This window comes from Lagopus leucura, unplaced genomic scaffold, assembly GCF_019238085.1.
Source record: "Lagopus leucura isolate 7727_CA_CO unplaced genomic scaffold, USGS_WTPT01 Super-Scaffold_73, whole genome shotgun sequence".
NCBI classification, from domain to species: domain Eukaryota; kingdom Metazoa; phylum Chordata; class Aves; order Galliformes; family Phasianidae; genus Lagopus; species Lagopus leucura.
The window spans coordinates 63750287-63811885 of NW_024962252.1; the positions used below are offsets into that span (position 1 = coordinate 63750287).

At 42.9% G+C, this 61599-nt stretch overlaps 2 protein-coding genes and 1 long non-coding RNA gene across 3 annotated transcripts; all 3 read left to right on the plus strand.

Annotated features, from left to right (window-relative positions):
• Positions 1 to 5789: 5789 nt before the first annotated feature.
• LOC122192190 lies at positions 5790 to 7073 on the plus strand. The gene is made up of 2 exons (XR_006182563.1): positions 5790 to 5895; positions 5994 to 7073. It is a non-coding gene; the product is annotated as an uncharacterized LOC122192190 (long non-coding RNA).
• Positions 7074 to 11550: 4477 nt separating this feature from the next.
• On the plus strand, positions 11551 to 42072 carry NUP133 (nucleoporin 133). Its single transcript, XM_042887957.1, has 26 exons — positions 11551 to 11735; positions 12761 to 12879; positions 13683 to 13786; positions 14912 to 15019; positions 15958 to 16089; positions 17201 to 17371; positions 17756 to 17911; positions 18024 to 18094; positions 18675 to 18822; positions 19979 to 20126; positions 21000 to 21157; positions 22129 to 22220; positions 24475 to 24638; positions 26113 to 26207; positions 26318 to 26542; positions 27749 to 27871; positions 28301 to 28400; positions 29336 to 29578; positions 30562 to 30695; positions 31748 to 31906; positions 33255 to 33390; positions 34706 to 34824; positions 36300 to 36380; positions 38685 to 38749; positions 40705 to 40793; positions 41838 to 42072. The coding sequence occupies exons 1-26, from the start codon at positions 11551 to 11553 to the stop codon at positions 41975 to 41977; spliced, it is 3465 nt and encodes a 1154-aa protein (XP_042743891.1). The 3' UTR covers positions 41978 to 42072.
• Positions 42073 to 48544: 6472 nt separating this feature from the next.
• ACTA1 (actin alpha 1, skeletal muscle) lies at positions 48545 to 50913 on the plus strand. The gene is made up of 7 exons (XM_042888323.1): positions 48545 to 48651; positions 48765 to 48905; positions 49021 to 49345; positions 49481 to 49642; positions 49867 to 50058; positions 50166 to 50347; positions 50496 to 50913. Exons 2-7 carry the CDS (start codon positions 48777 to 48779, stop codon positions 50637 to 50639), a joined length of 1134 nt encoding a protein of 377 aa, XP_042744257.1. The 5' UTR covers positions 48545 to 48651; positions 48765 to 48776; the 3' UTR covers positions 50640 to 50913.
• The last annotated feature ends 10686 nt before the right edge of the window (positions 50914 to 61599 follow it).

Sequence of the window (61599 nt, forward strand, 5' to 3'; positions counted from 1 at the left end):
TATTAGGAAGAAGTTTTTCACCCAGAGGGTGGTGACACATTGGAACAGGTTGCCCAAGGAGACTGCAGATGCCCCATCCCTGGAAGTATTCAAAGCCAGGCTGGATGTAGCTTTAGCTGTTTTCTTCCAAGCTAAAGTCTCCACTCTGCTGTTGTCTATTAGGATGCCTTTCTCTTTAATGAGAATTGCCCTTTGTATTTTTCTGCAGGGACATTTCCCTACCCTGTTCCTAGCAGGTCACCAATGTGTCCTGGGAAGTGGAAAGCACATGAGCATGCTGGAAGGGAGCAGAGTCTATGGAGTGAAAAGGATGTAAGCATGCCTGGAAGAAAAGAAGGGATTCCAATCATCCCAAAAAGGGAAAGGGAGGAAACTGGAATGCTGTGGAAAGGACTGAAGGAGATGCGTGTGTGAAGCAAGGGGACCAGGGCAACTCAGTGCTTGCAGTGACCGTAACAAAGAAGATATGAAGATACAACCAGAGGGAATGGAGAAGCTCTGAGTGAAAGCTACACAGGAGATATGGAGCAGCAAACTTGGGCATCCTGTACTCCTGCAGGTGTGCAAAGGGTTGCTTCCTTTGCCCATGTTGCCCTGGTAAATGCATATAATTTTTGGTACACATGAGACCCTCCCTCTGCCCCAAGGGCCTTACAAAGGGAACACTGGTACTGGTAGCCCTGGCAACTGACACCACGTGTCACCAAACCCTTTGTGATGTCACAAAGCCTTAGCAGAACTGGGGCCCCACAAGCACAGCCCCCACAAGCACAGTGTCTGCAGGTGCAGGTGCAGGTGCTAGAGCTGGTGCTGGTGCTGGTATTGGTACTGGCAGTGTTAGCACTGGTGGCGGTGGTGCTGGTGGTGCTGGTGGTAGTGCCCAGTCGCAACGGATCATGGAGAAGATCCAGAAGTTTTTCTGGAGACTGAGAATGACACGGAGAAGGTCTGTGCCTCTTAGTTTCTGTTCTCGAGGGCATATAGGGTGCTTAAAAGCCTGGCAAAATCAGCACATTTCCTGATGACGGCAGCTCAACCCACAGGCAGATTTGGCCTCCCTGCACATAGCCCATCCTGTGCATATATACCTTCCAGAATAATGGGACACCCATTCTAGACATTTCTTCCCCTCCGGTCACCCCCTCCATCTCCTGCCTCCATTGGCCAGTATCAACTGGAAGCAGGAAGAAAGGCTGCCTGGGGCTACTGTGGGCTGTCAGCACCCCTGGGAGTAAAGCGCGCTGTGTCTTTCACAGCAGTCTTGCTTTGAGGAAGACCTTGTCGATATACCATAGCATACAGGAAAACAACATTTAAGTATGTACTAGCAAGTGTGTGCTACTCTCTCCCAGTTTGCTGTCAGTCTGGAACGGGTGGCCAAGAAAGGGCCGTGAGGAGTGCGACAGGCAGTGTGCGCAACTGAACGTGCCTTCTGTCTTTTCTAGGCGCAGTGCTCACGTGCACCCCAGGGACTGCACAGAGCAGGAAAGCCAGGGAGAAGGCCCTTTGGAATATGAAGTCGAGCAGGTGACAGTCTTCTTCTGGTTTTATAAAATGCTTGCCATGGCATCCTCTTTTGAGCCGATTTCCTTAAACGTTGACAATTTGTATTCTTTAACTTTGAACAGGCAGAGGGCAGCACAGATAGAGTTGCAGCGGCAAAATCTGCCCCACTCAATCCCTCCAACATAGATGGAGTGGCAGCAGCAACTTCTGCCCCATTCATTCTCTCCAACAAAGATGGAGTAGAAGTGGAAATTTCTGCCCTGCTCAGTCTCACTGAGACTTCTGAAAGTCACTCAAGCTCAGCAGATGATAAAAAGCAGCGATTTAAGACACAACTTGAGCCCTCCTGCATGGAAAACATCTCTGGGAACATCCCTGAGTTGCAAAAAAGCAACAAGACCTTAAGTCAGCAGCAGAAGAAATCCAATAGGAGAGCTCACAGGCAAAAGAGATCACTGGAGCAATGGGAAGAAATGCTCAAGAAAGAGGCATTGCTTTTAGAAGCAACAGAAAGAGCGCTTTTCCAGGCCCAGAGGCAGGCAAAGGAATGTTGTGCTTCATGCCTTGCAAAAGGTGAACCAAGAAAAGAAACTGTAGAGTGGGAAGTTCTGCAGGAACAAGTGGCCCGGCTCCAGCATGAAAACCTTTCACTGCATCAGCAGCTGGAAGATGTGCGGAACACCAACCAGGTAAGAGCAGTGTGATGTCTGTAAACATGAAACAAAGTACAAGAAAAAGGTCAGGTGGACACTGAAGTAGAGCAGCTCCCAAAGGCATCTGGCGCTTCTAGAATTTACCAGCTATGAGCTACCTGCCTGGAAGGCCATTCCTCGAGTTGCCTCTGTTTTGTTCCCTTTCTGCTGCCATTTGCAAGTGGCAAATCCCAGCTCTGCACCCCAGTGAGTGTTGGGCAATTCTCCTCTACCACTTTTCTTCCCTTTGTGGTTCACTCAAGGATAGGATCTAAGTATAGGAACTGGTAAGCAGAAGTAAAAATGCAGGCTTTAGTTTTTTACCTTTTGTTTCACACATTTCTCTAGAGAATAGTTGGACGGCTGCAACAAGAGCTTGCTGAGGCTGTTGGAAAGCAGCAGATTGCAGAAGCATTCCTGAAAACTTCTGCGGACTTAAGTGACTCACTGAAGAAAGAAAACTTGAAATTGCAAGAGGATCTGGATGAGGCTAATGCCAAGGTATGCAACATCTGTGAACACGCCTTGATAGGGGCGAAGCTGTTCATTTCCTCCAACAAGTGAAAGAGAAGAAATAAGATGAGAACAAACGTAAGACACTGTTGTTTTTCCACTGCGTACAGGTGCGTGACCTTTATGCACAGCTGGAGTTGGAGCACTCAAAGTTGCTGCTGCAAAAAAGGGCACATGAGGAGCTGCGAGTAAAGGAGGCTGTTCTCCAGCAGCGCCTGGAGGCTGCGGAAGCAGATTATAAAATATCAGCACAGTTTGAAAAGAGGCGAGAAGAAAAAATGCGGAAGAAACTTGCCAACAGTTTCAGAAAGCAGTCGGCTTCAGAAACATCTCTGAAGCATTCTGAAGATTACTGCCGTTACCTGGAGAACGACATCTTGATGCTGAACGAAGGCTTGGACAAGGCTAATGTCAGGGTATGCAATGCCTGTGAGCACAGGTTAAGCTGTTCTTTTCTCCTAAATAGTGCAAGGGAAGAAATAATCTGAAAACAAGTGCAGGACGTGTTTATCTGACAGCAGTAAAAGACACATCATTGTTAGCAATGGTTTTCCTGATCAGAGCATGATCTGATCTGAAACATCAACAAAGCCACCTGCTTTCAGCCACAAGTAAGAGGCAATCCCTTGCTGCAAAGGGGCAGTGGAAGCTCTTACTCGGTCCTCAGAGTACATTACTCTCCTTGCCTCCTCCCCTGTCACTTCACAGAACACAAGCAGCTTCTCGGGGAGCTCATTTTCAGGCTGAGGGGCAAAGCAGTGGCTTGGGAGCAGCATCCAGGGAAGGAAGAGTGCAGCAGCTTGTCCTCCTTTGAGACTCGCTGCTGTTCTGATGCCTTTCCTGTTGTAGTGGCAGTACTGTGACACCACAAGGCATGCCCTCACAAAGCGTCTCTGAGTTCAGCAGCTCTGTTTGCAAGTTCTCAACAGCAAAATGAGATCTTTGTTCCCTGTTAGTAGCGTTGGTGACAAACAAAAGTACTCTCTCGCATTTTCCCTCCACGCTGAGAGGACATTAGCAGAGGTGAGTGCAAATGAAAAGGAAAGGAGCCAGCCTGGTTTGCGGTGAAAGCACCGGCAGAGAACAGGACCGCTCTTCTTGTCCACTTCCCACTGGTGCTGCCGTAATTCAGGATGAAAATGTCAGCACCTGCTGCTTTCCTCCCCTATAAACAATTTCAGCTCAGGAGATGGGTGTTGTGCAAACCACTTGCACTGACTGCTGCTGGGACGCATCCCGTTCTCTACCTCTCCAACTAGCTGTCTCCAGGGAGGTCTGTGGCGGGAGCATTACTTCACAGGCATGGGAGTTGCATAATTCCGTTGGAGTCAAGTGCCTTTCCTTTGGAGCCGTTCTGGAAAGAAGGGTCAAGACTGCATCAGTCTTCTCAGCAAAGATTAGAAAGTCGTGCTTGCTTTAGAAAAAACGCACCTCTTTTCCTTGGCAAAAGTTACAGCCTTAGTGCATTACACTAGGGGCTCCATCAACACACACATGTGAATGAGTTCCCCAGGATGTGGGGATTTTAGAGCACTCTGATTAAGGGAGATTGTTTTTTTCCACTGCATGCAGGTGTTCGAACTTTCCGTACAGCTGGAGATGGAACGGCAGAACTCGCTGCAGCTAGAAATGACAAATCGGGCGCTGCAGGACCTGGTTCACCAATATCGCCCACAGGCCACTGCAGCGGGCTGTAGCCCATTCTCACAGGGTGGAAGGTGGCACAAAGAAAGTGCTCCTAAAGAAATGGGGCCGAAGCAAGAGCCCAGCCTCTTTTCTCCGGTAAACTGATGTGCCATTCCTATCTGTATCCACACTGCGTTGAGTTGTCGCTGCGCTCATTGCTTTTGGGAGTTTTCTGTTACACGTTTAGTTCTTACACTTAGTTCTGTTAGTGCAGAGCCTCTGGCTTCCTTGTAAGGAAGCTGGAGAGCTGAAGAGAGATGCGTGAAAGTGTCTCTGTGTGTGTCGTGTGATCTTGGTGCATAAGAAATAGGCAGCCTTTTCCTCATCCCCTTCCTTATAGAGTTGGAGGTGGCTCAATATCAGCTTTCATGTAAAAACAGCAGAAGAGCAGGTATGTTTCTTTCTGAGGTAAAAATAACGGAAAGACATTTAGTCAGTTCTGACTTCTTCCCTGAGTGTTGATGGTAGGGATGAAGCACAGCTCCTTCACTGAGCAGGGCTATCTTGTTTCCATTGGGTATGGGAACTGGCTGCAAGGACACATGGATGTGGCACTGTCTGCCTCTTCCTGTTCCTTCAAGTTGCACTGTCTTCTTCCGATGCAGGCAGCTTCTCAAAGCAAGCTAGAGGAGATCAATGCCAAAGAAGCAATGTTTAGAAAGGAACAGAGGCAGAGAATTGCAGCTCTAACATCAGAAATGGAGAGAGCCCAAAGCATGCATCAGGAGAGCTTGCGGCAAATAGCACACTGGCAAGCAGAGCTAGACTTGTCAGAAAAACTGTTCCGGGTGGGTGAGGACATTAGAAGAAGCCTTGCAAATAAATAAGACAAGTAAGTGAAAACATTTTCTTCCTTTTCTTGGTGGTGGTGGTTGTTGTCAGTTGTTTGGTTGGTTAATTTTCCAATAATACATTATTATTTGCAATAACACGTTATTCCTCCTCTTGTCATGGCTGTTCTACCCAACATCCGTGGCAAAATCAGCACATGTCCTGATGATGGAAGCCCACAGGTGAATTTGGCCTCCCTGCACATAGCCCATCCTGCCCATATATACCTCCCAGAATAACTGGACACCTGTTCTAGATGTCATTTCTTCCCCTCTGGTCATCCCCATTATCCCCTGCCTCCATTGGCCAGTAGTAGCTGGAAGCAGGAAGAAAGGCTGCCTGGAGCTACTGTGGGCTGTCAGCATCTCTGGGAATAAAGTTCGCTATGTCTTTCATAGCAGCCTTAATTCAGGGAAGAACTTGGTAGTAAACCAAGCATGCCGGAAAACAACGTTTAAGTACCTATTAGCAAGTCTGTGCTGCTCTCTCCCAGTTTGCTATCAGTCTGGAACACGTGGCTAAGAAAGGGCCTATAGGAGTGCAACAGGAAGTGCACGCAACTGAATGTGCCTTCTGTCCCTCTAGCTGCAGTGCTCGCGTGTACTGCGTGGATTGCACAGATCAGGAAAATCAAGGACAAGTCCCTTTGGAATCTAAAGTCATGCAGGTGATGGTCCTCTGGATTGACAAAATGTTTGCCATTACACCCTCTTCTGAGATGATTTGCTGAAGTGTTGACAATTTGTATTTATTTATTTTGAACAGGCAGAGGACAGCACAGACGAAGTATCAGCAGCAACATCTGCCTCTTTCAGTCTCCCCAACACAGATGAAGTAGCAGGGGCAACTCTGCTATACTCGGTCTCTCCAAAAGCTGATGGAGCAGCAGTGGCAACTTCAGCCCTGATCAATCACTTCAACATGGGTGGAGTAGCAGGGGCAACTTCTGCCCTGCTTGATCTCTCTCCACAGATGAACTAGAAGTGGAAGTTTATGCCTCATTCAATGACACCTACATGGATGGAGCAGCAGCGGCATCTTCTGCACAAACCAATCTCTCCAATAGAGATGGAGGAGTAGCAGCAACTTCTGCCCTGCTTGATCTCTCTCACACAGATGAACTAGAAGTGGAAGTTTATGCCTCATTCGATGACACCTACATGGATGGAGCAGCAGCGGCATCTTCTGCACAAACCAATCTCTCCAACACAGATGGAGGAGTAGCAGCAACTTCTGCCCTGCTTGATCTCTCCAACACAGATGGAACAGCAACAACAATTACTGTCCTACTCCATCTTTCCAACACGGAGTAATAGGGGCAACTTTTGCCACACGCGATCTCTCCAACACAGATGGAGTAGCAAGGACAACTTCTGCCCTGCTCAGTCACTCCAACACAGATGGAGTAGCAGCAGCAGCAACTTCTACCCTGCTCAATCTCTCCAACACGGATGGAGAAGCAGTGGCAACTTCTGCACCGATCAACCTCTCAAACAGAGATGGAGTAGCAGGAGCAAATCCTGCCCTGCTCAATCTCTCCTACGCACATGGACTAGAAGCAGTACTGTGTGCCCCATTCAATGACTCTTACATAGGTGGAGTAGCAGCAGCAGTTTCTGCCCTGTTTCAGTCTCTGCAACACAGATGGAGAAGCAGTGGCAATTTCTGCCCCATTGGTCTGACCAAAACCTTTGAAAGTCACTCAAGCTCAGCAAATGATGCGCAGGGATTTGAGACAACTTGAGCAACGGTCTTCCTGGGTAGAAAACCCCTTCTGTGCCACACTTCTCTTTGTAGAACTGCGTAATCTTTGCTTCTCAATAAAGTTCCTCCATCTCACCACAACTGCTGTTGTGAATGTTTTCTTCTAAGGCTAAGCACTCTGAGCTAGTCCCATTATTCTGTAGTCTGTTTTTACAGAATTACAGTGATACAGAGTATTTGCTTAAAAGAAAAATGTGCATATGGAGCTTGGGAAGCACTGTTGCACATTATATAGATACCAATACCTTGATGTTTACTGTGATTTGTTGAAGAAAGTAACACAAAAACGATGTTATGTACTAATGGCAGTTGCACAATCACATTTTATACAACCACAAGCAAAAACTCTCTCACTCTCTCTCTCTGTTTTGCAGCAGAGAAGCACATGGTTCCCTCTGCAGCCTACAGCATAAGGCCTCAGCTTTGGACACACTCTCTCATTTTGATTTTGTTGGATTTAGTAAATTAACATTCCTCTTCAGATCATTGCCATTGCTCTGGGTTTTTTTTTAGACCCATCCACTAACTCCCTACCCTTCCCAACCTCCCCCACTGCTTTCCTTTCTCTCTCAAGGTGCCAGCCTGGGAGTGCCCTGCCTCATTAGTCAGGAGGCTGAGCTGGATTGGCCAAAGTGGTTAACACTTTTTTTTTTTTTCCTCCTTTGTCTGCTGGAGACGAGCTCTGCAGAGAAGGACCTGGGGATCCTGGTGGACAACACATTGGCCGTGAGCCAGCAGGGTGCCCTGGTAGCCAAGAAGGCCTGTAACCTCATTACTGCTGGCCTGAACTATTAATAAAGGGTAGTAATAAGAGGGGCAGATCAGACCTGGGAGTCTTCTAGAACTATCCCTAACCTGGGCCCCATGGAGGCATCACACTTCCCTGTGGGTAGGGTCAGGCTGACATATAGAGCCCTCCATTCCTCTCAGAAGAGAGTTGCCTATGCCAGCCACCCTTTTGTCTTTCCTGAGAATGGCCCTTTGTATTTTTCTGCAGGGACATTTCCCTTCCCTGGTGTAAATGTATGCATTTATTCTGTCAGCAGCTGGAAGATGCGCAGAAGACCAACCAGGTAAGAGCAGTCTTTAAACGCAAAACAGAAGAAGCAGAAGAAAAGGTCAGGTGGACACTGAAGTAGAGCAGCTCCCAAAGGCATCTGGCGCTTCTAGAATTTACCAGCTATGAGCTACCTGCCTGGAAGGCCATCCCTCGAGTTGCCTCTGTTTTCTTCCCTTTCTGCTGCCATTTGGCAAGTGGCAAATCCCAGCTCTGCACCCCAGTGAGCGTTGGGCAATTCTCCTCTACCACTTTTCTTCCCTTTGTGGTTCACTCAGAAACATGATTTAAGTATAGGAACTGATAAGCAAAAATAAAAATGCAGGCTTTAGTTTTTTACCTTTTGCTTCACACTCCTGCACCATTGTTTCTCTAGAGAACACTCAGACAGCTGCAACAACAGCTTGCTGAGGCTGTTGGAAAGCAGCACGTCACAGAAGCATCTCAGAAAATTTCTGCTGACTTAAGTGACTCACTGAAAAAAAAAAAAAATACATGCAAGAGGATTTGGACAAGGCTAATTCCAAGGCATGCAAATCTGTGAACACATCAATATGTTCATTTCCTCGAACTAGTGCAAGAGAATAAATAAGCTGAAAACAAATACAGGACAGCATTGTTTTTCCACTGCATACAGTGTGTGACCTTTCTGCACAGCTGGAGGTGGAACACCCAAAGTCACTGCTGCAAAAAAGGGCAAATGAGGAGCTGGGAGTGAAGGAGGGTGCTCTCAAGCAGTGCTTAGAGGCTGTGGTGGATTATAAAATATTAGCACAGAATCAAAAGGAGTGTGAAGAAAAAACGCAAGAGAAACTTGCCAATAGTTTCAGAAAGCAGTTGATTTCAGAAACATCTTTGAAGCTTTCTGAAGATTACTGCCATTACCTGGAGAACGACATCTTGATACTGAAAGAAGGTATACTGAAAACAAACTTAATGCCAAGGTATGCAATGCCTGTGAGCATGTTGGCATAGGTTAAGCTGTTCTTTTCCCCTAAATAGTGCAAGAGAATAAATAATCTGTAAACAAGTGCAGGACAGATTTTCCTGAAGATATGAAAAGTTACATCATCATTAATCAGACTACATCCAGACTACAGATGATTTGAGCACGCCTGCTGTTTTCCCTAAAAACAATTTCAGTTCAGGAGACGGGTATCATCTCCTGATGAAACCACTTGCACTGACTGCTGCTGGGACACAACCTCTTCTCTACCTTTTCTACTAGCTGTCTCCAGGGAGGTCTGTGGCGGAAGCTGGTATTGTTTAGGCTGGAGCAGACTCTGGAGTGACCTTATTCTTCTCTACAACAGAGGTTGTAGTGAGGTGGAGGCAGGCCTTTTTTTCCCAGGTAAATAGCAATAGAACAAGCCGTAACAGCTTTAAGATGCACCATGGGAGATTTAGGTTGTATATCAGGAAAAATTTCTTCTGAGAAAGAGTGATGAGGCATTGGAACATACTGCCCAGAGATGTAGTGGAGACACTGTCCCTGAAGGTGCTCAGGAAGTGTGTGGATGTAGCACCCTGGCGCATGGTTTAGCGGGCACGTGGGGGTTGAAGGTTGGACTAGATGGTCTTAGTGATCTTTTCCAATTCTAAAGATTCCATGATTCTAAGAGGGCACAGTCTGCTTGTTTATTATAATTACTTAATGAAACATGAGAGCATGTTGTGGGCTGTTGTTGGCTGTGCTCAAAAATCTCTGCTCTCTGCTATTTGTTTTGCTTAAGCTACTGTTAACAGTAAGAGGATCAGTTCCATGAACGAGGGTATTGCTAGTGTACTGCAAATGCCAAATGGTACTCAGAAAAGCTTCTGATCACAGCTAAAGTCTATTTAACAAATCAGATCAAGCTTATCCAACATCTCCTGGGTGAAAGGCCAGAACTTTCCTGCAATTAGTAGTTTTTAAAGTGCCTTTGCAGTACATTATATAAGACCACCTCTCTTCTATGCTGCGTGCACTGGTGTGCTACTTTGGCCTAAACATATCCTCTTTGTATTGGAAAGAAGTGAAAATGATCCCCAAACATTTTAAAATAATTAACTTCACATGCACACAGATAAATATGCAACACAAATACTTTTTTCAAAATCTACTACTAATTAATGCATTTTACTCTATTCACCTTAGTGGACTTCCTCTTGACCCTCTCTAAGAGCTCCCTGTCTTTCTCGTACTAGGGGCCCCAGATCTGGCCACAGTACTCCAGATGGGGCTTCAAAAGGTCAGAGTAGAGAGGGACAAATTAATTTTACTAATTAATTTAATCTTTTTACATTACTTACATTAATCTTATTAGAATCATAGAATCATAGAATCACCAAGGTTGGAAAAGACCTAAAAGATCATCCAGTCCAACCGTTCACCTATTCCCAATAGCTCCTACTAAACCATGTCCCTCAACACAACATCCAGTCTTTCCTTGAACACCCCCAGGGTCGGTGACTCCACCACCTCCCTGGGCAGTCCATTCCAGTGCCTGACCACCCTTTCTGAAAAGTAATACTTCCTCATGTCCAGCCTGAATCTCCCCTGCTGTAACTTAAGCTACTTGTTAAGCTATTTATCTTAAATGCAGTGAAAGACTGGCAACTCTGAAGTTCTTTTAACTCGGGTTGCAAGCAGATAATTCAATTATTTTTTTTTAAATCTTCTGATACCAAGATACTGGTTATCTTTGAAAAGGGAGTGGATTCCTATTAGTGGAGTAATAGAATATCCACTTTTTGCAAAGGTATAGAGTGAACTGGCTGAGACCACATTGCTCGATGTTTCCAACTATTTGAGTTGGGAGAATTGCTGCCTATTGCTTAAGAAATCTCGAACTCATGATGGTACGAGACAAATCAGTTAATGCTGTGACCTGCTGGGTAACTCACGACATTTCTCATGAAGATGTTGCAGACCCTCTATGCACACCTTTCTTTGAACAGTGCTGAAGGGCACACTCAGTTAAGTTTGCTTCCTATAAACCGCTCACAGTAAATAACCAATCAATGAGAATTTTGTCTGCAGATGATGAAATCTGAGCTGCCACTGTCTTTCCAGACTAATTTCATTCCAAAGCAGGCAGGCAGCTATTTGCAGCTGGTCTGCCTAAGCAGTATTTGCTACACCGTTTTTCAATCAAACGGCAAATCACCAGCTGCAAGCTTAAATGCTCTCTTTAATGAAACCGCGGTGGGAAAGAACGATGGGTACTTTGTGAATGTTTATTTATTTATTCGGTTCATTTTAATTGATTATCTCCTCCGACAACCTATACGCAGCCCAACTTGCTCCCTGAGTAGACCGCCATCAACTTTCAGGAAACGCACGCGGAAACCTGAGAGAGCGATCGGTTGCCCCCGGGGTTTCCCCGACTGCAGCACAGGGGCTCCCTTCCCGCCCAGCCGGGCGCAGAACAGTGACGTCATACGTCGGCGCCGGCGCCGCTGAAACGTCATTCAGGGGCGCCACGCGGGAGCGTCCGATCTGCCTCCCTTCCTCCGGCCATGTTCCCCTCGGCTCCCGCTTCGCCGCGGACTCCGGGCGGCTCGGCTCGCTGGGGCCTCGGCAGCGCCGCTCCGAGCCCCCTGTCCCGACCGGGCAGCAGGAAGAACCTGACCATGGTGGCGGCGACCGGCTCCCCCGGGCTCTTCTCCCCGGTGGCTCGGAGGAGCGGCTCCCTCTCTGCTCGGTGAGTTCAGCTGATGGGCGCCGAGCGGCATCGCAGAGTCTGGGCAGGGTGCTCGGTGCTGCAGTAGCAGTAGCCGGTTGTAGAGGCAATCAGCAGTCGGGCTGGCGATGGAGAAATCCTAGATAACGCCGCACGGCGAGTGAGGTGTTCCCTCCGGTTGCTCTTACAGTTGTGCTGAAGAGTTTAGATATCAGGACAGGTCCTATAGAATAGGATCTTGCCCTCTGCTGGAAACAGTGTTTAAATCAGCCTCTGCTTTCTATTTTATTTGTGTTGATTCCTTTCTTTTATACGTAATTCAGGCTACAGTAAGAGTTTTCTGCCTATTTATAGACATGATTTATTTAGTGATATTCGCTAAGGAGCCCTTCTGAAAGATGCAGTAAATTCACATGCCCAGTATTGTCTGGATTGTGTTGACTGAGATCTTTTCTTGGTAGGATATTTTGTATTGCCTCACGTTATCCAGTTCTGACTGAAACGCCCTATAATTGAGCATTTTGTGCTTCCTGAATAATGAACAGCTTTGGGCTGCCCCCTCCCTTAAAAGGCTGGAAATTTACAATAAGAATGACTTCATCCTTCATCCCACGACCAGCAGAGATGTGAATTATTTCTTGGAGTTCTTGCCCACGTCCTTGGAATGTAGTGAATATGTATATGCTCTGCCTTTAAATATGTAGTTGCTGCTTCTCGGTGTGCATGTTGGTGGAGCAATCCCCCATGCATCCATCACTGTAATAATAATTGCTTGACAGAACTCAGTGGTGTGTCAGGTTACTTTGTCTGTTTTCTTAGCTTTATTCTCTCAGAGTTTAATATAAAATGCTGCAAGTTTGATATGTTCTAACCCTCTCTTACTAACTTGAGTGTGAGAATTCCTCAGATATGTGTGAAATAGAGAAATGAACAGGAAGCTATGCATGGAAAACAAAACAGAAGCATGGAAAGCATCTGAAGTGAAGAACCATTGGAGTTTCTGAAGAAGCAATAGAGAACTAATAACAACTTTTGTTTTGTTTAAGAGCAACTCCCACCAGAGCTATACAACATCCCTTAGCAAGTGAGACTGTTAACTACGATGTGAAGGCTTTTGGATCTGCCCTGCCTGTTAAGGTGATGGAAGCCTTGAGAAACGCTGATGGTAAGACTAGATCTTATCCACTATTTTCCTTCTGGAAGTTGACAAGAGAAGTTAATGTGGTGTTGATGTTATTTAAAAGCTGACTGGAGTTGAAAATGAAATGCTTGTGACTTTGTTAGAATCCAGCATGTTTAACTGTTATTGCAGTTGTAAGAATACAGGCATATGAATGCATACAAGCATAGCTCAAATACTGACTTGTTTTGGATTCTCTTGTTTCTTGAACTGGTTGTTCCTTCTTTTATTTATTTATTTTTTTTAATCCACATGCTCTGAGCCATTAAATTAGATACAGTCAGTTAAATTAAGCTTCAGCTCATGTAATGGTGATAAAACCGGTGGATGAAAATAAACAGAAGCGATGGCTTGATTATCAGTTCTAAAACCCCAATAATAGAAACTGTTTTCTCAGTTCAGTAAATTACTTAAGCTTCATTTATCTAATGGAGATAAGAGAAACCAAGGATATAAAGCTTTATAATAGCTTTGTAAAATTCTTCAGCTATTTTAAAGATGATTTTTATCTGCAATGATTGGCTAGCTTCTAGAGTTGTGTTGCTTTTCACTCAAAAATTGAGCATTTTGACGAATGGATTTTTTATATTTTATTATATATTTTGAAAAATGGATTCTTTATACTATGTTTAGTTACTGGTGTCTTAAATATGTGGAAGATCTAACAAGGAATTTAATTTTGCTGCAAAAGATGCTCTTTGTGTACAAGACTGAGGGTGACTTGATTTTCAGCTTACTCTGTACTGTTGTAAAATATTAACCCTTTGAAAAATTTACTTTCTGTGTAGCTGATGGCCATCTGAGCGTTCAGGTGGATGAAAGCGGATGGGCCTGGCTAGTCCATAAAGAGAGGCTGATTATATGGAAGATTGGTCAGTCTCCTGTTGCAAAGGTAAATGAGAGACTAAGATGAAAAATGTGTACGTTTGAGCTAGTAGGACAAGTTATCCAGTTGTGTTGCTTTAAATCAAGGCTTCCTTATAACTTGAAGTTTGCTTCTTCCACTGACAGCAGCATTTGATAAGAGGTCATGCTAACAGCAATTATTCAAGTTTCTGGCAGAGTTTAACTGCTTTGTATTTCTCTTTTCATTTCTAATTGTCACCTTAACATCCAAGTGAAAGTTCTACATTTCAATGTGTTAGCCTTGATAAAGTTATTCCAGTATTTTGGAAAGAGTTGGTATCTTACACGTTGGTTTAGACACTCCTGAGAGTGACTTTGAAGTGAGTTTCAGCAGTGTTGAATGTGTATTTCCTTTAGTTTTTTTATGTCAAGAAAAATATGTTTTTCTCTGGGAACATTTTTCTCACAGCAGCACAGTGCGAAGCAAGTATGTTTAGAGGAGCCCTGTAGTCACAAAATCTTTACCTTCCAATTACTGCAACATCTGTTAATTATAGAGATTCTGCTCTTAATGTCAGTGCAGAAATGTCAAGGGTTCTGGTACTTAACAGAGTTTTTTTCAGCGGTTATTGTTTTTCTGATTGATATGTCACTTTTCTTAAGATAGAAGAATGTTGTCCCTCCTCAGGCTTTCATAGAATCGTACAATCATAGAATGGTCTGGTTTGCAAAGGGCCACAGTGATCATCTAGTGATCAACCCCCCTACTGTGTGCAGAGTTATCGACCATTGGACCGGGCTTCCCAGAGCCACAGTTTTCTCAAGTGCTTTCTGTTTAATTTGTTCTGCCGTCTTGTTAGTATCTTACATTAACGTATGTCTAAATAATGGCACCTCTGAAAAGAGGTGAGAAACGCACAGAAATAACAAAAGCAGAACTGCTGTGTTTGAAAGTGTGTGTGTATGTGTATGTTTTAGCCATTTGCTTGTTATGATAAAAGAGATTTTTCAGCAAGTTTGACTTTGTTTTTATCTTGTGTTCTCCTTTTCCCCTTATGCAGTGTGCAGGCTAATTTAAAAATCAATTTTTGTCAGGGTCAACAGCTGTGGAGACTTTGTGGCACAGGAGTAAGTTCTTACAGTCTCATCTTTATAATTGCATCTCTTACAGTTATCTCTGTGCAAGGAACTCCAGCTGCCACCCAGCGACTACCAATGGAGTTCCAGTTTAGCAGCTATATGTTGTCTCAGTTCCTCAGGTGACGCATCTTCTCTGCAGGTGATCCAACTTCTTAAAGTTTGTGTTTAAAAATACTGTTGGACCAACCTTGAATGTGTTCTATTTTATCTGGTGTATTTTGTTTTCAATCTGTTTTAAAGTTGTGTACTTGTTATATTTTAAAAGTTAAGATTGTTGTTTTTTGTTAAATATGCTTGAAATAAAGTCTCATCACTTTATGCCCCTTACATGTTACGTAATCAGAATACCGTACAGTTTCTATAATTACTTAGCATGCTTTCCCAGCCAATGAAGAAATATTCAGTTAACTAGCGTTCAAATAGTGTAAGCAGATGCAACTGATCTGCATGCTAGCTGAAAAGAGTTCAGCTGTCTTTTAATTCTGAGTACACATAGCTGAAAAGCAAAAATGAGCACCTTCCCTTTTCGTAGTCTTTGTAGCACAGCTGATGTTGGAAGTCTCTTGCATCATGTTTTGAATTTGGTGTCTGGGTGGTTTTCTAAGTCAGAAGCCCTACTAGAGGCACACAGTGGCCTTATGTCTTTTTGAAGAAAAAAATCTGTTTTCATTTTCTTAATCAATCCAGAGCAGTTTCTTTATTAAATTGTAATCTTCCATTTTAAGTCATCATCTTGGCATCCAGAATTCCCCACTATATCTTTTGTCTTGCAGCTTGTCTTGTGAATTTTTGCTTTTCAGTAGCAAACTGAAGTATCAGAAACACAAACCTGTACAAGCTATTACTAGCAAAATAAGCAAGTAGAGCATTCCCTGCATGCATTAAGATATGCTGCAGAATCATCCTGCTGTTCAGTGTATGCCTGTGAATGTACATCCATATGTATTCACTACATTTGCACGCGTGAGTCCCTCACAGTCTTGCTATCTTGTTATGTAAAATAAGGTGATGTAGGTAAAGCTGCAGTCTGATTGTTTTTTGTCTTGCATGTTATGATGATTATTTTCCCACTTCAAGTCCCTGGCAATAATGGTTGCTACCAGCGAAGGTTCTGTGCGCTACTGGCCCAGTCTTGCCCATGAGGGTTCCTATACTGAGACTTTCACAGACTTTGGAGGCTCTCTATGCAGTTTCCTGACAGCAGTGAAGGTACAGTGCAATAGATTTATATAAAAATACTGCTTTACTGTGTCCAGTTTTTAAGCGTCAAACTGAGGAAAGTGAGATCTTCACATTGACTTCATTGTTAAAATGTATGAGAATTTACCGCTAAAGGAACCATTTTAAGTCAGTGATCTAAAAGTGCATTATTGGATATTAGATGGACAGAATTAATCTGTAGCATAACTTTTGTATGGTATGATCATGAAAATTAGGTAAACTTTGCTGTTTTAGTAGCCTCCAGGCTGTGGCTGGTGCTGTGGCAAAGCCACTGTTTATGCTGTTTAATTTTTGTGAGGTTGTTATTTGAAACAAGTTCATGAAATGAAGTGAATGTCTGTCAGTGGTCAGAGCCCATCTTTCAGTTTAGATTCCTTCAAAGGATATATTGATAGTACATGTAGAGTACTGGCGTGTGATCCAGCATGTAATACGTGGAGACTAGCAGATCACTTCAGAAACATGCTCCTGATGCAAATTTAATGTAGATGCACCCATTAGGACACAAAAAACGCACTGGCACAGAAGTTCCTGCTTTTAAAATAAGGTGTATAAGCACCTACAGTGGAATGCATGCTTTGCCTTATGTTCAAGACTTCACATTCTTCTAGTGCAAAGATAATACTAATTTTCAGTATAAGGTCCACAGTGTTTCATGGGGTTTTAGTACTGTGGTTGGACTGAAATGCGTTTCATGGGTGTAAATGTGATGCTCTCAGAGCTAAGTAAACGACTCTTTTCCACTACTGACTACCAGTTAAATGTTTAGCTAAGTGCTGATCTGTAGTATTTCTTAGAAACAAAACCAAAGCAAAACAAAAAAACTAAAAACATTTAAAAGCCCCACCTTTTTCTTATATTGCATAGAATATGTTCTGATCTGTACAACGCTGGCATTATAACATCTTTTTGCAGTTACGTTTGCTATTGCCCTACTCAGATGTATATAAAAATATATAACATCTCTGTTAATGCTCACATAATATGAGTGGCTTGTTCAGTCTTTCTCTTCACGAGGTGACGAAGAATTTTATGACTATATAATTACTTCAGGAATGTGCTTTTAACTTTTTAACGTAATTCTTTTTTTTTTTTTAAGGGAGGCAGCTTTATTTTATCATCTTCCAGAGGCCAACTAGTTCGACTGATTCCTGATAATTCTGGCAAGATTCATCAGCATGCTCTGCCACAAGGTCAGGGCATGTTTTCTGGAATTGGTCGAAAAGTTTCTTCTCTTCTGGGTATATTATCACCTGGAAATGATGCTGTGGTAAGCCTGAAAAAATTCAGATGCTAATCTACTTTAATGTCTGTCTGTGCCTTCTAGTCTCAGCGTTTTGGAGAAGAAAAGCACAAGTTTGCCTATGGGTATATGATGTCAAAGAAGACTCTTAATGATTTTATGTTATATACTTTTTTTTTTCCAATAAAAAGGCAGACAGGAATCAAGTAAATATGTATGTTGTGTATTGGAGAATTATTATTTATTCTTTAGATCTGAAAAAAAAAGCCCAGCTTTAAAGCACAGTGTTGCCTGGGGAGTTTGCAAAGCCTTTAAGTCTCACCTCTTGTTCCAGTTTCCCAAGTAAGTGATTTTTGTATGGACTGAGTGATACAGATCATTGTATCTGAGATTTTTCTATTTTACATGCAGATTTCTAGTGTTCTTTGGGATAAAGAGAGATCAAGCTTTTATATGCTAACAAATTCAAATTTAAACAAATGGGAGATTGACAGTTCATCAGAACGTTATATTCTCAGCTGGGATATCAACAGAATCCTGAAGGAACACATTTCAGATGCAATTTGGGTAAGAACAAACTCACTGGGAAGTTTTGTTTTGTTTCCTTAATAAGCAGCCTATTTGTGTATGGTTTTAAGTCAGATACATTGTAGTTTCTTTCTGTTTTGTTTGTTTTTAGGGTTCTGAGAGTAACTATGAAGATATTAAAGGAGGAGTAAATGTACAGTATATGGATTTACAGCAGAATCGGTAAGGAAGTTCACCTGATGTTCATCTGGTAAAGTGAATCTACTAGTTGCATTCTGCTTTCTTATCAAAATCTTTTTCCAATAAACTAAAATTTAATTTTACTTGAGTGCCACTGTTAATAAAATAAGCACATCAGCTAACTAGATAATCATAGCATGAAGCGCAAAATTAGCTTTCTAGTATTATGACTCTTTACCTAAGAATAACTTCTTTCATTTTTTAATGTCATTTTTATTAGGTTTTCTTAATACAAAGACAGTGAATAGCAAGTAGAACTTTTATTACAGCAAATGTAGGAAGTTTTCTGTATCTCTTGTATTTGATTTAATTACATAACATTTCCACAACTGGATTGGTTCAGTTTTGTACTGCAGTTGCATATTTTTATTAAAACAGAATGAAAGAACGAAGAGTTTGCTTTTCTGAAAGTAGTAATTTACTTTTAAAATATTGTACTACTATACAATATGGAAAGTATTTACTTGTAATTGTACTTAAATATCTGTTTTCCAAGTGATAGAGTTCAAGCAAGAGAAATATTTGATTATCACCTCTACTGACGTGATCTCTTGTTGAATAGTGATGGACTGGTGATACTTGCTGCAGCATGGCATCCTGGAGATCATCCATGCCTTGTCTACTATACTCTGATAACCATAGAAGATAAAGGCTTCCAGATGTCTGATGATGTTGTTGTGGAGGTCACACAGTATAATCCCTCTTTTCAGGTATGCAAATGAAAGCTCTAAACTGAGTAGAGAGTTTTGTTTTGCTAAAACAACAAAAAAGAGATCACAGAATCACAAAACTGTAGGAGTTGGAAGGCACCTCTAGAGATCATTGAGTTGAATTCCCCTGCTAAAGCAGGCTCCCTACAGCAGGTTGCACAGGTTGGCATCCAAGTGGGTCTTGAATATCTCCAGAGAAGGAGAATCTGCATCCCCTCTGGACAGCCTGTTCCAGTGCTCTGTAAAGAAGTTCTTCCTTACGTTAGTGTGTTCCTAATTCTGCCCATTGCCCCATGTTCTATTGTTGCTGACCATTGAAGAGAGTCCACTGCCATCAACTTGACTCCTGTATTCAAGACAAATATAAACAGTACTGAGGTCATCTCTCAGCTTTTCCTCATAAGGAGGTACTCCAGGCCCTTAATCATGTTCTGCTTTCCCCAGTCTCTTTCTAGGAGATGCTTGTCTGAAATGGGGAGCCCAGAACTGGATGCAGTATTCCAGATGTGGTATCAGCAGGGCAGAGCTGGGAGTCTGTATCTCCCTCAGCCTGCTGGCCACGCTCTTTGTAATGCATCCCAGATACCTTTGGCCTTCTCAGCCACAAGAGCTCACTGCTGGCTCATGGCCAACCTGTCAGTGAGGACACCCAGGAGCTTCTCTGTGGAGGTCATTTCCAGCAGGTCATCCCCCAACCTGTACTGCTGAATGCAGTTGCTCATTCCTCTCCAGGTGCAAGACTCTATGCTTGCCCTTGGGTTCCTCTTTGCCCAACTCTCCAGACTGTCCAGATCCCACTGAATGGCAGCACAGTCTTCTGATATAACAGTCAGTCCTCCCAGCTTTGTATTGTCAGCAGACTTGCTGAGAGTGGACTCTATCCATTCATCTGGGTCATTGATGAAGATGTTGAATAGAACTGGCATCAGTGCCAATCCCTGGGGAACACTGCTAGTTATAGGCCTAAAATCTTAAACTTTAGGGCAAATGAAAAGCATCCTTTTGGGACTGAGGTGGTTTTTGTTGCTTTATCCTTGTCTTGTTTTAAAAAAAGAAGAAAATAAATTTAATGCAACTCTAGATCAGCCTTAAAAATGTTAGATGTTTATTTGTTTAAGGTTTTGATTATGATACTGTTCATATGTAACGCTTTCAGTCTGCAGAGGAAGTAATGTGCTGCCTGGTGGTCCCAGATTACTTCAGCCACGCTGCTTACCTCTATAAAGAAGATGAGGTGTTCGCTTGTTCCACTGGAACTGGAAGAATTTCATTACCACAGGAGAAAATTTTATTTGGCTTTCAAGGTAGCATGCAGGGGAAAAATGTAATGTTTTGTTGATGGTTTTTAATTGAATGTGTTTACACAGTTATATTTCATAGAGAGTAGAATCATATTGACATGCCTTTTTATGGCTTTCAAATTGAAGTTTTTTTGTAGGTGTATGGAGAAAACACCAAACTGACAGCTGATACCATTATTGATTATTCTGCAGTATTTTAGATGAAGTAAATCTATGATCCTGATAACTGAATCATAGAATGGCCTGAGTTGAAAAGGACCACAATGATCATCTAGTTTCAACCCCCCTGCTATGTGCCAGCCACCAGAAGAGGCTGCCAGAGCCACATCCAGCCTGGCCTTGCATGCCTCCAGGGATGGGGCACCCACAACCTTTCTAGGCAAAACTAACTGGGGCATCCACAACCTTTCTGGGCAAAACTAATGCCCTGGGTGTCTTTATTTTGTTTTGGCCTTTTTCTTTTCTTTTTTTTTTTTTTTTTCTTTTTCCCTCCCTCTAATGTTCAGTTTTTCTTGAAATTAGCTTTGTTTTGAAGGTCAGCCTGATGTTCATCATAGGTCTTTTTACCAGGTGTCCAGGTACATTGTCCTTGATATTCAGAGGTGTTTTTCAGTCTGAAGTAGAAATTAGGTAGAGTTTGAGCTAACAGAATCTTGATGGGTTTTTTGGGGTGGGTTTTGTTTTGTTTTCACTCAACCATACACTGAAATGTACATAATTGGTAGCAAACAGTATTCATGGTTTTTGTAAGTCAGGTGCAGTTGTGGGAATTCCTATTGGTTCCTAACAAAATTTTATCTATGTTTATGAAAATGTGTCATATTTTCTTCTTACCGTTGCATTTGACATGCCTTTATTCCTTTGTTGCCATTTCAGGAGACAGCATTTTAGGAGCAGGTTCCTATACTAGCCTCCCCATCTTCTTTGCCAAAAGAAGTGGACTTATTACCATCTTATCCAGGGAAAACGTTTCTCTGCTTCCTGAAGACCTTGAAGATTCTCTGTCCTCTTCTGTTGCTGGTCCGATAAGTGAGGTAATGGTTGAAAAGCAAGAACAGAAGCAAAATGTTTTTTTTGGACAGTTTGTATTCTCTTACAGTATTTGTCAGTTTGGGTAAGGTGTTTCTTCTCCCTACCCCTTGATCTGAAGTAAAATTCTCTAAGAAATATGTAATTTTTCTCACAGGTCTATTAGTAGGTGTTACTGGGCCTGATAGAATGCTGAGTTCAAACTGTAGAGACTGGAGATTTTGCTCTTGCTTTTCTGTCGGGATGGTCCCTAAAGCCTCTTCCTTTGTGTGTAACAGACAGAATTTTCTTACTGCATTCTGAAAAGCTTAGAGTCTGAATTGATAGATGCGGAATATTGTTTCTGCTCTTTTATGCTTTTTTGTTGGAATACAGCCCTACCAAAATGTGTGTGATAGCATTTTTATTGCAATTTTGGCCACTGTGCATTTAGTAAACTCTTAAATACTTCAAATGTCTTTAAAATGTGTGTAGAATTTGTTGTCAAGATGTCTCTGGAGTAGCTGGAAGAGTGGAAAACCTTGCTAAAATAGGAAATAGGAGTGGTGTTGATGGGCTAAGAGTGAGTTTCAATTTTTATTGCAGTTAAATCACCTTTTTAGATGTGTTACTATACAGTAGTATTTTAGTGGAAGACCTTTGTGGTGGTAGCTCAAATGGAACTTTATTTTTCTTACTGAGTTAATCTCTGTCTAGATTTGTCTGCACTTTTTGTGAGCAATAGAACTTGTTGTTACCTTGTTAAATTCTATCAAAAATGTTAGTTTTGAATGCCTAAAGCATACGTGTACGCATATTACACGTACACACACAGAGCTACTTTATTGTAGGTTATCTTTTGGGTTTAAAAAGCACAACTGCTTCCAAGTGGCACTTTTATTTTGAATCTATATTGTTATGAAGAAATACAGTTTTAATTTAATAATGAAACTTGCTGTTTGTCTTTCATCTGAAATACTTTCTTTGTGTTATTAAGAGTCCTGCGTTTGATCCAGCCAGTAGGCTAGAAGTTGTAGCTCAGGAAGATAAGACAAAGTTACTGAAAGCTGCTTTTCTACAATACTGCAGGTAAAAATTGCACTCTATCTTTGAGACTTTTTTTGCTGCTCTTGAAGGCACATTGGTACTTAAGTAGGAAATTTTCTTGGTAAAGGCTTACTGTTTTGTGCTCCTTAATTAACAATGGTTTTAGTGACACGTGCACTTAGAATAGCACAGGTGCATCACTTCTTCATTAGCTGAAGATGCATGCTAAGAAGGAACAGACCTTGTATTTGAAGGATACTGATTACTGTGTGTAAACCCTGCAGTACTCTGTTAGTGTCAGTGAGAACATTCTCAGCTTTGTTCATTGGTTTTCTCTGTTCTTTCACTGTGACACTTTGTTGTTAAAAGTAAATAGGTTTTCCTATTGTTTCTCACCTTTATTTGCTTATCAGTTTTCAGTAATGCTTCAGAACACATTGAACTGATCCTAGTGGTTGATGTCCCTGCATATAGCAGAGGGGTTGAAAATAGGTGATCATTACGGTCCTTTTCAACTCAGGCCATTCTATTGTGCTGTCATTCTATTTCCATGAAATGGAAACAAGGCAGATTTTGTGGAAAGATGGCATCTTTTTTTAAATTGACAAATAGAAGTGAGAAAAAAGTGACATTTTTAGGGTAAAAGTAGAAATGAATACTGTTCTTCAAACTATCTTAAGGAAAGCAAACTTACTGTTGCAATACTTGGAATGCCTCTGAAAGGTTTGCTGATACACGAAGGAGGAAGAGGACAGATGAGAAGATATATGGAGATGCAGGCTTGGATTAATTCTATTTAGAAGGGATTGTTTTGAATATATCTTCATTGCTACAAAGCATACAAACAGAAACACTCTTAAGACTAATCTCTGTAAAGAATCTTAAGATTGGGAAAGAAGCAATTTAAAAAGAAGATTGTATAAGGAATTCATTGCATAGAATAAAGAATATCAGAATAAGATGCGAACTTGCACAGAACTTAGGAAACCTCAGTTTTCTGAGAATGTGAAAAAGGGACTGGAAACAGGATCAGATGGAAGTTGGGAGTGGTAGGGAGAACTGTGTGAAACAGCATGAAAGTCTAATGTTATATAGTTACATATATGTGGGTTATATGTAGTATAACCCAAAAGAGTTACATTTACAGAACCAGAAGAAATTAATAGTTTGATTTGCACAACATTTCTAAATAGAAAAAAAGATGGCATAAAAACTGAGAAATCTTTGAGAGAATAGCTGTAGCTGAGACCTGCCCAGATGGTAAAGCAGTTGATGTAGAGAAAAGTTGTGCAGCTTATGGAAATGTGCAAATCCACAAGCTGTGCATCGACCACAGTCAACCTGTCAGATCTAGTGGTCATTGTATGGATGTTCTGGGGAAAGATAGAGTTGATTCTTGCACTGTACTGGCTGATGACAGTGGTTTGATGGAGACAATAAAGTAGCACATAAATCCCTTAGAAATGTGTGTCCTGTGGAGAGATGAAGATAGAACTTCCTTCCCATAAAAGATGTAATATATTCTTGTTTTACTTTAGTAAACTTCTGTTTAATTTCTGGATGCGAATCTGATTTTTATTTCAAGACACTTGGCTTAGACAAGCATTCACACAAATTCTGATTAACACTAAAAGCATAAATATTTTCCAGTTAATAGTTTGGAATCACAGTAATCCTTGGTTGACTACAATAATTTTTAATCACAAAATCAAATGGATGCTTTTTGTGCATATCGAATGTTTCTTACAGTGCTTCAGTACATCGTCATGCCTTGAAAGCTGAAAGAATGTTTAGATGCTTCTTCCTTATTCTTAATTTACTGACCTGAATAGAAAGAGCTTCTAAAATGTGTAGGAAATATGAATAATGCATTATAGCATTTGTCAGATTTTTGAGAGCTTTTACTGTATTGTCACTCATGGGAGTGATATCTTTGTACTCCTACAAGGATTTCACAGCAAGCAGTTGATCTTTGGAGACTTAATTATCAATGACAATCAATAAACAGGGCAAAGGCTGAATCTTTTTCTCTTAGTAAGAATAGGGACAGTAAAAAGTAACTTCATACACTTGCTGATTAAGCTTTTTACTTTTAAAGACTGCAATTTGCTTACATTAAAAGAATCGGAATACCTTTTATTTGTGATTAAAGATAGCCCAAACAGTGTTCAATATTTATAGTCTGAAATATAAAAAGAATATCTCAAAAGGTGCTACAAATCGAGTTGTTCTTGTTCTTATAATCCTATCATATATTTTTTTTTATTTCATACATATTGCATTTCTTTTATCTCAGGAAAGATATAGTTAATGCTCAAAGCATGGTGGTTGAACTGTTTCCAAGTAACACAGATGTGGATTCTGATGCTGAACTGGATAGGGCAGTGACTCAGATTAGTGTGGATTTAATGGATGATTATCCTGCCTCTGATCCAAGATGGGCTGAATCTGTACCTGAAGGTAAGCTAGCTGTTTGGTTGATCTGTGAAAAACTGCTTATGGTACTCTAGGGAAAATCATGATTTAATTTGCAAAGAAAGCATAAATGTTTCATCCACCTCCAGATGTATTTTCAGGCATAAAGGTGCACCTTATGAGACTGCCAGTTTAACTTCCAGTTTACTGTGGCTAGTTCTTCATCTGGTAACAGAAACAGCAAAGAAAATGGGCGTTTTTGGGGATGGGACTTTCTGCAAAGAGCGAGTGGTACCACTTCAGTGTTTCCATAATTCCTTGAGTAGATCTAAGTTATTTTCTGCAGATAAGTGTGTTTAAAAAAAATAAGAGTTTGCTTGTGCTTGACCCTTTGTTAGCATGGCTGTACAACTTCTGATAGATTTGGATCCTGGGTTGGGTAGAGTTAGCTCATCTCTCTGGCACATTGGTATTAATGTCTGCTTTAAAGAGAAAACTATTTTGAATTTTTTGCTATATGTAAAGGATTAAAATCGACACCTTTTGAGAAAGAAATATCCCTGTTCATGATTTTTTTTCTCTTGAGCAGTATTAACTTAAAGCTGTCCCCAGGACCTTGAGGCAGCAGTTGCCAGTTTCTAAACAGTCTCACTTGAAAGTGTGTGTACTCAGTACATACAGATGTATGAAATTGTCAGGCATCAAATCCTTAGTGTGTTCTGAATCTTAATTTCATCTTTAACTCGGCAATTTATCTGCACTTTTTGCCTAAGAGAGAAGGGGAAGTTCACTGCTTCTTGGAAGTAGTCTTACTAATTTTGCTGATAGTAATAGTTCTTTTGAGTTTTGTATCTTAGTTTTTCGGCTTAAAGCATAAATAGAAAGTATTCAAATACAAAAAGGATTTTGTCTCTGGAGAATCTGCTGAGGGGAGATACCTGTAGGGCTGCTCACGAGGAAGCTTCCATCGTCCTTTCTGACTCCTGGAACAACCTCGTTGTTTGGTGGGTGTATTAACCTGCTGTTCAGTTGGAGGTTCATTTGAGGAGGAGGAAAAGTAGTGCTGAGTTAGGCCACTGCTTATGTCATGTGGTGGAACTGTTCAGGCAATACAGAGGCAAAACTCAACTGTGAGTGCCTGTAACTTTATTTTGTAGTAGTGTGATCTACGGCTTATGAATTCAGCCATGTAAATTCAACTAAGCTACTGTGATAAAAAATATCTTATTAATCTTATTAAAACTTGAGTAAGCTCGTAAGCTATTGTTTGAGCAGCATAACAGATTCATAAGTGCTTTGGAATAGTGCTGATCTGACATACTTTATTGCTTCTAAAGACTTTATTTTCAACTATGGTAGAGTTCAAAAGCCCCATTAAAAACAGCAGTATATGAATATGCATGCATGTAGTAGCAGTACAGAAACTTACAGAAATGCATCTGCCTCAGAGGTAAAGAAAAATAGTGATCTTTGACATGAAGATATAAAGCATTGTAAGATTTTGTTTGTTTTAATCTAGAAGCCAGTGGTTTCAGCAATACATCCCTCATTCTTCTCCATCAGCTGGAGGATAAGACAAAAGCTCATTCCTTCTTCATTGAGTTTCTTCACCAGGTAATATTTTACTGTTCTACTTATGTCAGCAAACACAGAGAATTGTTTTTGGCTGAAAGTAAAATGATTTAAAGCATGGATGGTGTGTTTGTTTGTTTGTTTTATAAAAGGTTGGCATATTTGAACGACTGGGCAGTTTTCCAGTACGGGGGATGCCGATGGCAACTCGACTGTTGCTCTGTGAGCATGCAGAAAAACTAGCAGCTGCTATTGTTCTCAAGAACTATCACTCCAGGCTGCCTGATCTAGTGAATGCTGCTATACTGATTGCTTTAAACAAAAGGGACTGTGACATTCCACCAAATCTTACTCCTGCAGATATTTTCTTTCGAGAGGTAAGAACAGCAGAATGCATAGAATTCTTTCATTTCTAAATGGTATTGCATGTAGTGGATGCTGGAATGCATTAATGTACACTTGGACGTATTTCCTTTCAAAAATTAATTCTACATAATTTCCCTTCAAATAGTAATGGCTTGGCAGTGTGTTTTCCTCACTTTACTACATGTACTTTTTATGTCTGTACAAGTGAACACGAGTACTTACAAATCTTGTGTAGAAAAATCAAGTTTGCTATGATTTCCAACTAGCCTGTGTGGACAAATGGCAAAAAAGATGAATGCAGTTTTACAGCTTCTCAGAAAATACATGCTAATTTATTATTCTTATGGGGTGAACTGATGGATATGAAGCTGTGCAAACAGGGGTGAAAGCTGGAATGACTTTTATCAAATATGTTCTTCATAATTTTTTGTCCTCTCTAAAGCGAATGTATCTAATCTCAGTTCTCAGTTTAAGCTGCATTTAATTCATGTAGCCAGTCCTTTAATTCTTCCTCTTTGAAAATAATTAAAAGAATTACACAGAGCGCTTGAGGTTTTTTTGAAATATATAACTGTATATTTTTCCCCAGAAGAGGGCATTAGTTGCTAATGGAGGAAAACAAATATAATAGAAGATTAGAAAGACTGATTTTGATTGTTTAAAAGTAGAATTTTTTTTCTGTCTGGTTTAAGGCTGGCAGTGAGGCAATTTATCTGTTCTAGCTGTTGTTTCAAATGTAAGTTAGTGATTTCATTATCCATGGGAGTAGTTGTATAACCAAGATGTTATAATTGCAATATAATCAAAAGAGTAAGGCAAAAGCAAACAAGGATTGCAAAAGAGAATAAGTAGAAGAGCTTACCCTTGGGTTGAGCTCACTAGAAGATACCAAAAGAGGAGGATCTCCAGAAGAGATCCTTCCCCTCTGGTAGCCAGCTCTTAAATAGGTCTAGGAGGGGTGCAGCCTGGCTCCACCCCTTCCGGCAGCACAGGTGAATTGCCTTCAGCTGTGCTCCTCTGGCTGACTCAAGGCTCACCTCAGGTGATTGATCAGAGGTTCAGGCCGTGACTCAGCAGTTTCCATACAGTAGTTCATATTTTTGGATATTGATCTGGATTCTACTAATTTTTCTAGTCCACTTCTGTCATTTGGCTTGTAGGTGTGAGCTGGGGATGCATGTGTTGGTGCTCACTGCAATTTTTCTTCATATTTTAAGGTGTCCCAGATCGATTCCATCTTTGGATGCTTACTAGAAGAGGAGGAACAAGTTTTGAAAGAGATGCATATTGAATCAATTGAGTGGGCCCAAGTAGTTGTCAATGTGAACAACATCATTAAGGTATAAAACTGCACCAACTGCAGTGTCCATGGGAAGGGCAAATATTAATGAGTGCTCAGTTTGTTGTGTACGTCAGTACGTCAGAGCTTCTGATGTGTGAAGTAAATACTTTTTTCATGTGCCTAAATATATTAGAAGAATAGAAGAGATGGTCTCCTGCAAAATTAGGGACATTCCTATTCTCCTTAACCACTGCTAGAAAGAGTTTGAGAAGCTGCAGCGTTGAAAAAAGTACCTGTATTTGTAGCAAAGAGTGAAGAGTTTGCGTTGAGACCTGAGACTTCTTGCTCAGACAGTATGTTCTCTTCTGTGTAACTGAGAAGGAAGGCACTATTAAAATAACATTTCAGAACTATAAAAGACAGTATTTTTTATAATCTGTGTTACACAGGTAGATTTTAAGATATGTATTTGCTTATCTTTTAACAGGATATGCTACAAGCTGCCTGTCAGTATCGTCAATCTAGAGCATCCTTATATAAAACAGGAGAGCTTCCAGAAAGAGAGCCTGAATACATTCCATGGACAGGTGAGAAACTACTAATACTAGTTCAGTAATTATTTCAAACAAAAAGGACTTCTACTGTGTTCTGGAAAACATGAATTCCAATCTGAGTGTTAAACTTATTGTTGAAAGCTTCTCAAGGATGGTCAGTAAGAGTGGGAGAAGTGAGAGGTTTTGATCAGTGAGTGGAGAAATGAACACTTATTCTGTCCAGGATTTTTGGTAATCCTTTAAAACTTGCATTGCAATGCAACTGCAATGTTTAGGAGACAAAGTTAATATATACTTTTAACTGCTGTGTGCTGGTTCTAGTTGATGGAGCTATGGGATATACGATATTCAAGTAATTCATGGGATCTAGAGCTGTTTCAGAGGGGCCCAGTGGTTGTCCATGTGCTTGAAAGTGTCTTGTCAGAAGAAATGCTTCCAGAAGCAAGACCTTCTGGGTTGGTGTTTGGGTTTTCTTCTGGCCTTTACATATAAAACACTTCTTTTGCACTTCTAATATCAAAATATTTTGAAAAGCACAATCTGTGTAAACTGTTCTGGTGTTTTATGATTACACTCACAGATTTAAGGTGGGTTAGCAGAAGCTTTTTATATTTTTTGCATATTCTCTTCTTTCATCAGAGATCATGCTAGTTCTTCTCAGAGCAGCTGATCCTGATAGCTGACAGCATAGAGTTATGTGGTTGGGGGGGGGCTGTGTTTTTGCTTATTGGTAGTTTACTCCATTTTGGCCACATTTAATATTTAAAGGAAAACGGGAACATGTAGTTGGTGTGATTTTTTTTCTGATAGTGTTTGAAACCTAAAGTGCTTGAGGTGTGCCCTTTCTTACTTTTTTTTTTTTTTTCTTAATTTTTCTTAATTTTACTTGGCAGTGCTGTTGTTATACTTCAGCTTGGATTCCTTTGCAAGTGAGGTGGTTTTAACATCTACTGTGTTGTTTTTCCAAGCATCCAGCAGCCTACGTGCAGCAATAACACGTCAGCATGGAATCATTCTGAAGGTGGTGTACCCTCAGGTGGACAGCAGCCTCCGTAGCATTGTGGCTGAACAGGTGGTGGCACTGCTTGACTGCTTTCTAGATGGATACGTTTCTCAGCTGAAGTCTGTGGACAGACCTGCTGATCAAGAGAGATACAGCAATCTGGAAATGGAATACGTGCAGAAGAGATCAGAGCTCTTGTCTCCTCTCCGTAAGTACTGATAGTTTTCCTTTAATGCAAGGTTTAAATGTTCAGTGAGAAAGTGATGCAAACCTAATAGAATAAATGGCATTCGTGTGTGAATTCTTTGTGTTGTATTTCAGTACATTAGTTACTGGTTTTTATGTTTTAATAGGATATTTGTAAAATGGGAACAGCTTAGTGTTCTTTCTAAGATTGCCACCATACCCGTACCTCTAATAAGTTTGTTTAGCATTTATCAGAGTAAAAGTTGAATCTTGATTAGTCAGACTAGCCGCATCTTTGATGAATAATTGATAGCAGTGCCCCCTTGCTGAGTGGAAATAACCTTAAGCAAATTCACTGTATTGAATTTATAAACTTCTGTTTTCTTTAGATTTATAGTAAGCGATGCAGTATGGATAGAATGACCTAGCAATCACTGACTTTTAACATTCCTTAGCTTCAGGAAAGGTCTCTTAAACTGTCAGTCTCAGTTTTACTGACGTTCCTGGGCTCTGTTAGCTTACAGGTACATCTCATATCATCATGTTTAATCTGTAGTTTGCCTCGCAAATAAAAGCATTCTGTGAACTTAATATTTAATAAAACCCAAATGAAAGAGTTTAAACAATATATTGTGAATACAGATGCCATGATCCAGTTCTGTTATCAGAAGCTTTTGCTGTCTGTTTTCTCACTTCATGTAATTAGATACTAATAAAAATATTAAATCATAGATTATTTCCATCCTTCCCCTAAAGAACTGCAAATAGCAGATATGAACTTTCAGAGAAAATGGTGTATACAGGCCTGTTTATACAACTTCCCTTCTTCCCTCTAGTGCTGGGGGACAGAGATGGTGTGTATACAGACTTGTATACATGCGTAGGGTGTGTATGGAGTATCTCCTTGACTTGAACACCTGAAATTTGTTTTCATTTCACTCAAACTTCTTCTGTCAGGTAAAGATGAAGGTATCTGATGTAACTTTGCTCTTCCTGGTTACTTAGTTTCCCTGGGACAGTATCAGATGGCAGCTGCTTTAGCAGAGAAGTATTGTGACTTTGATATCCTGGTGCAAATGTGTGAGCAGACGGACAACCAGGCCAGACTGCAGCGTTACATGAGTCAGTTTGCAGATCAGGTATCTCTGTTCTTTTTTTTCTTTACCTCAACCTCGTTTTAATAATGCTTTATAATAACTTTGCACCTGAAGTCTTGCACATTTTTTTCCTTTTAACCTATATATGTTTATATATATATATTTACACAAGCACGCAGAATGTTATGTGGAAAACTGGAGCCAACATCTATCTTGCAAGACTTAATGGAAGAATTTTCCCAGAGCTTGCAAAGAAAACATCAACAGAAATATGTTCTCTTCAGTTAGCTGTCTTAAATACTAATTTTGGTGGTGTGGAATTTTTTTGTTTACTTGTTTTTCATTTTGTTTTGAAAGTAATGCTTTCTGAAGAGAACTTACTGTGCAGAACATAGAAGGGAATAGATCAAGTCTAAAATGTAGAACATGAGATTAATGGTTTATTTAAACTTTTTGAAATTGTTAATGCTCTTGAAACAGCATTAGAACATTAAATTTTGAAACAGCATTCAAGATTACTCTCAGAAGACTAAGTTAAATCTCAAACTTAAATCCTGATCAGTTATTTAACGTTAAAGTTTATGAGGATAAATTAGTCTGGGGGAGTTTTTTGTTAGTTTGTTCTAAAAATAAGGCTTTGTCAGTGACAAGGGGAAAGGTTCCAGAGTTCCAGGTTCAGACGGAGGTAGGAGGGTATGTTTCAAGAACAGTGGCAGAAGTGAGTGTCCAAGTCTGAAAGGAAGCATCAAGCACAGAGTTCTGAGTGTAGGAAAGGGGCAGTTGCAGAAATAAGGCTGGAACTACGGGTGAAGTGGTGACTGTTCGCATTCTTCTGGGTTAACAAAGAATTGGCATTTGACTTTTCTTTCTCATCCACTGAACAATGAATCCTGAGGTATAAGTAGTTGATGAGCTCTTTTTAAGACTGTATTTCTAACAGGACTCAGCTCTTTTTCATCAACCGTATTTTTTTTTTCAGTTTTGTTAATCAAGTTAACCCATGTTTTTCCAGCAGTAGCTTACGAAGTATTTAGCTAAATAAGACATAAGATGCTTAAAAGCAACTTTTAATATGTGTTTGTTTCCCTATTCAGAATTTTTCAGATTTCCTGTTTCGCTGGTACTTAGAGAAAGGAAAACGAGGGAAGCTGTTATCTCAGCCTATTGCTCAGCATGGACAGCTGGCCAGTTTCTTGCAAGCACATGAGCACCTGAGCTGGTTACATGAAATCAATAGTCAGGATTTGCAGAAGGTAGGCTTTCTTAATACAAACAAACTCAAGTATCGTGTTTTAAAACTTGTAACCACTGAGCCAGAAGTTCATGATCAAAAGAACAATGCCTCACTATGTGAATGAGGGGATAAAGGGATAAAGGCACAGATCATTAATGAAGTACCAGAAGAACCCTTCTAGGCACCATCTGGTATATCACATGAGCTTCGTCATGGAATAGAAATCAGGACTGCTTTTCACTCCTTGTTGATGACAAAATATTAGACATGGATACGGTCACCAATGTGGTCACAGTGAGTTCACAGTGGATATCAGTAAAATTCTCAAGATTATCCAGCAAGCAGCAATTTGTATTTCAAAACCGATTAATTGAAAGCAGAGAAATTCGGAGGTATCACAAATTTAAAATAAATAAATAAATAAATAAAATTTAAAAAAGGGAAAAAATAAGTATTAACTACTTTAGTCGTTATTATTATATTATTCATATTCGTACTGCATTGGTAATTTGAAAGCAATTTATTATTAAAGTTGATCTCCATGTGGATAGATTAATGTTTAAAAATAAAACTTGATTCTTTGTTGCCTTCTAGGCTGCCCAGTTTTTTCCTACTTCTGGCAACAGTTTGTGTGCCCATTTATTAATACAAAGTGGATGGAAACCTTTCTGATGCCATGAATTATAGGTTGAGAATACCATACAACCCTTTAAAAAAAAAAAAAGGGGGGGGGAGGGTGGGAATATGAGAGTTTTGTATGGATGAAGGTGATGCACATGATGATGACTTTGGGAATCTAATATTCCACTGAGACTTTGTTCTTTATAGAAAACCTTGTGAAGAGGGAAGCAAGGATTCTAGAACAGAAGTAATTCAGGCTGTTCTCAGAAATGTTCTGTTCCTTTGTCAGACATACAAGTAAATTCTTGTCTGTTTGGTTACTACAATGGTTAGAAACCAGTTACACTTACAACCAAATTTCTGAATCAACAAGTAAATAACCTGCATGCGGAGTGTTCCTTCAAAGCAGAACATAAAGAAATAAAAGCCTGGCTTTTATGGAGAAACCTTAAATAGAGTCCCAGAGATACAATGTGTAAAGTTGCAGCTTGTCCTTTAATTTTAAGATTATTCTCCATTATTAAAGGAAAGTATTCTGGGAGTGTAATAGGAATAGAGATCTATGTCATCCTATACTGTGTAATGCAGGATTTTAGTTTGCAACTTGTAAGTCTTAAGAAATACACGTGACAGTATTACAAATGTTAAATGGCTGTGAGACTGCAGTTCAGATGAAGTCCTGCTGACCTGTTAGCCTTCTGATGTTAACTTCTAAAACTGATATACAGCATAATTATTTATTTTAGGCTCACAGAACACTGCAAACTTTAGCAAACATGGAGACCAAATATTTTGCGAAGAAGAAAACCCTTCTTGGCTTGAGTAAATTAGCTGCACTGGCATCTGATTTCTCAGAAGACATACTGCAGGAAAAGATAGAAGGTAAGAAACAAATACAGACTAATGTGAAGAACAGATTAACAAAGTTATTGAATTAGAATCACATTGTATTTGTGAATAGTTTGTTTTCTTAGATGAGGGCTTTAGCTTGTATGTGGTAAGGATAAATGGTCTGATGACTTTGCTCATTTTGCTGAGAACAAGGAAGAGAGCATGAGGCAGTAACCTCAGTATTCAGCTTTACCTGTGAGTTGCCAAGTAGAAGAGTTCCCCTGCTCTGCCTTTCCCATCACACTTAAATGCTCTATTCTGCTGTCGTTTGTACAGCACACGCTTCTGTGAGTTTGTGAAAAAGCATTCTCTGCACTGATAGTTAAACTATTACTGGCCACCAGGGGGAGGCTCTAAAATATCACTGAAGCTTTCACAAGCTTGCTTGTACTTATCTGTGTATCTATCCGTGTGTGTTACATACAGTACTTGAATGAGAACTTGCTGAAAAAGTCTTAGAGTAGCAGATAGCTAAGTAGGTGTCACAAATTATTTTCAGGATATAATAACTTGTCCTGTATTTTTTTATGTCATTATTAAACATTGCATGTAACTTGTGTGAATGCAATTTCAAAATGTATGCTAATACTGATGTGAACAATCTCATCATTTAAGAGGAAAACCTTAAAAATAAGGAAAGCAAAACTTTATTTTGAGAGTATCTGATTATCACAATTCAGTGTGGGCTCTCCTGGGTTACCCATTTCTGTGTGTCAGAGGACATAGATTTTAAAACTTCTACTGCTTGTGTATAGATTTCACCTTTGTAAGGAAGGAGTAATTATTTCTGCCATACTCTGCTCATCTCCTTAAACAGATAAAATACTCTGGAATTATTTTCTTATTTCTACAATGCAATGGAACAGCAGGGGATGGCATTTGCTTGGTGTGGGTAGAGTTACTCTGTTTTGATTCTGCCTCAGCCCAGTAGGCTTCTAACTCTGAAGCAGGTGTTGCTGGAAAACAAAGCAATTCTCAAAGGAGTAGGTTCATGGCACAGGTGGCTCCAAGAAATGATAGCTAACTTGCTTTCCTACCCAGTGCCATAGCATCTCTCCATTCCTATTGATTAGTTCTGTTGGTTTTAGGAAAAAAGTAAGGTATTGGTCTGCTTTACACTGGGAACATGAGGGGAAAGTAACAGCTAGCTAGCTTGCCAGGGCAGTGCTACTGCAATAGAAGTATTTCTGTGCTTAAAGAACTCAGATTAGCATCCATATAAAATATTTCATAATAGACGTGCCGTGCCATAAGATGTATTGCATTTTAATAATATGAAGCATTTGTTTCCTTCAATGACTGCTAGAAATATCAGAACAGGAACGCTTTCTTCTACATCAGGAGACACTTCCTGAGCAGTTACTGGTAGACAAACAACTGAACCTCAATGATATGCCAGTGCTGTCTGCAACTCAGCTCATTGATGTAAGTATTTCATGTTTTTCTCATTTTACCGTTAAAAGTTCCAGTGTATATTCTACTTCTGGTGTTATAAAATAAATGAGATCACAGATGTTTTTATCTCTTTTATGACTTACTAACCACCTAAAGATCTGGCATAAATTTATCTGAATTTGCTTCCACCACCAACAAATACAAAAATACTTTATTTTTTTAGTATGGGATTTCTTTGTTGGATATGTGCTTGTGGGTGCTACAAGAAGCAGCAGCAAAATAAAAACAGTGTCAGAAGCTGTTGTCTCATTTTCAAGTGCCGGTACAATTTTTACCTTCTGTCACATCCTTGGTAGGCAGAGCTTGGAAAACAGAAGGAACAAAGAATTCCAATTTCGTGAAGAAAGATGCTACAATCTAGAAAAAGAAAGGGCAGGAAGGGCCTTTTGGTCACTTGTTGCAAAGAGCAGTTTCTGTCTTTCTATCTTTAAAATCAAACAACACCAATAAAAAAATGTTCATTCTAGTTCTGGGATCACTACAGCTGATTGCTCTTCCAACTCATTTCTGGTGGTAGCCTGGAACCAATAACCTTGCTGTTTCTGCCCCATTGGCAACGTATTTTTATCATCCAGTGATGCACACAAAACATATGTGATTAAGTAGCAACAACGTGTTGATAAAACAAAATATGCCTTGTCTGGGTTTCAGTTTAGCAGCTCATTACTCTTCTGTAATCCTGTGGAAAATCAGAAACTAGTAGCACAGCTGTTGAACTTCTCCCATTTGGTGTGTGTGTGTTTGTTTCAGAACAGTGCTAGTTGCCTGTGGATTCTGGAGTCGTTACCTCTGTCTTTAATTGAGACTTTCTGTGGGACTGGGGAAGAATGGGAAGTGTCACAGTTGACAAGAGCTGGCGTCATGCCGGTTTTCCTTCTGAATTCTCTGTTGTCTAACCACGGTTCTTTCATTCTCACTTTGCAAGTAACAAGAAACTTGGAAAATGTAAACAAAAGGTGCATTAATGTTAGTTTTGCTTTCAAGTACTTGTTTAGATCTTTGCTTATAAGGGAAAAAATGAAATGTGAATGGCAAAATTACCCGTTTTTAAAAGGTGGAAGGGCTGTACATGTGCTTATGTACTGCTTTACGCTTTAATTGTTAAAGTAATCCTTTGAGTTCACTTTATTTGTGGAGCTGAGCTCTAGCTGCAGTAGTCCAGGAATGTTACTGCCTTAAATGGCATTTAAATTTGAAACCTAGCAGCTTTCTATCCAGTGTCATTTGTCCACAGACCATTGTCATGTAGGTGGAATGCCACCCTAAAACCTTAAGTATATTCCTTACTATAAAAATACTTGCAATTGAATCGAGGCATGTTTTCATGAGAAGGTCATGTAAGTGGAAAATACATGGTGGTCTTCCCACAATGAGTTGTTTGTACTATCAGTTACATTAGTTCGCAGGCTAAAAATAATTCTGTGCATTCATCTTTCACATCATAGATGTACATTAGTGATGAGAACAGAAGGGCCAATGAGTATGACTTCAAGAAAGCACTTGATCTACTGGAATATATTGATGAGGTAGGAAAAGTTTTTGAAGAATTTCTAATCCAGAAATGTGTTTTGACCATTTAAGCTAGGCTGTTGCATCTGTAGTTAGTTAAGAGCATACTGGCTTAGCATATAGTAGTTAAAAATAGTCCCTAATGTGTTTTTTGTTTTGCTTTTTAAGTCGCTGAAGATTTAATGCCAAATGTGGTTTAGATCATTGAAGAAAAATGACACTCCTCTCATCTTCAGTTCCCATTTATAGTCTACTTTCTTTTTTAGAGCCTTGCTTCCCCACAGGCTTTCTGCAAACAGGACCAAGATTTGTTTTCAGTTGTTCTGTTCTTGCCTCTCCACTATTGGCAGTTTCCTCTGATTAGCATGAGATAATGTGGGATGAAGAGTTGCCAACTTTCTTGCACAGCCATAGCATTAAACTACTGATTTACTTTTTTAAGCTTGGAGTGCTCACTGCAACTCACTGTATGATCCAATAAATTGTCAGGAGTAACTTTAAAGTAAGCATGGGTAAATCAACATCTGAGAAACATCAAACCTGAATTAAAAGCTGCCTTCACTAAAAACTGAAAGCTGTATTATTTCAGTGAATTATTCCAGAGTTCTCCAATAGATGGCTTGGGAGGTATTTCTTGGTAACTGAAAATGAGAGCTTTTCTCAGGTTATTTCAATTCTTGCATAATTTTCCGTTTCTACATAAAAGAAATCCAAATTAAAATCTTCAGTAGTGCTTTATAAAACCATTGTGATGTGTTTTGTTCAGTAAACTTGATTTGATTATGTGGAGCAAGAGTGATAATCCCTTCTACTAGGATAAGAGCATACTTATCACAGAATGGCCAGGGTTGGAAGAGACCTCAAGGATCATGAATCTCCAACCCACCCTGCCACATGCAGGGCTACCAACCTCCCCATTTAATACCAGACCAGGCTGCTCAGAGCCCCATCCAATCTGGCCTCGAACACCTCCAGGGCCGGGGCATCCACAACCTCTCTGGGCAGCCTGTTCCAGCACCTCACCACTCTCTCTGTAAAGAACTTTCCCCTAACATCCAACCTAAATTTTCCCTCCCTCAGCTTAAAACCATTTCTCCTTGTCCTGCTGCTGTCTACCCTTTTAAAGAGCTGAATCCTCTCCTGTTTGTAGGCTCCCTTTAGGTACTGAAAGGCTGCAATGAAGTCACCCCGCAGCCTTCTTTTCTCCAGGCTGAACAAGCCCAGCTCCCTCAGCCTGTCTTCCTAGGGAGGTGCTCCACTCTCCTGATAATCTCTGTGGCTCTCCTCTGGACCCTCTCCAACAGCTCCCTGTCTTTCTTGTACTGGGGGCTCCAGACCTGAACGCAGTACTGCAGATGGGGCCTCACAGAGCAGAGTAGAGAGGGACAATCAGCTGCCTGTCCCTGCTGGCCACCCCTCTTCTGATGGAGCCCATTTGCCTTCTGAGCTGCAGGGGCATACTGCTGGCTCATGTTAAGTTTTTCATCTTTCAGGACCACCAGGTCCTTCTCTGCAGAGCTGCTCTCAAGGACTGCTCCCTACAGTCTGTATGAATGCCTGGGATTCCTCCAACCCAAGAGCAAAACCTTGCACTTCGCTGTGTTGAACCTCACTACGTTCACTCAGGCCCACCTTTCAAGCCTGTTGAGGTCCCTCTGAATGGCATCTCTTCCTTCCACCATCATCAGCAAACTTGCTGAGGGTGCACTTGATTCCGTCATTGATAAAGATGTTAAAGAGCACGATAAAAAGTGAATAAATTATCTTGAATACCTTATAAAAGTATTTAAGATTTAGTTTAGGAAGCAATATAGAAGGTAGCTCATCTTTTCTGAAGACTGGTGATGTCTCAAGAAATGCACAACCTCTGAATAGAGAGATTGCTCCCCAGCTGCTAATCCTTAAATCTCTGCTGGATCACTATATCAGGAATTCATAACACTGTTCTAACATAAATGCTGCTATGTGTCAGCTTGCTCAGTCTTGAGTTCAGTCACCTTTTAGCATGTTAAAGTTGCCTGGAATATGGTGTTCTACAAATTTGCAGATGTTTATGTGCTTTAAATTATACTCTTTTTCAAACTGAGACAGTCGGTCTTTTGGGGATGTAGAAAGTCTGAATTGTATCTTCAAATGGAAATGAAGTCTTCAGTGGTTCAACAGTACCGTTGGCTCGTTTGTTTAATAAGGATATTGTTTTTAACTCTGTTCAGATCTTGAAGACTACTTAATCGATGTAACCTGTGTCACAATAGTGATTTTTATTTTTTAAATAACAAATTTTAAAAATTACCTGTCTTTTCTCCTTGTGTGATGTGTAGGAAGAGGAGGTGGATGTAAATGATCTTAAACTTAAAATTCTCTGCATGGCTCTCCGAAGAGATGGGTAAGTGCAGCAGGAATAAAAATCAGCAACGGTACCTGTGGTGGAGCTATCCCAGAATTAAACAATAGGGCACTGTTATTCTTCAGCTCATCAAAACGATTGAATTTCATAGCATGAGGTTTGTAAAGTATGAATGATGTGTGTGAAACTCCCATAAAAGAATAATCTCTAATGCCTCATTATCTTTGCTCACTGGCAACCTGCTATTCATTTTCAACACCAGAGGAAGAGCAGTGTAGCCATGCAGCTTATATTCTTAAACACTTTGCTAAGGTAAAAACAGTAATCAGTGCTGAAACTTTTTTCCATTTGAAGCACCTCAAGATGAAGCTTTTTAAGAGCAATAAGTGCACTGATTGTTTCTATAAACTTCTCTTTCATTTGTTTTTGACCGTAGAACCACTTCAACATGTTAATGGCTTTTTTTATATTAAGCTGAACTCTTGACTGTAAGAGATCAAAACCCTGGATACTGCTTAGAAGAGCCACTATTATGCGTCTTTAATGCTGAATACAGGCTGAATCCAATTGGTCAGAAGAGTCTTTTCATCAAGCAGTGCTACTGTTGAGTAACTGAGATGACATTGTTTCCTTTCTTTCTAATCTCCAGAAGTTACCCAGCTTTACCAACTCGTGCCCATGTTCTAAAAAGACCTTAGAGAGGAAGGAGACAGTGTACATTCTAAATGCACCGTGCCATTTGTGATGAAAAAGTTTTGGATTCACGTTTGTGCACAGGGTAGATTCCAAAGGGCAGTGATCTGCAGAAAATAAATTCCTAGCTGCATGACTTACTGGCACATATGACACAAATATATGCAGAAAAAGCTTCACGCTATTGTAATTGTTTTCTTCCTTTTCTATTAATTGAAAGATGGAAGAATCTAGAACTCCAAAATGGCACCAGTCTAGAAATAGATTTGCATCCTGCCTACCCTGGGCCAAAAGCAGTTTTGTACACAATATTTGGACCATTCAAATTATGTGCAGCGTTGACAAGATTTTGCCCCGTTCACTAGCAAACCATGTATAATTAGAAAACACTTTGTCCTTAATTGTGTTTTGAAAACTTGATCTCCCAGCTGATTTTCCAGTCCAGCAAGGCTCACAAAGGCTTACAAAGAGGTCAGTTGTGAGAGAGGTAGTGTTAGTTTTCTTCAGTGCGTGGAATAAAATATTTGACATATTACAGTTACCTACCTGTTTTCTACTGCCACAACCACAAATGGTGGTTAGTTTCTTGGATAGAATAGAGAGCCTTGCTGAACATGCTCCTGACATTCTGGTAGGGCTTTCATTGTCCCTCCTTTGTACAGAGGAGAGGAAAACCATCACCAAGCCTTTCATGTTCCCTCCTTCCTTTCCTTAGTCTCTTCCCAGTGGAGTTAACCATGAAGGTCCCCAAGTTTTGGAGTTAAACTGATATTCAGGATAAAACCATGACTTCATTGAGGATGTGACAGTAGGAGCTTTTTCGAGCCAGGTTCAGATCTGAAAGTATCTAAAAATAACATTTCTCTTAGAAAAAGCAGGTTTTTTTAATCACAGATGAGTCGTGCATTCATAAGTCTTTCACATTTAATAACTAGAGAAACTCAGCTTGTATTTTTGTGCATGATGTTAGAAGCCTGCAGTTTGTACTGTACAGTTTTTCCTCCCTTTTTTCTAATTAAAAAATTGCCAAATTGTTGCTCTTGCTGTATCTTACCAAAAGATAAATCCCTGTTTTGATCTCAACTGTTAGTTATTGAGTGGGTAATTCTTATCTTGATGCACACTCTTGGAATAATGTAATAACGGTTAAGGAAGCCTCTTGCTCTGAGCTGTAACAGTGCTTGTGTGTGAACATGTATTGTCACCTTTGATCATTTATCAGATTTCCTGTGCATTTTTCTTGTTCTCATGTAATTTGCATTGCTGCAATTCTCTTTGCAAATTGTTCTTTGACTTTGCAGCTGGTCCAGTTCAGAAGGTAAAGATGATCCTATAGAAGCATCTAAAGATAGTATATTTGTGAAAATACTGCAAAAGCTATTGAAAGAAGGTAAGTTGAATGTAAACGTGAACTTGAAGTGCAGTTCATTCTAAAAACTGCTTAAAGCTAGTATGTAGTAGCTAATACATACTTAGAGTAGCTAGTGTGCATTTAGAATAATAAAAACCTCCATATGCATTCTACTAGATAATTACAATTGTATGGGAATTAATTCTTTCTATGAATATCAAGAAGATGAAAGAGATGAGCTGATTTCTTAGTTACAATCTCAGCACCTTCAAATTATTGGCTCAGTTGGGCGCCTGTCGGATTTTAATGCTTTCTTGCCGCACAGCAAAGCATGTCTGCTGCAAATAAATGCATCTCTTCTGTAAGAAGAAGGATTGTCAGTATTTAATCATCTGTCACCCTGAAGAGCGCAAACTAAAACTCAAATGTTTTACGTTTTGTTTTCCCCCCAACATGCAAAATCAGAGTGGACACCACCACCACTCTCTCAAAGCTAAAACTGACTGTGGGAAGCTGTGGTCATTGAAGTTACAGTTTTTAATAGATTATGCCTCGGGAGGACAGGGAATAAGGAGCTTAAAGTGTAAAATAAAATAAAACAAAAATTATTACTGCTACATATGAACACTTTCCAGAGTTAAAACGGCACTACATGAGAAATATGAAAAATGAATTCTTCAGGACAGGTCTGGCTTTGTGTGCTCAGCCTGTCGCTTTCTTTCCTTTTTGTAAGATTTTCACAGTGCAGACTGAAGCATTGCAACTGATAATACCAGTATTGGTTATGTTACTGATATCTCCTTTGTAAAGTGCAGTATTAATACTTAGGTTTCATATGAAATGTTTTAGGTTTAATAATAAATTCAGCGGGGAAGTCATCGGGAAGCTCTCTTCAGACAGGAAGTATATTAGACTTAGTTTTATAGGATGCTTATGTTTTATTGCATTTTTTAATATACATAATAGAGTTATAATTAGATTGTCTAAATTGCAAGAAAATGCAGAAATGAGTGCTTGCTTAAAATGCTAATGCTAATGCAAAGTACTATTATCAGTTCTGTAATGAAAGGTTTTGTATTGTAGGAGTTCAGTTAAGTGAATATTTACCGGATGTGAAGGACTTTCTGCAAGCAAACGAACTCGGCTCCTTGAGATATAACGCTTACTTTGAATTTGTGTTAAAAGCAAACTATGAACTCTATGTTCATGGACAAACAGAATGATTGTCATTTTTTAAAAATACTTTTTTTCTAAAGTACTGTTGAATTCATGTATACTTTTTTTTTTTTTTACAGTCTGTTTGGTTTTTATTTTTGTTTTTTTGCTAAAACTTTGTAATAAAGTCTATAAAGAGTAATATACTTGGTCACTGTCTTAGTTTCAGCTGGGTGGAATTGTTTTTTTCATAGTGTCTGGTTTGCTCGTGTACCCAAGAGTTAATGCCATTGCAGAACATCACAATGATCAGCAGGTGGAACGGGCTGCTAGGACTGAAGTGACTCAAGTAGATTTGGCTTGGCAAAATGAGGGTGAATTATTTCTAGCTCAGTGGGCCCGTGATACCTCAGGCCATCAAGGAAGAGATGCAACTTATAGATTGAGGGGCGAGCTTGAATATGGGCACTATTGCATGGTTATCTGTGAGTGTGCAACACACACTGCAATTAAGCGGTGGATAAAACCTTTCTGGTATGGAGAATAACAGCTGAAATATAATTACTTGCCAGAGCATCCCATATTTATATTGTATTCCCACAAACTCACCTGGGCAAGCACCATGTACTTACAAGAGTGGAAGCTGGATGGCTGGAAACAGATTGTGTGCTCCATGCTACTGTTCAAAATTTGGTCCTTGGTTTTAAAAATCAAGTCTTGTAGTGACGTGGCACCCTAAAAAGACTTGAGTTAGATAATGGGACTAATTTCTGAATCTATCTCATAACCATCAAGGCCAAAGAGCATGACAGTGAGTGAGCGTGTCATATCCCCTACCATACACCAGTCTCTGGAAAAACTGAATGATACAATGGACTGTTAAACACTGCATTGGGAATAATAGGTTCTGGGGCATTCAAACATTGGGACACATTTGCCAAAAGCCATGTGATTAGTCAGCACTCCAAGATCTGCCAGTCAAGCTGGTCCTGCCCAATGAAACCTTGTATGCACTGTAAAAGGGGATAAAGTGCTGGTAGTGTATATAAAAAACATGCTGGGTAAGACAGTCTGTTATTCCAGCCTTGGGCAAAGGCAAGCCTGTTTGTGGGATTGCTTCTGCTCAAGGACCTGGGTGCACGTGGTGGGTAATGTGGAAGGATGGGGATGTCTGTGATTTGATGCTGGGTGAGAACAGCTGGTAGTTTAAATTGTGTGATGTTAAATTACTACATAACACTGTATGTCGTCATCATGATTATGGTCGTTACATCTTTTGTTAAAACTATTACAGTAAGAGCTGCTCAGGTTAAAGAAGAACGAACTCCAGTGGAACCAGAACTAGCTTCTGCATGCAGTAACTCAACACTGTGAATCATCCCTTCTGCACTGAAGAACTGTACTGGCAGATGCAGCCCAAAGTTGTGAACTAAATGAATTCCATGAACAATTTACATGAATGGCCAGTAGGTCATGGGAATACTGTATGTGTAGATATATCAGAAAGCAAGATAGGTGATGGTAGTTAATTAGGATGTGTAGAAATTATGGGACCTGAACATGATGTAAATGATAGAGAATAAGGGGTGTCTTAGTTTCAGTTGGGATGGAATTGTTTTCTTTATAGTGTCTGGTATGATGCTATGTTTTGGTTCTAGGGGAAAGACAATGTTGATAACACATCAATGTTTATAATTGCTGCTTAGCAGTGTTGTAGAGTCAAGCCCATTCTCAGCAAAGGGCCCGAGGAGCTGGGAGGGAAGAGAATTAGAACAGCTGACTCAAACTGGCCAAAGGGATGTTCCATGCTATACGACATCAAGCAGAATGAGTTTTGAAGGGGGTGAGAGTTCATCTCTCGCTCTTTCACTGCTCAGGGCCTAGCTGGGCATCAGTTTGGGGATGGTGAGCAATTGCTTATTCATCACTTGTTATATACATTATATACATATATATACACCCAGTCATAACTATTATTTTCCTTTTTTCTGTCCTAGAACATAGTTTTATTTCAATCCTTGAGTGTTTGGGATTTTTTTATATTTTTTATTTTATTTTTTTTTTAATTCTCTCCCCCATCCCACTGGGAAGAGGGGGAATGAGTGAACAACTGTGTGGTGCTCAGTCACCTGCCAGGTTAAACCACAGCAGTCTTATATTTATAAACATTGACACCTCAGTCAGGGGTGTCAGGAGTGTTTTCTCAGGTAAAAGAAAAAATAAGGTTTTAATTTTCCATGCAATAAGGTTTTCATTTTCCACGCATTTTGTAAACCCGCTGTTTTGTTGTATATTTTCTTTACTATGAGACCTGCCTGATAGTCAGGAAGTTGCAAAGACACACAGGGTGAAATGTGGGACCCACTGAAGAAAGTAGAAACCCTTGCTCTTGCTCCATGGGGTCTGTGATTTCAGTTCAGATAACACTGAACAGCATTAATGCTTGATGACTATATTTTGCTTAAGAAACACATAGTTCTTCTGTAGAATAACTTTACTACCAACAGTTCTCTTGTAGTCTGCATTGTGTACAGTCTGCTGCAGAAACTAATTTCAGTTTTGCAGTAACGATTGCTGTAAGGATAGCTGGCTTGTCACTAGTTGTTCAACTTGTCACCAAACACTATTGTCATTCAGATTCCTCTGACCCAGAAATACACCATTCTTTCAGTTCGTCCTGATTTTATATTTTACAAGACCAGGGTTACTTTTTCAAAATGCTCTTAACTGACATTTTATCCGTCTAATGTTCATAAAAATTACTTCTAGATTTCTAGAACGCATCTTAAAAATGAGATTTAGGAGCTCACCATGCAGGCATTCACAGTAACTGCTTGAATCGAGGCTGACCAGAAACCTCGAGAGCAGTTCATGAAAGTGGGTGTCCATCGTGATCTTCCTTACTTGACGACTTGCTCTTTAATAGTTGATGTTGCGGTTAATTTTTAACCCTTCTGTCTCAGTTATCTCTAACATAGGAATAAAAAATTCATTTAATTTTTTATTAATTATCTTGATTGGTAGCAGATTTTGAACTTTAAGTTAAATGTTGCTTTAGTCTGATAGGTTTGCACCTTACTTTTGCAAGTAGCTCAACAGCCAGAGAATGAATGCAGAGCGAGTTGCATGCCCTTATGTTTTACTTGTCTGGCGAGTTGCCTGCTGCAACAACTTGATCCAACAGCTGAGAAGGTCAGAAGTTAAATTGGTTGAAGAGAATCCAGTTTCTAGTTTTAAAAGCACAGCTCCCCTTCCGCTGCTTCCCCTCCTCCCTGTAGTAATACAGTAAGCTGGGCTGAAAGTCTGAACATGTTTGGAAGAATAGCTTTATCTAGAGAGGTTCTAACTAATATGGAAAAGAAATGCATTAACAACTCATCTTCTCAGATTGTTCTAGGAAGCAGACTTTGCTCTCCTGCAGTCCTTTGTGGCTGATAACAAAGTGTGGGTATAAATCTGAGCTGTGGTTGCAAAGCAGTCAGTCATTTAAAACATTAGAAGAATTGCACCTGCTTGTTTAAATATTGCTTTAAGGGTGGTTTCATGTAATTGATGTCACATTTTAAGAGAAATGGCATAATCTAGCAGATGACTGTCACTCTGCGCTGAAATGTGTTCTACACAAACTTTTACTGGGCAAGTTTTGCAAGAAAAGGAATCTCTGTAATTGACCATCCACAGCGAAATACTTCAGAGATACCTTTCTTAGAATGTCAGTAGTCTGTTAGGACTGACAGGATAAGCCAAGAAAGCTTTTTCTAGCTGTACACACTTCTGCTCATCCATTGCTGTCTGCTCCAATGCGCCTGGCGTCTTTGCTGAGATGTGTTTATTCCAGTTGGTGTAAAGGCATTCCCCAGGTTCTCAGGAAACGATCAGCCGTGGAGTCTTTACAATTAATGTTTTATTCTGCTGCTGGGCTAGGAGGTATTTGGCATTTGTACAATGCCTTTCATCTGACTATTGCCAAAACAGAAGGCTACAGGCAATGAGTTTACTTAAATATAACCTCATTAAAATAACTTCCATGCCTAAACTGAAGTTAAGTGTTCTCCTACAAGGAATGTTAAGTTGGTTCACTATTGCATTAGGAAGCTTGAAAAGCTGGGGATTTGGGGCTATCCCTCCAGACTCCGTTTCGTTATGTAATAAGCTGTTCTTTTACAGCACTCTTGTCTCGGGTTACTGTACAGCAGGATGCCTTCGTTTATCACTGCCCATCAAAGGTCATGCAAGAGCTCCAAATTACTTCCAAGTGCAACAGAACCAGAAATAAAGTTGGGCCTCAAAACATTCAGGTTTTGATAAAAACAGCTCAGGGTGTATGGGCAGCTCCTGTACAGAACTGCATTTCATATTGTTTCTTAAAGTGTTGCTTTTTCATTAATGGAAAATACGTGCAGCACAAAATGTCCACACTTCTGTCCTCTGCTGTTATAGGAGCAGCAGTTTATCAGTTGTCATTTGTGGTAAATTTCTAAAGTCACTTATTGTAGATAGTGGTTTTCTCTGTGTTCTCTTTTGGAAACTAAATTCAAATGTTTCCTGACTTACAGCCCAAATCAAATAGAGTTAAATATCTGACCTACCTGTGGAGAGCTATGCAGAACTAGAAGAATTTCACACCAAGCACTTTGCTGTAAACTTTATTTGGGCTGCCAGAAAATCAAAAGAAATTAGGGGAAGAGTGGGTTTAGGCTTGCGTCGTGTTTCATTGAAGGACCATTAAAAATGTTTACATCTCAGAAGTGTTAATGTTTTAGGCAGGATTTCTGTTATAAACATAATTTGATTTCAGATCCAAAGCCCGCTCAATGCAAGTGGCCATATTTTGGAACCCGTGTTACAGTTCTGTAAGTAGATTCAATGGCCGCAGTTCTCTTAAAGTGCTTTTCTGGCTTCCAAATTTTCAAGTCCCAGTTATAGATGACAGAACTGAAGAATAGCACAAGAAGTTGAAAAATAGTGTGAGAGAAAAGCATCTGTTATCCCCATGTACTTCAGTACAATAAAGTGACAAGAAACGAAAACATACAGCTGAAAGAAATAGGGAGCAGCCAGAGGTGAAGAGGAATGCTGTCAAGACAGAGGATGCAAAAGCTGAAAAAAAAAAGTTTGCTTCTCTTGACACTTCTTGTTCTGGATGGCAGTGGAGGAAATGCCTTTACTTTGAGGAGTAAGTAACTTCCTCACAGCATGAATGCTTCTGGCTTAACTCTTCTTTTTACCTCTTCTTCCTCTTCCTCTCTTGACTCCATGTTAAAGTTTATAAGTATTTCCCTTGACTAGCTGTATCATTAGAGAATGTCTTGAAGGCTGATTTACATGGACTCATGTGCAAGGCTGCAAACTTGCTTGTTACCTCCTCAATTCTTCTGATGTGATCAGAATTTCTGTATAAAGTCTTCCACATCTGCCACACAGAACCTGTTAAAATACCCGTAGCTGCCGGAGATGGACAGTTCCTTTTCACTTGCACAGTACCTTTGCTTAATCAGAGATGGTTTCTCTGTGAGACTGCCCTCATTTTAAGAGGCTGAGCTGCTGTGCTGGATAGGGCGTGGTGTGCTGTATCCAGCAGAGCTCAGCAGGCCAGAAACAGGGATGTGGTAAGGGCAACAGCATTCATGGCCACGTCAGGCTTCTGGGACCTGAGTCACCTGCATCTGTACCTTCCCTGCTTTGCCTTCAGACATTTCTCTGTGATCATCATATACCTTTATTTTCCATTTTAAAAATAGCACCCAGGAAAAAAATATGTGACAACTCAGAATGCAAAGCTGTGACTGTGGGGCTGTTTAATCTGGGGAAGAGGAGGCTGAGGGGAGACCATATTGCTCTCTTCAAATACCTGAAGGGAGACTGCACTGAGAGCAGGGTTGGTCTCTTCTCACTGGTGACAGGTAACAGGATGAAGGGAAATAGCTTCAAGTTGCACCAGCGGAAGTTTAGGTTGGAAAAAACTTCTCTATAGAATGGAATGGGCTCCCCAGGGAAGTGGTTGAGTCACCATCCTTGGATGTGTTTAAAAACCATTTGGATGCGGTGCTCAGGGACATGATTTAGCAGAGGGTTGTTAGTTAGAATAGTACGGTTAGGTTGTGGTTGGACTTGACGATCTTGAAGATCTTTTCTAGCCTGAACGATTCTATGACGCTGTTATTCTATGATTCTAGGCGGGCTGCCGCCACGTCCCACAGGACGGCACATAGCCACAGCTCAGCCTCTAACATGCTGCCCTTCCAGCTGCCCGTCCCTTGCCTGGCACAGCCCGTACCTGGCCTCACGCTCCCTCACAGGTGAGGCTCGGAGGCTCCGTCCCTGTAAGGAGCCCCGCAGCCGGCCGCCCCGGCCCCCGAGGCCTCCTCCCTCACGCCTCACTGCGCTCCCGGCTCCCGCACGGCCCCGGGAGAGGCCCCCACCGCTTCGTCCTTAACGGGCCCGGCGGTGCCGGGGGATTATTTCGGCCCCGGCCCCGGGGGGGGGGCCCGGCAGACGCTCCTTATACGGCCTGGCCTCGCTCACCTGGGCCGCGGCCAGGAGCGCCTTCTTTGGGCAGCGCCGGGCCGGGGCCGCGCCGGGCCCGACACCCAAATATGGCGACGGCCGGGGCCGCATTCCTGGGGGCCGGGCGCCGCTCCCGCCCGCCTCGATAAAAGGCTCCGGGGCCGGCAGCGGCCCACGAGCTACCCGGAGGAGCGGGAGGCGTCTCTGCCAGCGGCCCGACGCGCAGTCAGCACAGGTAGGTGGGCGCCGTGCCGTGCCGTGCCGCCCGGCGTCCCTTCGCGGGGCCGTCGCGTGGTCCCTCCGTGCGCCCCGCCGTCACCCTGAGCCTGACGGCCCCGTGTCCCGCAGACAGCCAGCAACATGTGTGACGAGGACGAGACCACCGCGCTCGTGTGCGACAACGGCTCCGGCCTGGTGAAGGCTGGCTTCGCCGGGGATGACGCCCCCAGGGCCGTGTTCCCCTCCATCGTGGGCCGGCCCCGCCACCAGGTACGATGTTGGCCCCCTCGGGGCTTCCTGCGGGGTCCCTCGGCCCCCTGTGTGGAGAGGGGATGTGCTGCTGCCCGTGGAGAGGTTGCTGAGCCCCCGTTTTCCTCTCCTGCAGGGTGTCATGGTGGGTATGGGTCAGAAGGACTCCTATGTAGGAGATGAAGCTCAGAGCAAGAGGGGTATCCTCACCCTGAAGTACCCCATTGAACACGGCATCATCACAAACTGGGACGACATGGAGAAGATCTGGCACCACACCTTCTACAATGAGCTGCGTGTGGCCCCTGAGGAGCACCCCACCCTGCTCACTGAGGCCCCCCTTAATCCCAAAGCCAACCGTGAAAAGATGACCCAAATCATGTTTGAGACCTTCAACGTGCCCGCCATGTATGTGGCCATCCAGGCTGTGCTGTCCCTGTACGCCTCTGGCCGTACCACTGGTGAGTGCAGTCATCCCAATGGACCCTCTTCCCCAAGGACACCCAGGACCGGGCCTCTGCAGTCACCAGTTGCTCTGCCCCAGTGCAGATCTGTTTGTGGGCTGCTCCTCAGATGGCTGCTCTTTGTTTTCACAGGTATTGTGCTGGACTCCGGCGATGGTGTGACACACAACGTCCCCATCTATGAAGGGTATGCCCTGCCCCATGCCATCATGCGCTTGGATCTGGCTGGCCGTGACCTCACTGACTACCTGATGAAGATCCTGACTGAGCGTGGCTATTCCTTTGTCACCACGGGTAAGCACTGTTCCCTCCTCCAAAATGTTTCCCCACATTCCCAACTCTCACACATCAAGGAATGCTGAAGCCTCTTGCCGCACTGCAAGCCCTGGGAGCGCTCCCTGTGGGGCATTTGCTTATGGCTTGTGGTCTGGAGACCCAGCAGACCTATGGAGGAGTTGCGAGTGTTTCCTGTTCTTTCCCTTCCTTGCAATCACTGATGCCATTGCTCCCTCTAACAGCTGAACGTGAGATTGTCCGTGACATCAAGGAGAAGCTGTGCTATGTGGCTCTGGACTTTGAGAACGAGATGGCCACCGCTGCCTCCTCCTCCTCCCTGGAGAAGAGCTACGAGCTGCCTGATGGACAGGTCATCACCATTGGCAATGAGCGTTTCCGCTGCCCAGAAACCCTCTTCCAGCCTTCCTTCATTGGTGTGTGCCCCCCTTCCCTCTGTTCTCCCCTGCCAGTTCTCTGCTCTCTTCTGGCACAGAGCTCCTGCTTAGCACTTAGCTCATACCTGCTCTTCTCCTGCCCCCAGGTATGGAGTCTGCAGGGATCCATGAGACAACCTACAACAGCATCATGAAATGCGACATTGACATCAGGAAGGACCTGTATGCCAACAACGTCATGTCTGGGGGTACCACCATGTACCCAGGTATTGCTGACCGCATGCAAAAGGAGATCACAGCCCTGGCCCCCAGCACAATGAAGATCAAGGTAAGGCTTGAGTATCAAGGACCTGCACAGAAGTCTCCAGGAGCAGCCTTTTCTGGTGCTGCTGTGAACAGTGTGTGGGGCAGCATGTACCCCATGACACCTGTGGTGGCTGCAAGTGTGCTGATCTTGTCTCTCTTGGCTTTCCTAGATCATTGCCCCACCTGAGCGCAAATACTCTGTCTGGATCGGTGGCTCTATCTTGGCCTCCCTGTCCACCTTCCAGCAGATGTGGATCACAAAGCAGGAGTACGATGAAGCTGGCCCATCCATTGTCCACCGTAAATGCTTCTAAACATGTTTACATGATCACTTTGCCAACCACACTCAGGATGACAACCTTGTAGGTTCCAAGTTGCTGAGGACCTGCACCAGCCATGCAACTTTCTATTTTGTAACAATTTCTGGTTACTGTTGCTGCAAAGCTCCATGTGACACAGTGTATGTAAAGTGTACATAAATTAATTTATTTTACCTCGTTTTGTTTGTTTTTAAAACCAATGCCCTGTGGAAGGAAACATAAAACTTCAAGAAGCATTAAATCATCAGTCATTCTGTCACACCCCTAATGCAGTTGTTTCTGTCGTTATTTCCCTGGGCTCGTCCATCTCTCGCTGACGTGGGTCTGGGTGCTGGGGTTGGGAGTAGGGGTTGGGGCTGTCCAGGGAGAGATGGCATGGGGAGGGTGATGGGATCCTGCTGGGGGGGCTTAGCCCTGCTGTGGGCTGCAGGAAGCTCACTGGTTCAGAGAGTAGTCTGGGATGCCTACAACACGGGTGCCCACTGCACTGTGTTTCTCCCATGCCCAGTAGGGAAAGGGTTACAAGTGTTGCTCGTTCTCAGCTTGTGGAGGATTTTGTTGGGCTCAGCCTGCCAGAGCAGGAGCCAGGCATGCCTGTGCAGCTCCGAGCTGTGATGGACAGAGGCAAGGCCACAGCTGAGGCCAGGTGGTGGGCACAGGTTAAATTAAGACCTTTCCACTCCACTTATGGAAAGCCCTCCTGCACTCACCCTGTCCCCGGGGCTGGGGGCAGCCAGGGCCACTTCCTCACCCCACCTGACACGCAGAGCTTTGCCTGCACAGCCAAGACCTCCTGTGGCCACAGGTTCATGTGGATTCCCTGTGCCCTGGGAGCCCAGGGGGCTTTCCCTGCCTGCCCTTCTGCCCCCAAGGACACTGTGGGAGCTGCCTTACCTATCTGCCTCATCTTAAATGGCCCTGGCAGGAAGGCTGCATTTGGTTTAGGGCTGCTGTTCCACATTACCACTGCAGTGGGGGCAACACTGCTGGAAGAAAAGATGATTTTCAGCTGAACTTCCAATCCAGGGAGGTTATTGCTCTACTGTGATGATGCTAAGAGTGTGTTCTTTCTCATTGCGATGATTTTGCCCTCGTGTGAATACACTTTCCAATAACAGCCCAGTCTCCAAAGAAAATTTCTGCAGGAAGAGACACTACCTGGTGTGGGAAGCCCCTGTGCAGCACTACATGCTTCAAGCTGAATGGCTGGGACTGGATGGGAGAGCAGGATCATATCCTTTCTTAAAAAGACAAACAGAAGTTGTTGTTCAGTGGTACATACTTCAACAGGGCTATGGAGAGCTGCTTACCCAACCCTTGCTACTGAAGGGTACTGATCTGAGATTTTCCTGTAGCTTAAATGGTGCTAAGTTCTTAAGTGGTCATAGGATCAGTAAGGCTGGAAAAGACCACAGATCATTAAGTCCAACTGGCAGCCCCTCCCCACCATGCCCACTAACCATGTCACTCAATGCCACCTCCACACATCTTTTGAACACCTCCAGGGACGGTGACTCCACCAGTTCACCAATTGTGCTTCAGAGCAGGCAGGATGACACTCTTAGTGTCAATTGCATCCTGCTGAAGAGCTTAACAGTGCAGTTTAACAATGGACTGATTTGTTGGTTTGGTTGCTGAATGAAGATGTTGAGATGCCACTGAACTTTTTGGAGATTAATTTCAGGACTGAACACATTCGTAATCCTGAAACCAGCCTTTTATTTGGACTTGGCATTTGCAGGAAAAAGATTGTTTGGAAACAGATGAAGAGAATTTTCAGCAAAGGGAAAATTAACACATCACTATGAGTCTGGTCTTCACTGACCAATTTCTTAAGAATTTCATCATCCTTCATGCTCTTGGGCCAGTGCTGCTGACAGGAGGGGGAGGATCATCAGAGCCAGCATCCTCAGCATCTAGGAATGTGTGCTATGAGTAATGGTGACACTTTAGAGAACTACTTTGTTTCCCCAGGGCTTTCCCTCTTCTCCATGTAGAGTTCACTTTCATCCCTGAAAGTCCAACTTTCTGGACTTCCAGCACTGTCTGCTCCTGGTGGCCTATCCCATAGTGCCACAGGGACTGTACCAGGCACAACCTTTTCCCAGTCATGTTCTGAAGCCAGCTCTGTTGGCTGGGAAGCAGCTCTGGCCCTGGGGTGCTGCAGTCATCCAGGAAACAAGCCTATGCTATAACCCCACTTCACAGGGCTGCATATATATAGATTCCTGTAAGCAGCTTTCTTCTTTGGCATATCCCTCCAGCCCATTATACCCTCTCAGCCCTACCTGCTCTCTGCTCACCCTCTCTTAGCATCCAGCAGCTTTTCCCTGCTCCAGGGAAAACAAAATTCTAAAGATCAGAGAAAAGTATGATGGCTTTATAGAAGAGCTCTCGTGTGCTCAGAGGTGACCAGATTAAAGCCAGTGGCATCATGTGCCCTTGCAGCTCAGAAAACCAGCTGTATCCTGGGCTGCATCAAAAGAAGCATGGCCAGCAGGATGATGGAAGGGGTCTTGCCCCTCTACTCTGCACTGGTGAGACCTCACCTGGAGTACTGCATCCAGATGTGGAGTCCTCAATACAGGAGAGATGTGGACCTGTTTGAGAGCATCCAGAGGGGGGTTGCAAAAATGATCCAAAGGATGGAACATCTCTCCTATGAAGACAGGCTGAGAGAGCTGGGGCTGTTCAGCCCAAAGAAGAGAAGGCTCCAGGGAGACCTGAGAGTGGCCTTTCAGTATCTAAAAAGTGGCTGCAAGAGAGAAGGGGACAGACTTTTTAGCAGGGTCTGTTGTGATAAGACAAGGGGAAAAGGTTGCAAACTAAAAGAGGGGAGATTTAGATTGGATATAAGGAAGAAGTTTTTTTACAATAAGGGTAATGAAGCACTGCAGGAACAGGTTGCCCAGAGAAGTGGTGGATGCCCTGTACCTGCAGACACTCTGGCTGGACTAGTCTCTGAGCAACCTGATCTAGCTGTAGGTGTCCCTGTTCACTGCAGGGGAGTTGAACTAGATGGGCCCTTCCAAGTCAAATGATTCTACGAGACCTATGATTCTATGACACTATGTTTGTTCCTAGTCCTGCTCATGGAGACATAACCCCATCTGCCTTGATTCAGTGCAGGGTGGCAGATCTCTCTCCTGAGGACTGAGCTGTACTTGCAGATATGGCTGTGCCTGCTTGGCCCTTTGAATGAATCAGCTTTTGGTTATGTTGCCCAAAGCAGAACCCTCTGCATTCTACTCCAGGCGAATGTGTGTTAAGGGATGCACCTCTGGCCTTTCCCAGGGAAAAGAGGTGGCAGGAGCTGGTGACCCTTCATCTGACTCCTCCTGAACCACTTTTCCATTGGGAAAGACAACAGAATTTTGCATCTCATTCAGACGGGATTGGTGCAGTCAGTGCTTTCTCTGAAGGAGTTGGGATTTCCCCTGGACTGCTGCCAGCCCATGAAGTAGGCAGGTGCTGCTGGGCTGCCTGCCCACGGCACTCTTTGGGTAGAGTTTTCCAAGGGTTTGCTGTGCTGTCACGGGGCCTGCGGCAGCCACTGGGTAGAAGAAGGGCTGACGGCCACCAGTGCTGCCCCAGGTGATGCACCATGACAACAGGACAGAAGTGTGTTGGTTTTAACTCCATTTTACCTTTTCCCATCCCAAGCTCATCATGGTTTTTCCCCTGACCATAAACAAGTCAACACTCCCTGCGGTCTGTTTGTTACTAGCGAAATGGCTTTTCTTTTTTCTGACTCAAAGGAAGATAACAAGGAACAGCTAATGTTCATGGAAGATTGTGAGATGTTGTCATGAAGGTGTTTGGAGAACGGGAAATACTTGCCATCCTAAATTTAGCCCTGAAAGTCATACAGTCCAGTTTCCTGGCGCAAATACCAGGGAAAGTCTAGAAATCTGAATGTCTTCCAAGCACGGCCATGACCCAGGGGCTGCCATGGCCACCAGCTGGGTGGGACATTCCCATACTAGCTGTGGGGTCTCCTCCTTTAGAAATCTCCAAAAGCCACCTGGACATGGCTCTGGGCACCCTAATCCAGTGGCCCTGCTTGAGTAGAGGATGGAAAAGATGGACCCAGATGTTCCCTCCAGCCTCAGCCATGCTGTGACCCTGTGATAACTCCTGTAAATCTTGGCCAGGGCCCAGTGACCAGGTGCAGCTTGCCCAGAGTGGTGATGGTTCTTCATAGCCTACGACTCGCCTGGGCAAAAGCTGAAAAAGGGCTATGGGCAGGCCATGGGGTACACCAGCTGGGTGTGCATCACTGTGTAAAACTAAAAGGGGCAGGATGATATGAAGCAGTGAGCAAAGAATAACATAGAAAACACTGCAGGGTCAGCACACGGCATGGACTGGGAGATAGAAGTAATGGGGTCTGGGGCAATCTGCAGCATATTACTGATGTTCTCCCAGTTTCATACCGATAGAGGCTCCCCAGAGGCCCTGTATTGATATTGCACTTAGTATTAATTGTTGCCATTTGTGCAGGTGAGGTTTGGCTGATCACACCTTGTGGCAGTTTCATCCCATTTATGGAGTCTCAGACAGGCAGCACATGAGACAAACCCTGTTTTTATCTCCCTGCAGATGTGCTGAGTCCTGTGAGTGGTCCTCATTGAAGCCACCAGAGGACAACAGATCTGCTTAGTGTCCAAGGGTTTGCACGTTTAGGGCCTGGATTATGAAACGCAGCCACAGAAATAAAAACAATATTAACATCTAAGGAGGAAATGCTTTCTGACATAACCACAGGGGCTGCTGCCTTCTTCAGTGGCAGCGGCTGTGCTGGTGGCATGCGGGCAGGCTGCAGCCTGGGAGCTTTGCCCTCTGTAATCATAGGCTGCGTGCAACCAGCGGGACAGTGAGTGGCCTTCCAACACTTTTGGAGAAATCACCATCGATGTGCTGACCACATATGGGCATGATGTTTTTATATGGTAAGTGTAACCGTGAGCAGGCGTTGGTATTGCTAAATGAATATTTAAAGCAAATGTCTGATAAGTTCCTCACAGGCAGTTTGACTTGTGAGTCACGTTGCAGAGTCCCCAACCTTGCCCCTCTCTATTTATAAGTTCATGCCTTGCTATATCTGACTCGCTAAATAAGCCTTCCAAACTGCAGCAGGGATTCTGGGGGCGTATTATGGGACGTGGGGAGTGATTTAGAAGAGCGAGGGGAGCTGGGGAGGGCACTGCAAATCTCGGTGTGCCCACTGCCTTCTGAAGAGCAGAACTCCCTGCCCTCGGTCTGACCCACACAACTCCAATCTACTGGCACAGGCTGGGGGGAGCTCATGGCTGTGCTTATGACAGGCAAGCAAGAACTGCAGCGAGGTTACTCCAGGGAATACCCATATAATCACCCTCTGGAGGGCAATGTTCTTTCTGGTTTTACATTCTCCCAGTGGGACCTCCAGCATTACAGTGCTGTAAGCATCAGAGTGGCATTTACCCAGAAGGAAGGATGGACCTCAAGGTATTCCTTTATGGGCTTCACCCAAAGGCAGCTCACTCCCAGGTCCTGCCTAGATTTTGGAAATGCTGCACTTCTTAATGTGGCAGACACTTTCTTCCCAATTTCTCTGGATTCTAACTTACACAGCACAGGGAGGGATGGTATTGGCTCTAGAAGGGAAAGTGGGGTGCCAAACAGTGAAGTGGCCACAGCTTTAAAATGTAACCAGTGTAACTGACTTAAAGATACGGAGTTGAAAGGAAAAATAGGACTGAAGGTGAAAAAATGGGGGGAGGGGGGGGATAATTGATTTTCCAGAAAGTTTTTTTTGATTAAAAATCCAAAATAAGTTAAGTACTTGAGATGGCATGTCTATGTCTCAATAGAGATTTATTTATTTTTAGATCAGCTTTCATAGATAAAGATATAAAGGTTTTATGGTTGTCCTCCCACAGCAGATTTCCAGACCATTGCCTGTTGTTTGGCTCTGTCCACAGTGTGTTTATTTAAACAGTATCACACTTTTCTTGGCAGGAACTCCTGATGAGAGTATAGGAGAATATATCTTCTTCAGGAGGGAGAGCTTAGCAGCATGCTGAAGGAATAAAGGGTTGTTCTCTCTGCCACTAGCCAGATGCCTATTGTAGTTTCTCGACCAGAAAGCAAGAACAAATTTCCAACCCACCTGGATGCAGAGGGAGAATCCTGACCTGTCCTGCTTGCCTCCCCTCCCCGGGTAAAGGGCAGATACATTTAAGGAGCTCTTTAAGATTGTTTTGGATGACTGCATGACCACCTTTTCCCCTGTTGGCTACCTCTCAGTGGTGACCTTCTGCTCTGCAGAAGGTCTGGCAAACAAGAGACCTTCAGAGTGTCATCTGGAGCTAAGAGCTTTTTGGTGAACATTCATTGCTGCAGGACTTCACAGGAAGGATTTTACAGCAGAGCAAGGCAAAGTGTAGAGTGTTCATTCAGCTTTGTCCACAGAGCTTTTGGGAGCAGTGGGTCCTGTATACAGAGCACAGTCTGCACAGGGTTTGGTGTGCTGGCAGCCTGGGCTGGATAAAAACCAGCGAGCTCAGGAGGTGAAAGTTAGCCTGAGAACACTCTGTGGAGCCAACAGGTTGCCTGTGCCGAGGAGATAATCCATTATAAACAATAAACAGAGATGTCAGCACTCTCTAAGGAGGCACTTACAAGTGGTGTTCATTTTTTTTCAAGGATGCCCATTTGCCAGATCTATCCTGGAGATGATCTGTGATTCTCCAATGGGTGTTTTCTTAAAACATGGACTTCTTTCATTGGGCACACAATTGTGCTTGGTCCCCTTCCTCTGAAAAACACAATCCTGGCACCAACCCAGGTGACTGCGTGTTTGAAATGTACTTTTTGTAAGGGTGCTGTTGTGTCTGGAGATGCTGTGTGTGAGTGGCTGCCCTTTTTGTGTCCATCCTTGGAAGAAGGCTACTGTGCTGGTGAATTTTAGGATGGAGAGCACTGGGAAGGACCAACAGGTGTGCGGAGAGAAACATTTAAGCTGGAGAGACCTGGGAAACTCTTAGTAACATTTGCTTTTCGGTACTGAAAACAGGCACTTTGGATTGCTGAGCAGCAGCTTCCTCCTACAAAGCCTTTAGGACCCAACTGGAAATCTCCAACCAAACGCTGAGCCCAGAGTTGGCTGCTGGTGGCTTCATCCCATCCCACCCTGCTGGCACAGCTTGGAGCCGGAGAGCTTGGCCACGCTCGGCCAAAGCTGCAAAGCTGGTGTGCGGTTGGCAGTGCTTAGCACGTGTGTGCATTCAGGCTGCTGGCTGAGATTGCTAGGAAGCCAAAGGAAGAGGCAGCCTAAGACTTTAATCCCCCTCCTATCTGGAGGCTAAGTTAACCCCAGCTACACTGACATTTTCCAGCCTGAAGCCAAGTGGCCGATTACATGCCTCTTGCTAGCGGCAGAAACCTGTACAGATGGAACTTACACATCTGCAAGCCCCAGGGGGTTAAAAATAAACCCCACCCCACCGGTGGCTGTTTCATGTCCTTTTAGAGGTGTGCCATACTTTTCATGCATTTCCATTCTAATAATCCTCTGTGAGACCTGAGAAAATGCATTGGTGGCATTTTGACGTTTTGTTCAAGGCACTTTTTTTTTTTAACTCCTGCTATCTGGGCTAGCTCCCCTCCGCAGAATTATTTCACCAGAAGTACATTTGCCATCTATGTGCCTTGTTCTAAACTGGGAGCTACAACATGTTTACCAGCACGTTTATGGCTCTCTCTGCCACTGCTGTGCAGTCAGCAGCAAATGACTGAGTGTTTCTCAGCAAGGCAGAGACTTGCTCTCTGGAATGGGTAAACCATTTTTGCTTCTTTGCCTTTTTTTTTTCTTCTTTTTTTTTCTTTTCATGCTCCAGTGCAGGGAAGCTTTGTTCAGAAGAGCACCATCTGAGCAGACTTATTTGTGTCATCCCTGCCCAGTGGTGTCACTCCTTTTGGTGTGGGTATTCCAGCAGGTCCCTGGCTCGGGCATTACTCTGAGCATCTGGGGTGTCCTCAGGAATGTGTCCTTTGCAGGAGGAGCCATGCATGCACTCTGGAGAGCAGCAGAGCAGAGCAGCTGGGCCCAGACCCACAGCTTCTTGGGCTGTTTGAGATGTGGGTGGGATAAGGGAATGATTGTAACATGTGGACAGCATTTGGGTGAAGGCAGAAAAATGAAAAGACAGGTAAAGCCTTTGTGGGTCCTGCAATGGAGGGGAGAAGCTGTGGTTGCTGAAGGAAGGGGCTGACAAGGTTGCATTGCTCTATGTTCTGGGGGAGGGACAGGTGAGTCACTTGGGTATGGAAAATGAGGAGAGCAGCAAATTCAAAGAGCCCCTTCCCCACCACATGGAAGGGGACAAAGCTCCTTTCTTGAATGCTCACCTTTGGGAGACAAGGGCGAAGGGCTTCTTTTCCTCTGAGTGGAAGGAATGGAGGAAGACAAGAACTGGAACTAGAACAAAGCTGGGAGATATAAAAGAGTGAAGTTTGAGGAAAGCAGCAGTATGAGCAGGTCATGGCTATGCAGCTGGTGCAGCTGTACCGGAGCATGCCTTGCTGCTGCTGCAGCTGGAGCAGGGCAGGGAGCTCAGGACAGGGGCTGGATGTTAGAAAGTAACCCCCAAGAGTAAAGCTGCATGAAGATGGACTCTCTCTGCCAGTGTCCACTGCATCCCAGTCACTGTTGGTTGTACCCAGCCACTGCATGCTGCCTGAAACCCAAGAGAGCCTGGACAGCCTCCAGGAGGCAGGCACAATTCCCATATTGAGCCAGTCTTGCTCTTTCCCTGTTAGCACCCAGCATGGTTTGCCTTCGTGGGGGCTTTTATACAGGGCTGCATTCCTGCAGCAGGAGCCCCCAGCCAGTCAGCGCAGCCGAGGCCATATTAGGGACGCTGCTCACCAAACCATGGCTGCATGCCCTCTGCACCTCCCCAGCAGGGCTCTCTGTGGGGAGGAGGAAGGTGGGCAGGTGGGAAATCTCTCCTGCTTGCCCTGCCTCTCTCCTGGCTGGGTGAACGCCTAGGTTGTGTCAGGCTCAGTGGGCAGACTGCAGGGGTGCTGCTGGGGCTGGCACCCTGGCCATCACCCTGCTTCTGGCTCTAAGGTCTGTTTCTTGCAGGGACTTCCTTGACCTGGCAGCAATGATGTACAGCACTGTAGTGCTTGAGGAGCAGAAAAGTGGGAAAAAATGGCTGATAACAGTAAAAAGGAGAAGATACGGGCAAGTCCACTGATCATCCTCTAGCACCTGCTGCTACAGAGCATGGAGGAAGGCTGGGCTGTGGGGTCTGATGCCAGCTCTGCCATCAGCACGTGGAGCTCCTGACTCACCTGGCCTGCCACCTGCAAGAAGCCAATGATGGGGACTAGAGGCAGAACTAAGGCCCTCCTGGGAAAAGGCCTTTAAAAGTGAAAAGCATGTTTAGAATTCACGTTCATGTTCAAATGATGTCTCCAGATTTTTAATGAAGGAAAACAACAGCAAAATATGTGAGGGAGGAAATTCTTATAAATACTGTAGTTCTTCATTCAGGCATCTGTGGAGCTGAAGCTACTTAATAACCGGCTACTCTCAGCCTGTGTATGTAGATCTCTGCCATGAGGCACTGAAGCCAAAACTCATTAGGATTAAAGAAATAAATGTTTACATAGCTACGCTGAGCACATCCAGAGCTGCTGTGCTGAGGAGCTGGAGCAATCCCTGTGTGTGTGCATGGAGCTGTGCTAAGAGGCTCTCACAGGAGTTGCCTTTAATCTCTGTCATCTAGCTCAACGTCCTCCCCCAGAGCCGCAAACAACGCCTCTGGGCTGGGTAGGGGTGATGGCTGGCCTGAGGCATGTTGGGCCCTGCTGACTGGCCTTAGGGGCCCTGTCCCACAACTCCTTAGGGATGGCTGTGGAGGGCCATGAGGAACGTGCGTGGGTAAGGTGTGGCTGTTGGCATAGCATAGGCACAGCTGGGTGTCTCCACAGGCTTCTGTGACAGGCCTTTTACACAAACTGTCCCTAGTTAGTTCTCAAGCGTGCCTGCTGCCAGTCTGCCCATCACTGGGCAATGCATTGCAAGAGATCCAGGACAAACGAGTGTATGGACAGCTGGGCGCTCACTTTCATGGCAGCGAGGGAAAATGGCCCTCAAAAAGGCTGGCACAAAGAAGGTGAGGGCTCATAACAGCAATCAGGCGCTGTTTGCAAAGTGCTGACGTCCTGTGGCCTGCCCCGAGTGAAAATGCTGGAGGTGGAGCTGGCAGCGAGCCGGCCTGCTGTTGTGGTTCTGGTGCCCCTGTGTGAAGGCTGAAGCATGAGTTAATGGCTGTGAGATCTGTGGGCACTGGGGTGCCTGTGCTCCCTGTGTACAGCCACGTCTGCCTCCGCAGAGGGTTGTTTCCCTGAGGAGAGGCAGCGCACAGGAGGAGCCGGTGCTCCAGGAGCCAGCTCACAATCCCAGCTGCCCAGCCAGTGCTTTGCAGGGTAGTTCAGAATGCCATTGAGCACACAATTACCGCTTCTGGACAGAAGGCAGATGCTGCGAACCCAGACCTGTCATCTGCCATAAATGTCATCTGCCCATACATCCCTGGTTTACTGGGGAGCAATCTGTGCTCCTCCCTGGCCCAGGCGGCCGCGTCAGCCCCGCAGCTGGGCGAGGGCACAGCTGGGCGGCGGCGGTGGGTGGCAGCGACACAGCGGGCGGCCACCAGAGCCCGGGGGGGTGACGGACACGTGTTAAACGGGAAGCCGTGTGGTTTTGCCTGCGCCAGGGCGGCACGGATCGATCGGCGAGAGGATTGTATATCTCGGGTGTCTCTGCCGGCTCCAGCGATCTCATTTACGCTGGTTCGGGCGAGCCGGCCTTCACCGTAGCAAGGCGAGAGGAGAACGACGTTTGCCCGCTGCCTAAAAGTAGGAGAGCCTCCCGCCGCGCTCCTGAAAGCCGTCA

Excerpts from the sequence above, each read along its gene's own strand:
- NUP133 (XM_042887957.1), top strand. The coding sequence starts at position 11,551 with ATGTTCCCCTCGGCTCCCGCTTCGCCGCGGACTCCGGGCGGCTCGGCT. Across the intron at positions 27,872-28,300 it reads ATGTGAACAACATCATTAAG|GATATGCTACAAGCTGCCTG; the intron begins GTATAAAACTGC and ends ATCTTTTAACAG. Across the intron at positions 34,825-36,299 it reads CTGCAACTCAGCTCATTGAT|ATGTACATTAGTGATGAGAA; the intron begins GTAAGTATTTCA and ends TTCACATCATAG.
- ACTA1 (XM_042888323.1), top strand. The coding sequence starts at position 48,777 with ATGTGTGACGAGGACGAGACCACCGCGCTCGTGTGCGACAACGGCTCC. Across the intron at positions 48,906-49,020 it reads TGGGCCGGCCCCGCCACCAG|GGTGTCATGGTGGGTATGGG; the intron begins GTACGATGTTGG and ends CCTCTCCTGCAG. Across the intron at positions 50,348-50,495 it reads CCAGCACAATGAAGATCAAG|ATCATTGCCCCACCTGAGCG; the intron begins GTAAGGCTTGAG and ends TGGCTTTCCTAG.